The sequence below is a fragment of the Melospiza melodia genome, chromosome 2 (genome assembly GCF_035770615.1).
Source record: "Melospiza melodia melodia isolate bMelMel2 chromosome 2, bMelMel2.pri, whole genome shotgun sequence".
NCBI classification, from domain to species: domain Eukaryota; kingdom Metazoa; phylum Chordata; class Aves; order Passeriformes; family Passerellidae; genus Melospiza; species Melospiza melodia.
The window spans coordinates 125744282-125805229 of record NC_086195.1 but is presented as its reverse complement, the minus strand read 5'-3'; the positions used below and the strand labels follow the sequence as shown (position 1 = coordinate 125805229).

The window sequence follows — 60948 nt, the reverse complement described above, 5'->3', positions numbered from 1 at the left end:
AGGACAACGATGTAATTACATCACATAACCCTCGCTAACATGCTCTGTTCCTGCGGTCGTCATTGCTCGCAGAGGCTGCAGCGCCCCGAGGTGCTTTTTAGTTTTGGGCGCAAGGTTAAGAGCTGCAACCGCCCGAAGGAAAACTTTCGCTTGGATTACCACAAAATCCCTAATTTTAGCAACGATCGCTGCAAGCGAAACTTTGCTCGGCTAACGGCCGGACAGAGCGCGATGAGGAAGCGCTGGCAGCAGGATGTTGTGGCAACGAAACCGCACGGCCCTGCCCGGCCGGGTCCCGCTCCGCGCCGGCAGCGCGGCCGCGCCCGCGGGCACCGCGCGGCACCGCGGGGCGGGCGGGGAGTCGGAAGAAGGCGCGAAAATCCCGCGCATGCTCCATGCCCGGCTCCCTCCGCGCCTTGGAGCGGCGGGCGGGCGGGTTGGCTTGGCCGCTCCGCGTGTGCCCGTGCGAGGCGCGCCGCGCCCGTGACGTCAGCGCGCAGCGTCAGGGGGACGCACAAAAGTGTAAGTTTCAATTTTTTTTTTTTTTTTAATTTTATTAAAAAAAAAGAAAAAAAAAGAAGAGACGGAGGAAGAGTGGCGGGGTCGCGCGCGCAGGGTCCGTGTGAGGGTGGGGGGACAGCGCTGCGCTCGCTCTTCCCCCTCGTTTACCCGCATCGCCCCCATTCCCGCCGGCAGCCCCTCGGCGGCAGCGGCGCTGGGCAGGTGTGCGGGGCCACGGCGTGCGGGGGCGGCCGGCCGGGAGCCCCGCGGGCTGGCAGGCTGGCGGCCGGCGGGGGCAGAGGAGCGCTGGGAAGTGACAGCCCGCCGGGGGAGACCCTCTTGCCCCGCCGCCTTTTCTGCCTGCACCCCCTCCTCCGGAGCGCGGGGGGGGAAGGCGGTCCCTGCCGGTGCCCTCTCCTCCCTCCCCGCTTCCCTCCCCTGTTCCCGGGCTGCCGATGTCGGTGTCCCGCCGCCTCCCCCCGCCCCTGCCCCCTCCCGCCAGGCCCGCGCAGCCGCCGCACATGTGCAGTCGGGCGCCTCCGCAGCGGCAGCAGCAGAAGCGGCGGCAGCAGCGCGGCGGCGGCGGGCGGGGGGTGCTCCCGCTCCGCGCTCCGGGTCCCTGTCTCGGGGCGGCGGCGGGGGATGGAGCCGGCTCTCTCTGCCTTCGGCCGCTCAGGTGCGGGCAGCCCGCGCCCGAGGATGGGAGCACCGGGGCTTGCGTGGGACGGCGGCGGGGGCGCCGCCGGCGGCGGGTCGGGCGCGATGGGGATGGGGACGGCGCGGACCCGCACTCCGCCCGCCGCCCCTTCCCCCCGCGGCCGCTGGCGGTGCCGCCGGGCGCGTCCCCCCTTGCCCGCGCCCCCGCCGCCGCCGAGGCGATTAGCGCGGCCCCTCGCTGCCGGGGGGAGGCGGCGCGGGGCTCAGGGCTCTGCCTGGGCGGTGAGGCCCCGGTCGGGGGGCGCGGGCGGGCGCGGGGTGCCCGGGGCGCAGGGGCGGCCGCCGGTCTGTGGCGCCCGGTGCGGCCGCGGCCCGTCCGCCGGCGAGGAGGAGGAGGAGAAAAGCGGGGCTGGAAGGCCCCGGGGGGAGCTGCCCCTGGGGCCTACTTGTGCCTGCTGCTGGAAATGGGGGTGGGGAGGAGCAGGAGGCCGTGCTCGTGCCCGCGCTCGGTGCTGGAAGGGGCGCAGCTGGACAGGGACCGGCCTCGCGTGGGATCGGGCACGGGCGGGGGAAGGGCTCGCTCTGCCCGGGCACGGCTCTCCCCCGCCGTCGGGAAAGGAGTGCCCCCCACACGTGAGCGTGGGGCTCCAGGGACGAAAAGGTGATGATGGGAAACTTTTCCCTTTTTAAAAACGTGGGCTTTTTTCAAAAAGAAACCTAAATTGTACTTGGTAGTATTCAATAATTTCAATTGTAAAAACTTTCCCTCCTTTCATTTTTTATAGCTGGTGCTGTCTTTGCTTTCTGCTTTCCAGAAAATAGCATTGTCCCTGTGTCCTGCAGCCATCAAGATTTTAAGACGACTGGTTTTTAGTCTTTGGTAACATGGCAAAAGATGTAAGTATATTTGCAGCACATACAATGTGGGAGCATAAAATGTTTTTATTAACAAAAGCAAATGGGGTCATGCTTTATAATAGCTGGCATTAATGAATATGTGGAACTTTATCTACGCTGTGCATCAAGCCTAGGCTGTTTTCCTGTAGACAGCGTAAACCAGCTTCAGATCTGCTGCCATTTTTTCAGAGTGATTAATCTTGAGAATTCCCAATGCTAATAACAGTACTTGGGCCGTTGTCATTATGTGCTTTCATATTGAACACTGAAAGAACTTGGGTTTGGATTGAATTGGAAAAAACCCAGCACGTGTTGTTCAGATGGCAGGGCTGTCTTGACTACCATTGTCAACTGACGTGTCCTTTCTTGAGTTCAGGAAGGCATCAGGCATTTGAGGGAAGATGGTTCATTCTCCATATGCATTCATTGTTTATCTCTGTCTACCAAAAGATGCTCGTTAGTGTCTGTAAAAATCAGCTTTGGGAACTTTCACCATAGATTTCCATTGCTGCTGTCGTTAAGGTTGGCAGCTTCGATTCTGTGACCTGCCTCATGGAGCATGTTTGTTCTTCACCTCTTCCAGTACTCATTAAAAAAATTCCAGTTTATTCTGCCTTTAAGATGTCAGTCATTGTTCTTACCTAATGTAACGGGCTTTCATGTTTTCTTATTGAAAATAAGATAATATACTAGTCTGTATTCAAATTAGACCATATCTCCCCTTTCAAAAAAACCCAAAACCCCTAAAAAACAACAGCATGCAAGCTAAAGAAGAGTGACACAACTCACTGAGTTAGACAGCAGGTTGCAGCCTAAGGTGGAGTATTGCAGCCCTCAAATAGCAGGGATTTCCATGAAAGAGTGATTGGTTTAAAAAATAATCCTGTAGGGAATTCTAGCAGTTCAGCTGAAAAACATCTTAATGTGTGGAGAAGCAAGCAGACCTACGTAGTCACTGAAAGCTTGCCTGCAAGAGATAAGGGTGGCCAAGTACATGAGAGATAGCAGAGTTCAGGGAATGATAGGCCATATAAGCGGGAAGAAAACGAAAGTGGAGTGTGTTAGACTAGGAGATGAAATTGAAACAGTTCAAAGTAATTGAGATACCAAAGTGCATTTGTTTTAATATTAGCTTTTGGGAGAGAGATCACCTAAGTGAAGAGTTGCTAGCACCTGGAAATACAGATGAATGTCCTGCTAGATCTAAGTGAGAATGAGATGTTTAAGAACAAACCTTATTTTTGAAAGATCTAGCTTATTCTAGGAAAGAGAGTAATTAAGGAAGAAAGGAAGGAATAACCAACCTCATAGTAAACTTAAGAAATGAGAGAAGGTGCTACAGATCCAAAAAGAAATTGTTTTCGATATATTTATTAAAGAAGTAATCAACTGAATTTGGAAAAATGAAAATCTAGGTCAGGTTTTAGGCAAAATTTTAAGTGTACTTGAGCACTGGAGCAGGGTAGCTAGAAAGAGTATGAAATCTTAACTGAATATTGTCTAACCTGTTCTTAAAAACATCTACATATACTTCAAACCTGCCTCAGGGAAGAAATATGAACTGCTTACCTTTTTGCAGACTGTACCCACCATTACATGACACCTAAAATGTGTAGTGAGTGTTGGGAAGTTTTAAATTTCTAGGTCTGAATATGGGCCCTATGAATTGTGGTTTAATGCTATAACAGGGAGATGTTAATTGGTATAACACTTATTTTAATTTTCAGAAGGGAAGAGATATATTTCCATATTTTTGTTCAAAGTCCAAGTTCTTTTTCAAGCAGAATAATGGAATTCAGCATGATACAGACAGTATCACTAAATTATTGGGCACTGAGTCTCTGAAAACCCGTGTTGCTGTAAATTTAAACATTCTGATGTGAAAATATTGCTGTGATGAATGGCTTGTGGTTCTGCCATGTCACCCATCCAGTGCTCTAACTGTGAGATGAAGTGGTGAAGAAGATGGCATAGTTGATGATTGCTCCTGCCCCTTCCTTCCCTTTTTCTCAGCAGAGCTGAGGTGGCTAAACTGTGGGAAGGGCTGTGCTGCTACAGTCCTAAGTCTGGACTTCAGGTGGCATTTCCATGGCCAGGCATGTTCAGGGTGCTCCAGCCTGGATTGCAGCTGAGGTGTGCATCCCTTATAAAGTATTAAAGAATTGCAAAAGTAGTGATCAGATAAGCTAGCAAAATAATGTTTATGAACTATATGGTCCAGGTCTCTAAATTCTGGGAAGTATTACTTTAAAATGTATCTCTCTAATGCTTTGCAGAGCATACAATCAAGAGAAAATAAGAAGCAAAACATTGATTTTAATTTTTTTTTTCATTTATATTTTGGGGTTTTATGCAAAATACTTTGATTTCCTCAGCAGTAGTCAGGAAGCTATGAGGTGGGGGGAAAAGGATTCATTCATACATAGCACCTTAATTAAGAGCCTGCTGGTGGAGTTTAAGTGCATAATCATAATGTTGTAGCTGGATAACTTGAAAAGTGGTAATGTAAAAAGAAATACTGGCTTGTGAAGGTTAAAGTATCCATGGGTATATCAGTTTATGTTTTGGGTAGGGTATCTGAAGTGCAGTAAAGATAAAGGACAAAAAAAAGAAGTGTGATCTGGTAATAGCAATAAGCACAGCCATTTTTGAGTTTATGAGCACCAGTGCAGCTAAGAAGCAGTTCTAACAGAATTAGGCAGATGTGGTATTTCACATTCAATTCAGGACATCTTAGTTCCTAGAAAGGCTTTACTGTTTGTGCAATAAAAAAAAAAAAAAAAAAGAAAAAAAAAAGAAAAAAAAAAAGAAAAAATAGGTGTGGACAGGAGAACAGCAATTGCTGTATCTCAGGGACTTGGATATCTTGAGAGTGGGATCATTGCATTGCTTTTCAGAGTCTGGGTGACAAGTTGAGGTCAGTAGGTTTTGGTACAGTTTTACATCTACATTTGCACTGTGTGGGAAATTTCTTGGTCATTGCATATGGGCAGTCTCCAGAGACTCCATCTTAGGCAGAACTCCTCTTTCTGGTTAATCAGTGTTGCTCTGAGTTTGTCTCATCTCCTGTGAGCTCTTCCACTACTTACAAATGTGGCACCTTCCAGGCAGGAGCTGAAGGAGCCAAATGTGCAGCCAAGGTCCTCAGTCTGCTTGTTCTCCTTACTGGATTCATGGGGGTAATAGCTGGGGGGAAAGCAGTTCCCTGTGTGCAATGGTCACCTGTCCCCCCTTGGATGCCTAAAACTAGCCAGGATGCTGCACTGAATGAAGTAAAAGGAATTACTGTAGCAAGAAAGCAAATTTGACGCATTAATTTTTTTCCTGCTTCCACACTGCTTTCTGGCCACTTTTGTATTCAGCTATAATCAGTTATTTGCTGAGAATTATCTGTAAATTAAGATGTTAAATACTTTTTTTAGTAGTATTGGTTAATGTGCCTTCCACCATTAAAGGACCAGCTTCTGTAGAATGGCTGAAGATCCAACTTGTGGTGACCATGTTTCTCCCCTCAGTTACTTCTGACACTGCTGAACTGTTGGGGCCTCTCAAGGAGCCATAGGGAAAGACAAACTTGTGGATCTTTTCTCCAAGACTCAGTGTTACATAGGAGAAGAAAAGCAGGAATAGTGGAGTTTATTTTCTGCCAAATTTCTGTACTCTTAATACAACCACTTGCAGGAACTGGATCTGTCATTGAGGATAGTCTAATGCACGGTGTTATAGTGAAAATTGAGGAGAAACGGGCTAGACAAAAGGGATCAGTATGGTTCCTTCTGTTCCCCTATGAGTCATATAAATTAAATGTTCTTATCTAGTTGTGTCGTTTGTGATTGTTTCTGTCCACCATTAGTGGACAGACTGCTTCAAGCCATGTAAAAATAAATTGTGCACAGAGAACTTGAAGCTGAAAAAAAACATTGAAAAACTTTTGAAACCAACATACCACTGTTAGCCTTCAGAATTTCTCACAGACTAAAATACCTTTCTTGAGAATTGTTCTTGAGTTACTGTTTCATAGGTAACTGACAGTAGTGTTGGCTTTGGAACTGCTTGTTCTAAAATTAGATTTTTTAAATTTATTCTTAAAAATTATGTTCTACTGTCATCTTCTGCTTGAATTATTTTATGAGGGATTTTTCTCTTGATCCCTAGTTTGTATAAAAATTACTGTGTCTCTTTAGTTTTTATGGTACTTGCATGAATCTTACTGAGTAGTAGATATGGCAGATATATCCAGTTTTGCAAAGAAAGCCCTGTGAAGATGTGGAAATATGAGGACACACCATAAAAAGTGCAAAAAGTTCATTACCTGATCTGACATTACTGTTTAAGAGATGTACAGATGTGGGAATTAATGCTGGTGGTTTACTTCAGTTAACTATTCAGTATACATTCAGGTATGTAGCTTAAGCTAGTGAATTTATTTCACAGTATTACTAATATTTTGCTCAAAGACAATTTAGAAAAACCCACAGCAAGCTGGTTTCTTCACACAATTTTGCTAGTTAGGTTAATAGGGCTGCTGTTTTTGTGGAAAGTCACAATCTGTGCTTTTGTATTATTTTTTTTGCCAGAACACCACAGAAGTTGTACTTTTTAGTAACTTCCATGTGATGTTTCTACATCAATCTTGAGCAAGTCTAAAAAATTTGAGTTTGGGATGAAAACAAGAACCCAGTGGAAGTAGGAAAACCACTTTATTTTTGACCTTTTTTACATGATGCACTTTCAATCCCTAGAAAGTATTGAGAAGTCTTCAGAACATTTTTCAGACTTTTCTTAAAATACCAGCATGCATTTTTCCTTTTATGTTTATTTTTGGGTTATGTACTGGAAATTTCGTTGAGGCAGACTAGAGAAGTTAAGTCTTTGAGGAATCTCAAGTGGTCATGCACCTTCTTTGATATCATTTTAGTTCAGTAGCTTGATCTACTTCTGTTTGCCTTTAGTGAGTTCCAACATGTCCAGAAGTTTGCAAACTAGTGATCAAATAATATTACGAAATTAGGTCATCTAAAAAGGCATCTCTGTTTGGGATTTTGAACATTGCTAATTTTTTTTAATTTGCCTTTTCAAAGAAGGCAAAAGGAAAGTGATCTTTAAGCTCTCTTTTATACATTCCAGGCATGCAGTCAGAGCTGTTGTTTTCTTATGTTGCTTTGTATTATAAAATTAGGAAATAGCAGCTCAGAAGTTGCCTGTCACCTTGCCAATTTATTTATCTAAATGACGCATTTTCTTGTAGCCTGTAAGTGTTAAACTTTATTAATTGTATGTGCCAGTTAATGGTAGTGGCTTGATATAGGTATGTTGCAGTATTTTACTTAATAACTACACTATGATGGCAACAGGCTCAACAAAAATGCAGATTTTAGAAGTTAAGTTATGCTGGGAATCAGTTGTTTTAATGGTTGCATTTGACTGAGTGATTATCTATTAATGAAGATTTATTATGGCTAATTAGGAGTGGGAAGAGGAATGGATCAACCTTTGCTAAATGTTGTCTGTATTGAAACAGTTCTCAGGTAGGAGACAACTTGATTTTAAGGATGGACAGTGGTCCGTGTTCCCCAGAAATGCTTCTGGCTTGTGTTACATTACATTTGCTGAGGGTTCCAGTATTGCATTATTGGTTACACAGACTTGGTTGAAAGTTGCACCGTGAGCCACTCCAGCCTTGTGATACACTGATAAGGAGGCTGGTGAGGCAAATGGCTCTGGAAGGGTCCTGTGCAATGTTATTTGTTGATTTTGACTGTGGTTCAGGTGCTGATGAAGAAGCTGCTCTGAAGTCTTGGTTTGGCTGCTCTTTTGGTCAAACCTAGAGTGGTTGCAGGATGTACTTGTGGAAGTGGCTGCTGCTGGTACCTCCACATGTGGTCATTTAGTCCAGGAGGATACTAATGATGATTTTATTTTCTTATTAATTTATGTGGTAAAAGTGGAAAAGCAGTGCTTTGATGTCATACTCACTGCTAGGAGTCTCACATTCAATTCTGCTTCATTCTTACAGCTTCATGGTTAGTGCTGGGGATATCAGCTTTAAATTTTGCAAGGGTTGTTCACTTGAGCAATTGAATAACTGTGAGAAGCAACACCAACACCATGGAGTGACTTTTCACTCTTGAGGTGTTTTTGAACTGTTGGCTGCCTGGAAAGGACCACCATTTGACTGGTCTTCTAAGTGAGTTCTTAATTTAATTTTTGCTGCATTTTGGACGTGTTGCTCTTGTCAGGAAGAAAAGCCAAGAAGCTAATGGTTTTGACATATTCTGCAATAAAGGAGACCTTGGGTGTCATTTTGTGTACTGCTCAGTGTCCAGCTCACTTGCAGTATCAGCAGAGCCTGTATCGACAATGTTTGACTGAACTTCTCGCCTGTATTTAGCTTTTTGCCCTCACAATTGTGTGGTATCCAGACCTTTGTTTTAGTGCTTTGGCTGTGCCTTGATAGTTAAGGTAAAATTCAAAAATACTCTTTGGAAAGCTCATTTCTGTGGTGCAGCTCATTGCTGAGTGGTTGGCAGACACATTAATCTTGAAGATACTGCCATGATCTGAGGAAGTGATGTGATTATCTCTGTTCCAGAAAAAGGCTAGTAAAACACAGTAAAACAACACATCTGAGAATTTTGAACAATCAAACTCCTGTAGCCCAACTTCAAATGTTTTTATGCAATTTATACAGTAAAGAATAGTTCTCACTGGCTTCATTTTCAAATGAAATCCAAATGTTTTAAATTTAAGAACTTTTTACCCTTTTCTACAATATTCCTATACTTAATATCTTGATTGCCCTTTAATTTTTGCAAAAAAAAAAAAATGAAATGGATGTCTCATAATAATCTTTTGTAGTTGCATAATATTTCATTCCTAGAGCACGTTTGCTGTGGTCCCTGCATGAGATGAGAAACCAATGGGGAAAGTTGTTCATTATCATCTTCTTATAAATGACATTTGCATATGGATAGGGATGAAAGAAGAATAAAGGTTGTTTAAGCAGTCTTAAAATAAGGTTGTTTATTTCTGATTATAAGCTTTATTCCAGTTCCACTTTGTAACTTTGCTTATTTTCTGTTGCTTCCTGATATTGAAATAATGCAAACAAAAAAAGGAACCCTGCATTGTCAGTAAAGTAGCCCATGGTAAAATGGCATGTCATGGAGCCTTTGGACATGTTGCCTTTAAAGTGACTGGGGGATCATCATGGATGGAGTTAGTTGCAGTTTTGCACAAGATGGGTGTTTGTTTGCATTGGCTTTGCAAATGCCTGTAGACAGCAGAGGCTTCATCCTGGTCATGGGATTGTGGAACTGTTATGGTTGGAAAAGACCTCCAAGATCAAGAAGTCCAACCATCAACCCAACAGCACCAAATGCCCTGACAGGCTCTGGGTGGAAATGCTTTTCTTTCACAATTCCTCCATTTTCTGATTCTGCTGTCTTTACTTCTTTCCTAATTTATTTAGAACTTCTCTGTCCGAGTTCCAGCTTATTTCCCCTTTCAGCTGTAGTTTAGGTTGTGTTCATTTTCCCACTTCCCATGTTCTTCCCTGCCTCTCACAGGATTTGATCTCATTGTTCCATGAAAGCTCTCTTAGGTTCTCATCAGTTGTTTTGCCTGTACTTTTTCAGTGACTCACAGTTTCTCTACCTCAACTCCTAATTCTGCCATCTTCCATCTGATTTTCTAGCTCATTTTCTGTGTCTTTCCAGCCAGTCCCAAAATTGTCTCATTTTCAGACTGTCCCATTCTTACTCCCATTCTTTAACCATTTGTGTATCTTTGGCGCCTGGATCTCTTTGTCAATCCCAGTCCTGTGCCTCCATGCTCTATGGGTTTGATCTGCTGTTAACAGCTGAAAATTTCTGTCTTGAGAATCAGCCTTATAGCACATACCTCTATTTTCATGTATCTCTACCCTTTTTGCTCTTCTTTCAGCCCTTTTTCAGGTAGTGTTCTTAAAATGGGCTCATTACTTAGGAGCAAGGTAGAAGGGGTATTTCTGTGGCACAAAAGCACCCTTCTCTCCCCCCCATACTTATTTGAAGTAGTGTGGGGCAGTGTGCCTCTTGGGTTAAATCTGATACACACAGCACATGTACTCATTCAGTCTTGTTTTTGTCAGATAAACTTCTTGCTTTTATAGGTTCTTTGTCCTTTAGTCCAAATTCACCTTGCATATTTTCCTGTTTAGTTTAAAGGTTCAGTGAATAATTTGATGCCACTTTTTATTAACAAATTGAATTGCAAGGCTGGAAAACTGTGGAAGAAATTATATTTTTGTTGTAAGGATGTTGATTTTCTAGTGCATAACTTCAGAGACTGCAAACAGTAGCTTGTTAGTAAGATACTAAATTATTCTCTTGTAATCTTTAGGGATTTTTTAATGACTGAAAATCTCTACATCTTCAGAAAATTTTGTTTCAGTTTAACTTCAGTCCCAACAAAAAGATACTTCCCAGTTTACTGGTTTTCAGGCTGAGGGCACTTGTAGTGCTTTCCAGTTTTCACTTGTAAACAAAACAGAAATAGACTTCCCAGTCCTTAGGACTGCAGATGATCTCATAGCAGGCTGAAGCTAACTTTAGTTGATTTTTTTATATGTTTAGCCCTTCAGTTAATTTCTTTTTCCTGGGAGCTCTGAACAATGAGCTGAGAGCAAACCTTGGTGATGGTTGGGATCTCCAACCCACCACGGCTTCTGCAGTTCAAATTACCAGATCTACTGATTTGTCAGCGGGCTTCACCCTCCTTTCTGGTGCTCCGTGGGAAGATACTAAGTTATTACAGCTTCGATGCTGTGTTGGATGTCAAGAGCAATTTTTTAAAATCATTGTTGGTTTTGTTGCAGTGTGTGAAGGATGAAGGCTGTATCTGTTGCCTGTTTAGGGTTTCAGGGGTTTCTTTTTGTAGCTGTAGAGAAGTAGACATAGCCAACATGTGTCTTCAAAGAGAAAAACTTTGCTGAATTGTGAAGCTGAATACATTAAATAAGCTTCCAAAATCAGATGTAAAGAGCATTATTATTTCAAGCAGCCCCAGGATCACCATCGAAGGATGTAATGCATTTTGAGATTGAGGATCATGAGAAGATAAGAAGAAACTGTGGAATACAAAAAATACATAGGAAAATAGTAAAAATCCAAATATCTTGTTACAAGTAGCTTGATAAGGCCTAAAAACTAAGTGTATTTTCTCATCAGAAAATAGAATTTCCTTGATGTCTAAACTCTTCCTGACAGAAGTTACCTTTCCATTGGGGAAAATCCAATACTTTTTCCTGGGTGGGTGTTTTTCGGGGGGGAGGGTGTTGGTTTTGGTGGCGTTTTGGGTTTTTCTTTTTTTTTTTTGGTTCATTGTGAATCTGCAGCTATAATATATGCAATGTGAGCCATAGTCATGTTTTCCTCTATTTTCTTTATTTTGGGCACTCTGCTACAGGGGTCCCAGGGGAGTAATCCTGGTGCTTCCTCCAAAATAACCTGGCTTGAAAAACAGGGAGAATGTCCTCAAAATGCATGCAGAGAGATGTTTTGTCTAGTGTTTCCATTTCAGAACAGAGACCCCAGAATTCTGTATGGGAAGGAAGTTTTGCTTTTCAGTTTTCTTTGACCAAAACTTGTCCCTTCAACCAGGGATAAGTTTTGCTCACCTTAGAATTAAAAGTGTATTCAGAAGTGTGAAGAGCATACTGGGGCTGGAATAACAGAATTTTCACTAGAAATGAGTTTTCCCTATGAGTAATAGCAGCTGGGGGCTCTGTTTTGCTGTGGGATTCATGGTTTTCTTTCCCAATAGCTTTCTGGGGTCTTTCTGGGTGTATGCTTACAAAGGGGTTGAATATGTGCCATTTTAACTGCTAGAGGTGAACCTTTACTAAGACAGTGGAAGAAAGGTGGTGGAACTGTAACCTCTGTATTGCTCATTAGTATTGCAGTCCCTGAGGAGATCCTGCTTGTTATCCAGTGATTGCTTTTCTCTAAATTTTACCAAATTGTTTTCTTTTATTGATTAAGTGTGGTGTTTTTCTCTGAATGTTCTCTAGTTTTTCAGTGACTTTTGTACTTTCAGTCTCACAAAAGCATGGTACAGGACATGTATCATTAACCTGAACCTTTTTAATGCTAGATTAAATTACGTTTTTTGGAGTTACATATTGTTTTGGGTAATATTTTTTCACTGTATGTTTTAATTATGAAGAAGACTTGAAGATTATGAGATTATTTGATACTATGATGTTGGTTCATTTACTTCAAATGAATCAAAAAGATTCTACTGGAGACATTCTAATTTGAAATAAATAGAAAATGGAAGGAACCAACAAGTAGTTGATTACTGAATTGCCTAATATTTCAATTACTGAAATAGTGATTTGCATTAATACTTGAATTTGCTGTATATCACAGCTTAAATATTTGGTTTTGGAATATCACTGTAACTGACATGCACTTGGTGCAGGTTTGCCTTTGCATATTAAACCAATGAATGGATTTAATAATTGAAAATTATTAAATTCATATGCTTAAAAGAAAGACATTACAGATTAAAATAGCCATTTTCTTGGTGGTTTTCTGATCAAAACCACAATATATGAAATGCTTTTCCAGTCTCATTTATAATCATTATTTATTCTCATGGAAACAAGAATTTGCAGGTGTCCTGAGTACAAACCTCTTTCTGCTGTGGAATACAAACTTAAGTACTGCATTGCAAGAAATATGACAATGAGACTGCACTTTCTGTGTGGTTAAAACTTCTGGTTTGAAATTTAGATAGAATGGGAGCATAAGGTAACACTTAGCCAGAAAATTTCCTTCATGTTTTCCCATGGAGTTCCAGTGTTCTGGAATGTCATGCTGCCATGTTAGCCCTAATAACATCTCTGTACACAATTTTGGTCTCATATCTTTTACTTTGGAGGTGTCTGATGTAGTCTGTTGCCTTTCTGAATTATGTGGTTGAGTGTGATAAAGAGTGAGGCTTATAAAGAGTTCTGGTGCCTGGGAACAGGGAGGTAAAACTGTCCTCTGTTCAAGTGGGTCTTAGAAATCCCTGCTGTGGGCAAGGAGGACGGGCAGTGTTCTGAAGAAACTGAGAAGTTGTGGCAGCCTCTCTAAAACGATGTTACTGTGTTACTTTTTAGGAGGGGGGAATGGAGGACAGAACTGCCACAGGCTTTTCATTCCATCCATCCCTTCTGCTCTCTGCCCACTTACGGTTTCTCTGTGCGTCCAGGTCCTCATTGCTGCCATGCAATTACAGGCCACTGCTCTTTATGCCTTTATTCCAGCTCGTCTCCTGTGCTCCATCATCTTCTCTCCCCATTCACTGAGGAGAGAAAGTTTCCTGTTTCCTAAAGTTCTGTGTCTTTGGTGGGAAATCCTTGGTCTGAGATACCTGGATAACAGTGGCTCCACAGCATCACCTAGTGGCTTCCTTGTTTTCCCAAACTTCTGGCAGATCTCAAGTCGGGCTCTTCAGGTAGACTTGTTTGTAATGGAGAAGGTTTTGCTGCTTTGGCTGACAGCAAAGCCCTTGATCCTTGCTCAGGGATGTCAGGAAGCCTGTGTGTACCTGCTGTGCACAAAATGCAGCTCAGGACTTTTCAGCCTCTGGACTCCATATGCTACACTGTGGTTTAGTACAGGTATTGACTTTCTTGCTGTTGTTTCTAAATGGAAACAGTGTGTCCTGTGTTCATTAAGTTTTTTTTCAGAACTGTTCTGTCTGCAGGTACAAAGAAATTACTGCATCCTGTTCTCTATTCAATTAATAGTATTTTGAAAGTAATCCCTACTGTGAGACTTCTCAAAGGATGGTGATGGCTTTGTAAGCCTTATGTCACCCTATAGCTTTTTTAATTTTAGAGGTTTGTATTCTGGTCTTTAAAAAAATAATAATTGAAAGGCTCAATATAGTTCTTATTAATGATATTTTTCCTGATTAGAATGGCCCAGGCACTCTCCACTGCCTGTGCTGTTTTTGCTGTAATGTTTTTACCTTGTGTATTAGGTGAGTAGTATCTACAGAGAGAAAGGAGTAGTTGCAGTTGTCTGTTAAAACAGTGCATACACACTGTAAGAGCTTAGGACACAAATAGCAAATAGTTGGTGAACACTTATTTTCTGCTTGCTCTAAAGAATGTGGCATTTATAAAATCAAGACCCTAAAATTTGACAAGTACTATACTCCAAACATGGTGGAGGTTTGTGACAAAATGAGAGTGGTAGAGGCCACTGGTAAGATACCTTTCATCTTTACCAATAAAAGGCTATCTGTGTTTGAAAAATTAATAAAAGTTGTTTCTTTAACAGGCTGGACTAATTGAAGCCAATGGAGAGCTTAAGGTGTTTATAGACCAAAACCTAAGTCCTGGAAAAGGTAAGAACACAATTTCTTAGTAAGATTCTCCATTTCTTGATTTTTAGTTGTCATACATTTTACTGGCATTAAGCTGCTTTCTTAGCATAGCTTTTGTAAAGTTTTTCTTAAGTCATAGAATCACTAAGCAAACTGTAGTTTTGCTTGTGGTTTATAATTGTCTTAAAACTACAGGTGCATTTCAGTGGTGGTTTGTCCTACATGTGATCTCCTTAGTGTAGCTTGTGTTGGAGTATAAAGACCAGGATGTTCTGAAGCATCTTTGGGGCACTGTGTGCTAGCAAATGAAAAAAAAATGCAGGGGGGTAGAAGTTTAAAATGGGTTATGACAGTTTTTATGATAGTGCATCCACTCTCCTGCAAGCTTATCTCAGAATATATTGTGAACAGAACTGTTTTGGTCTTGCAGATAATGCCTGTGCATGTATGATAATGTAATGCCATTAAGCAATTGAATAAAACACAAGATACAAATTAGAACTTGAATTTGATATGTGAGCTAAAGAACTGAGAGTACCTAAGCTTAGGAGGTGCACTGTCCCAGTTAGCATGGCTGGGGGGAAAAGCAGAAGGGACACTGAGTTCCAGGCCCCTGCAGCTCTGGACAGCTGTGTCATGTAACCCCTCCTGTAAACTGATCATGCTGCCTTTGAAGACTGCATTTCATGTTTTCTTACAGGAGGGCTGCTGCCAAAGTGAGACTGTAGAATTCTTATCTAATTCCAGTAAAGTATTTTCTTGACCATTTATGCATTCTGCTGGTGACAATTGTTTATCAGGTTAATGATTTTCTTCAGCATGTTTGCCTATTCTTTGTAAATAACAACTGAGTATCTTAACAGTCTTTACTAGTTTGACAGCCATCTAGCCACTGTTTCCCAGATTGCTCATCAGATGTGTTCTTTGTCCCCTCTGTTTTCCTTATTGTATCATTTGGGCCTGTTTGATTGCTTTCATCAACTTTCTTGAATGCAAGTGACTAAAACAATATGTGTGACTCTCAAGTGAAGTATCAGTCATTTTTGTATGGAGAGATCAGTAATTTTTCTGTGCAACATCATGTTTGGTTCATAGGCACCTCACAATATATTTTGGTGAAATGGCCATTTTCCTTTGTTGTTGCTTCCAAATAATAACAATTTGCTTTATTCTTGTGTGTGACAGATGATGTCCTTTGATAGGCTGTATGAAGTAAGGTGAAATTTATATTAGCACAGTCATTTGCTTACTGTCTGTAAACATTACTGTTGACTAATCTACTGGCTTTAAGCATTGTTGGAATACTCCAGTACTCCCAGATTAACCTGTAGTCCAATTCAGGTGAACCCCTTTAGTATTACTGCTCTAGTATTTTGTATACCATTCCAGGAAACCATTTAGCTTCTGTCACCACCACTAGGTACAGCAGGTATTTTATTGGCATCTTCCTAGACTCTGTCTTGGACATTTCCTTTTCTAACATATACATTGCTTTACAGAAGGGGGATGTCCCACTAATCTGTCCTGTTCTGCATTTGGTGGAGGGGGCACTAAGAGTCGAGTAAGACAGGCATTAACTGGCAGAGGTGTATTTCTGTAAACACAGTCACACCCCCCTGAGCTAGACAAGTGTGCAAGTAGGTACCTGATCCTTAGCAGCTGTTCTGTATGGCCTAACCCTGTGGGCAGTAACAGTGATTTTTTGCAGGGCACATACTTTAGGAGGGTACATTTTACACCCACAGAGGTGTCTAGACCCTGTTGCAGTCAGTGGAGATCTAGTCATAACAGTGCAGTCTAGACAGCAAGAACTGGAAATATGACTCTTCCATTATTATATAGATCTTCAAGTACAACTGCTCAAATTGGAGGGCATTTTATTGCTTATAGATTTTTGTAAATAAATTCACGTTATTAAATAGTTTATTATAGCCCTGCACTTCATCCAGTTTGAGAGTCATGCTCTCTACTCTCAATGTATAACACAGCAAACTGAACTGTCCTCAGCCCATTTCTGCAGCTCATTGCTTTTAGGGGAGTTCTGTGAAGTTAATAGACAGTTACTAATTCTTAATATTGAGAAGAAACAGCTATTTCTCTTAGCTTCATCAGTTTGTGGGTCTTGTCTCTAGCTTGTCTGTGTTTCATGTGCAGGCTCTGTAGTTTTAATTCGAGCTTAAACTTGCAATTGTCACTAAAGTACTCAGATATGTATCAGGATTTATTCACTAAAGTAGTGCTTTTTTCCTTTGCCACCTTTTTATAATTTTTAGGGGGTTTTGTGCAGTCTTTAAATGTTGATGTTGACAACTACACACAAAAGTACATCTCTCTCTCTAAAAGTAGCTGTCTGCAGTGCATGCCATTATATCAGCAAAGTGCTGTCCTCTGCTATTTCTTAAAATCTGTGCAAAATTTCTCTTAATTTCATGATGGAGAGGATTCAGTCTAGAACAAGCATGAAGTAAGCTTTCCATAGGGTAGCAGAAGTGTATCTGGTGTACTTTTTAGGGGGAGTTGAAGGTGGTTAGGGAAAAACCTTTACGTTCTTATCTGGTGGTCAACATTAAAAGGCATTTTTGATATTTTTGTTTGTTTGTTTGGGTTTTTGTTTTGTTTTTTTCTTCATCTTCCCCTTTGGATTTGTATTTCTTTTAAGGAAAGAAATTTTGTATTTTTCTTTATATTTCTTTTCTGGAAGTTGCAAGTCAATCACAAGAAGAGATTGAGAGTACATTGCATGATTGATATTGGTTGTGGGGTTGAATCTCCCTGCTGTGTCAGATGAGGGGTTTGTTTAGCCCAATCTGCTGCCCTTGACAACAGTATTGGGGCAGGCTCTTGAGGGAAAATGCAGGAGCCTGGCTACTTTTTGAAGTTCATGCTTCTTATTGCTCCTACAGCTCTCAAAGTCATTGGATTAGTAATACCAGAGGGTGCATTCCATCATAGTTTTGGAAAAGTCCAACTTTGAAACTCAGTGGATTGAGAAGAAAATCCAACAAGCCATCTTTTACTTGCTTCAGTTCCTACTTGTTGCCAGCCAGATGTGAAAGGAGGAGGAGTTCAGCTGTCAGAGGAATAAAGGTTTTAGGGGGATGGTAGAGGACAAAAAATTACTTGTGTGCTGGGTCATAAGGACGTGCTTGCAAAAACAGGGTTAAAGAGAAAGAGCAGAATATTGTTGGTGAAACAGTTCTATAACATTGTGGTCAGCAGTCTATAAGGTACGTGACTAAGTGGTATGTGACTATTAAGGTATATGACTCAAGTAGGAGAGATAAGCAAAGATTGGCTCTTCTGGTCAAAACCAGTTATGATGCAAAAGTTCTCACAGCCTGAGCAGATTTGTTGCAATGCTTTCAAAATGGGCTGTGAATGAGCTTCTGTGAATTTTTAATCTGTACTGGCAGAAGTATGGTAACTGGATAAGTTCTTTTCAGACTTGAGTTTTGGTGGTAGGGTTATGTTGCTGGTGTTTCTTAGATGAGTAATAAAGAGGGAACATCACCATCTTGCTGAACAGTTATGCTGAACAACCTCTTGCTCAGAAAGTCCTAAAGATTTGGAATCAGATAGAGAGGGTATGTTACAGAATAATCTCTGTATGCAAGTCTTATCCATACACTCATTCCTGACTGTTCATTGATGTCTACTGACAGAAACAGGGTACCAGTGTAGAAAACCTTTTTGCTTTAGCAAACGGGGACCTGCTTCCAGTATCTCATGGAGAGACTGATCTCAGAAAGACTGCTCTCAGCCATGAACTCCAGATTAGGATTTGTGTTTTAAAGCAGAGACAGACTGTTATTTAAGAGGAGAAAACAGTATGTAAAAAGCCCCAAACAGAAACACAACAAGCCCCAAAACCCCAAACAACGACCCCACGAAGGTTTGTTAATAATGAGTAATGCATGCAGTTTTAAATAAATTAGTCATGCACATAAAATACCTTTGGGAAAATGCTCTAAAAATGTATTGCTTCAAAACCATCTCTAGTGTGAAGTAAGAGGTATCAGCCTGTTTGTGGTAGAAATGAGATGGCAGCTTGTGTTTCCTCCAGTGCTTGTGCAAACTCCAGAAAAAGTTGCCTGTAAATTTGCCTGTGTTTTCTAATACCCCTGTGCATTTCTATTACTGGAGTGTAACACTCCATATAGCCCTGAAAAAACACTATTGCTGTGAAAGGTTTGTTTTCCTTGGTAACCAGGAAGGTAGTTTCCAACTGGCTAATTAATTTTGAGAGTTAGCAAATACATATGGTTTGGAAGGATAGAAAGAATTTTTAATAGGGGCTGAACTAGTAAAACTTCCTTATGAGTTTGTGTTTTCTATTGGTTAATTGGCAATGAATTTTAGACACTGAGAAATTAAAGCTCTTAGTTTAAAAGTTACTCAGTAAGAAAAGTTGGATTTTCTCTTATGCCAGTAGGTGGCATTATTGGTATGTAACCAGAAAATGCTTGTAAGGTATGTCTCTAGCTCCTTTCACTGCTTACACTTTAAAAAAAGGGTTCACAGTTTATAGCCTAATTATATGTACATTTCAGATTTGAAAACGTCAAAGTCAAACATGTAACATTTTAAGGTGTGTTTAGACTCGTATTTCAACACTGCCTAACTATAAGATTGTTTTGTTCTTTTTATTTCTATGACAAGAAACTTGCAGAGTAATGTTCTTGTTACTTTTACTTGAAAATTCATACTCCTTGATTTTTAACAGTGACTGCAATTGTTCCTTTGGAATAGAACAAGAGATCAATTTCAGAACACCATGAATTATGCTTCAGCAAACAGATGCTTGAAATTGGTTATAAAATCTATATTACTGCAGCTGAGGTAAATCCAATTAATACTGTCTAAAGTCAAGCTAAGGAAATAAAACTATTTCTGGAAGTAGAAATGGAATTTTGGAAAGTCTAAAAGTAGACCCCAGTTTATTTCAACACAGACTTGAAAAAACTGGTTTGTAATAGCTGAATTATTACTAGTCATATGTAAAGATGGTAAGAATCATGTAGGAGTCTGAGTTGTGAGTGAATACTACACACTGGGAAACATGGATTTCAGTACAAAAGTTCAGAATTGCTGTATAACATGATGGTATGGCTTGTTCAGTAAGTAGAGGTGCTTTTACTTGGCTTGGCACACAACTGGAGACAATAATTTGTGTACTGTCGCACAGAGACCCTTAAAAAGAATTCTGTATTTTCTGAAAATTAGCATATAACTAACTAATAAGATAACATGAAATATTTATGGTGTTCCTGACAGAGATGTTAGCAACTGCAGTGTCACAGGAGTGACATGTGGGGAATCAGCTCTCAGGATATTGTCATGTCTATTGTATGACAGAACTTAGTTTGTTAGAGACTGCATTACAAGGGAACTGAGTTGCTTTTCTGTTGACTGCTCTCTTTTTCTCAAGTAAAGAAAACATAAAGGTAAATTACGTAAGAAAATGGTAGAGTATCTAGAATGAGTGGGATTTCTGCTCCTGAGGCAAGGAGTACTTCAGCCCATCCTCTCTATGCTGAACACCAAATTCAAAGTCACTACTGTTTCAAGAACTGGAGCAGTCAGCTTTTTAGGAGATCCACCTCACTGTCTGCAGAGGGCACTCATTTCTTTGATATTGTGTCTTTTTTCTGTGTCATCTTAAGATTTTTAAAATGTTCTTAATTAACTGCATCACCTGTCCTTTAAACTGTCAAATTCTGCAAAGGACTTCTTCTTTTTGGTAAAACTCTTTGGTTTGTTTTTATATGCCAGGGAAGGTTGAGTTAACCAGTAACCAAAGAGAGCACTTCCTTGTTTGTAGACAGATAATAACAGGTTTGTTAGAGTGCTGCTTCTTTCCATCTGCAATTTTTTTATGCCATTACTCCATGATTCCACCTGCATCATTATCTTGTATTTGGAGGTATTCTGGAACATCATACTGATGAAGTTCTACTTCCCTTTAAGTTTAATGCTTGCTTATAAGTTACTAAAAGTAGTTTTCCAAACATTTGTGACACTGAGAATATAAGTAGTAGTAGTAGTTATATCCTTCTGTATACATTGTTTTTTTTCTGCTCTAAATGGCATTTTTCTGTGGTTCTCAAACTCCTCAAGGGGAAAAAAAAGATGTGTCAGTACTAGCAGTATTAATAATTTGTTTTGAAAAGGAAGAAGAGTTGATGCCATTAAAATTGTTCACAAACTTGTGGTTTTAGTTTTTACATGCTGTTATGTACACTGTATGTTGTCTACAAAATACAGGATTATAGGGATTGCAGTGATTCCTGAGTAACAGTAATTAATGAATTAGTAGCAAGATTTGTTTGAGAAACTGAGCTGTCAGTCACTTGCAAATCTAAGTTGACAAAATTACTTCTGCTTGTATTTAACAAACAAAAACCTCCCACATATTATGAGCCTTTGAAAATGCAGATGAATATGACTAAAATGTTTGCATGTGAGGCAAATGAGAAAATAGAATGCACTTGGACAGAGACATTGAAAATATCCTCTTAAAAGTGTTGTTGTCTGTATAATTGAGCAGTTAGACTCATGATAGCTTTTATAAGTTGACTTTGCTTTGAACAGTGGTGCTTGTGTTACTATTCTTTCACTTACATTTATGTTTCCTTGCCTGTCAGTTTGTGCTGTACAGAAAGATGAACCTTGTAGTTTCTGATTAGAGCCAGGTTGGCTTAATAGCACAAATTAACTCTGGCACAGCACTACAGGAAATGTTAGTATAATTTAAAAATTCAAAGAAACATAATGTGCGTTCTTTCCTTCCCATGGATGTTTTAGTTGCAAGGTAGCTATTTCTGTTCAGAAAACAAAATTATTAGTAACAGGAGGCTGGCAGCCATCTCTTAAACCTTACCTTCAAAGCAGGATCAGCTTTGATGCACAGAGCCTTCAGTTCTTGAATTTTGCTGTGTATTACCAAGGAATCTCCTATGCAGCCTGTTGCTGTGCACTGCCTTTGGCAATTTCCCTGGCTGTCACAAGTAACAACTTGTGATTGTTCCCTCTTTTCCTTTTGTTGTGTCCTCTGTCATCTTTATACTTCCCTTTAACAGTTGAAGGCAGTGATTTCTGCATATAACACCCCTTGCTCCACTTAAACCTCTTCCAGAGGCTGAATGCACCAGGCTCCCTGAGCTTCTCCCTGTGCAGGACATATTCCAACACCCAAGGCACACTGGTGTTTTCCTGCTGCACTCTCTCCTGTTTGCCAGTGCCTCTCTTGCACCTTGGGCCCTAAAACTGAGCAGTCATCCAGGGACAGTGTAAGGAGTGCTGAAAGAAAAGGAATAGTCACTTACTGTTATATACTTCCAAATGCAGCCCAGGATGTGTTTAAGTCTTTGTTAGCATAGGGGAGCACCCAGAGCTTATGGCCTGCCCAGGCCCCTGATGCTTTCCTGAGCATCTGCTCCTAACCACTGACCCCAGCCTCTGCTCTTGTCTTGGCTGACACTGGCACAACATTTTTGTCTTTGTTGATTGTGTAAAATTTTTTAATGAACAACATGATAGCATAAAGAATTATCTTATTTTAAAACATACCAGAATAATTCTCTTGAGTGAATGTGAAGATTAGAGGATCTTATGGGAGTATTGTTCTTTATGAAGTTGTCCTACTGAAGTAATATTTGGAAGCTGTTGTAGAAAAATACTCATAATGTGAATGGGTAGCACTCATTATAGAAAATTGTCTATCTTGTCTGTCTGCAAGGAGCTAGCAATGGTGCTTCTATCCTTGTAACTCAGTATGTGTATAATTGATATAGTACCAGAAGGAAAGAGAGCAGCATAGCCTGCACTGATTTGGGAATGGCTCAGCTAATGGCAGATGAGTAAGTCATCTTCTGTGGCAGCCCAGAGCATCTAACAGAGAAGCAATATATGTGTGGACATATGTGAGAGTGGCCTTCAACAGGGCTTTTCTAGAGGGAGGGGAAAAGGCAGGGTCTGCAGTTACTTCTTTTCAAAGTCATGCTTTGAAAGAGTCAACAACCATGTGGATAAGGATTATCTAATCAGGATTATGTCCTTGAATTTCTTAAAAATAATAAAAAAAATTGATTATCAGGGTCCTTAATCAGCCTGTTAAGCTAAGGTGTGATAGAATGGGATGGTCCTCCCATGGGTTAATAATTGGTGAAAACTGAACTTGGTACAATGGGTATCTCAAGTGAGCTGTTAGCGCTGAAGAAAGGTCTTGAAGTCATCATAGGTTATATTAATGAAAATGTGGTATCAGTGTTTGGTGGGGAATTTTGAGAATTACTTGGAAAGGACCAGGGAATAAAATAGTAAATGAGCTATAAATAGCATACTGCATTCCTTGGTAGTGGAGGGATGCCTGGATCTGCAAAAGAAAGGGCAGGAGAACTAGAAAGCATGGGCAACAATGACCATGAGAAGTAAGGGAGGGTTAGTTAAAGCATGGTGCTTATAATGCCAGGGTTGGGGGTTTGATTCCTGTATAGGCCATTCACTCAATTATTAGAATTGATGATCCTTGTGAGTCCCTTCCAACTCAGACTATTCTGTGATTCTGAGATATCAAATAGTTGAGATGTCTTAACCTTGGAAAGCAGTCTTTTATACTGGAAATACAGTCTTCAGATTGCACTGAATTTTTTTAAAGCAGTGAGTAGAAGTTAAAAAAAAAAACCTCCAGGAAGCTGAGAAGAAGCTACACAAGCACTACTAGCAGGGTAGTTTATATTGATTTGTTGTATTCCACAGAGAGGAAGAACAAACAAATTCCAGTCATGATATGATGCGTGTACTTGGAGAGACAGGAAGGTATAACAGACATTACAAACTGGGTAGCTGCTGACTTTCTGAAAGAGCACTGGGAAGCTGGTTAGTAATGGAAGAAAGATGTGCTGCTGCATCCTGTTTGGGAATAGATTGATCACTGAGAGTAAATTCTTACGTGAAGCTATCACTTTGACATGGTGTAGTAATAGCAGCTGGGAAATACCAGCCTGCTGGAAAGCAAGGCCTTAAAGAAGATTTGAATTGTCCTCAGATTTCCTGAGACTTCCTGAATGTGTACAGAGGGTTGCTTAAGGACCAGTTACAACCCTCCTGATACAACTCTTGTAAAAATGCTCATTTTATATATATATATATATATATATAATATATATATTATATATATATAATATTGCTTCTGTATTGGACAGTCAAAGAAAAGAGAGGAATGAGAGTTGTACCAAGTCCTTCTGACCCCACTGGCATCTTCAAAAGTCATCTCAGAGAAACAGCTGCTAAACCTGACAACCCCTTGACAATTGATTTGGCAAAAAAAAAGTCTCCAGTATTTTAAGACTGGTTGGTTCATAATTTTCTTACTGTAGTCAATCTTTGTTGCTTTTTTCTTTGCTCTGTTTTGTCGTTGGTTGGGGAGTTTTTTATTTGTTTTGAATAGGTGGGTTTGGGGTTCTTTCCTCTCAACTATATTGTGGAACATCAGTCTGCTAGCAGATACCTGGGTTATTATTTTTGTAGTTGATTTATCTTTCACATGGCTTAAGACTTGCTTTACCTACCAGTGCTGATTGTGTATAGGTTATGAACAGGGAGAGAGAACAACCTTTCCTCCAGGGTCAGGCTGCTGAGTTGCATGTATTTTTCTGAAATAATGGATTCTTGGGGTTGTTTGTTCTTTAATTCACTGCCTTCAGCTGTAGGGGGGAGACTTAGATGAAAGTTGGGAATATTCTCTTGGAAAGGCCTGTTCCAGCTAAATTTTATCTCCTGTATATCAACATGTTTCAGAAGGCTATGCCATATGCTGTGGCATTAGTCATGTTTGTCAGGTGATACTGAAAATGATTTCAATAGCCACAAAGTGTAAGGGTAGAAAAAGAGAGGATTATGCTTATTGTTAAATGGTGGTTGTCTCTATTACTCTGCTTTAAGAGAAAAATTGGAAGACGAGAAACATACTCATATTAAAGCAGTGACCTGTAAGTTTTCATAGAAGAAAGTTTGAGAGAACATACTGCGAATTTTAATTTCTTTTTATGCTTCAAATGTGTAAATGCTACATTTATATTGAGACTACATGTTTCAGGGCTAGTTTCCATTAATATGCATTGGTAGTATAGATGAGACTATTTGCTAAAATACTACAATGTGCTGACCTGAAGCTCTCTGCTTGTATTTGTTTTAGGGGTTGTTTCTCTATTGGCTGTTCATCCTTCTACAGTAAATACAATTGGAAAACAGCTCCTGCCAAAAACATTTGGACAGTCTAATGTCAACATTGCACAACAAGTGGTAAGGACACTTTGTGGGGTTTTTTTGGTTTCTTTGTTTGTGGGATGTGGGGGTTTTTTGGTTGTTGGGGTTTTTTTGTTTGTTTTGGGGTTTTTGTTTATGTATTTTGATTATTTGGTTAGTTATTTGTTTTTATTGCTTATCCTATTGTTTACATATACAGCAAATCTGAAGTAGCCTGGTAGTCTGTATCACTCATGATGGGCAGATAATCTAAGTTTGTTTCTAATTTTAGTAGACTTAGGTTAAAAAAAATATGTATTGTGTAAAGAAGTTCAAAGGTGACTCACAAATGAACGTGAAGTTACCTCAGTGTTCAGGTGGCTTCACATTTTGTTAGTCTTGCCATTTAAAATCAATGTCTCTTTCAGATTCTGCTCTGAAATCTGGCATAGGGAAATGTAAATGAAGTCCATAAACGTGTTTTTGCGGAAATTTGAGCTAGATGGAATAAAATTGAAAGCATAACTAGATTTTAGTTCTTAATTTAAGTATTGTTTTGCTGAAATACTTATTTTAAACTTTGTGTGAGATATATGAAATTAGATGTTCTAAGGAATCTTATAATAATGCAATAGGTAATGCATAGGTTATAGTAATTCTTTCAGTAATCAAAATTAGAATTCAGTGATCTGAGTAGAATTAGTCTCAGTCGTCTGGAAAGCAACTGTAACATATCAACATTTGAACTAGAGTGTCTTATATTTGGGCTTCTTCTTCATATGAAAGCAGCGGAGTAGATTTTGAATGTAGAGTGGATGTTAATCAAACTTCTCTGTCCCACTCTAGAAATGAACCTGTGAATTTGTGCACACTTAATTTCTTCCTTTCTAGAATTGAATATTTCAGGACTGTTCTGAGTGCAGTAGAAGTTCAGGGTTTGCTGCTGCCAGTTTGTTTTTTCTCCAGCTGTAATTATTTTCCTCCTCAACCCTGCCCCTGTTCTGGTTTGGCTTTCATCTTATTACAGAGTGATACAAATTCTAGAGGTACAGTGGTGGGGCTGCTCATGGAATTAGTAAGGCTGGGAATTGGAGAGTGGGACTTTCTGCAAGCAAGGTGTTATATCATCTCTTGCAGTCTTCTGGCAATTCATCTAGGGAATAGAAACCAGTTTACAGCTTTCTTCAGTTCTCCATATAATCTATTTACTTGAATAGCACATGGGTGGTTTTCACTCTTTGGAGACATTTGGTGAGCCAGACCAGTTGGTATCAGAACTGATAGTACTTTTTTTCATGGGGATAAAGTGAGCAGGTTCACATGTGTCCTGTGCCAGCATTCCCCACCCTCATGCCATCTCCTACAATTCTAAGTTTTCTTTATGAAAAGCAGTAGAGGAGATTTGGCTTTACATAAGAGACAGAAACATTTCAAGTATGGTGCAATGCTCCTGAAAAGGCATACCTAAGATATTCTGGCTGTCAGAAGTGGATATGGGACACAGTCTCAAGCTGCATCAGGGAAATATAGGTTGGATATTAGGAAGAAGTTTTTCACAGAAAGAGTGATAAAATGTTGGAACGGCCTGCCTGGGGAGGTGGTGGAGTCACCATCCCTGGATGTGTTCAAAGAAAGACTGGATATGGCAGTTGGTGCCATGGTTTAGTTAAGCTGTTTAGGCCATGGGTTGGACTTGAGGATCTTGAAGGTCTCTTCCAACCTATTCATTCTGTCATTCTGTGATATAACAAATTTATACATTAACTGCTCAGAGATGTGGCATAATATAAAGAGAACATTTAGGAAAAAATACAGCTGTTTGTCTTTCGAGATAGCTGAAATCCTACAGTCACTAGACTACCTTAGGCACCATCTATGTAACTTTCACACATGAAATGTTTCATTTTCAGTTTTTGTATTTTACTCTTGTTGAGACTTAATTGTTGAAGATGGCTTGAGGAAGAAAAATTAAGTTTTGCTGCTCAGACAGAATGTATCTGCAGGAAAATATGGCAAGCTTGTGGATGGTTATGGATTTAGGTTTGGTTGATGTTTTTTTCATTTACCTGATGTCAGGGATGCAGCCAGCTGTCTCCACTGGGAGGTCAATGTAACCCAAAAAAGTAGGTATATCTTTCTACAAAAGAGGAATCTATAGGATATATTTTTCCCCCTAAATCCATATTTTCTAGAAAGTTACATTTTAAACAATTCAGAGATAAAATCACCTGCAAAAGTGGATGTTTTGTTTAGCTAGTTTCAGAGATAGGAGGGCACAGTTCTATGTGATGATGTATGTTATTATTACTTATGGTCAAATTACCACATCTTCAGGACAATTCACATGGAGGCTGGAAGACTGTGCTTAGCCAAGTGTGCGCTCTCAACATGTTTGCAGTGGAATGGGTTTGCCTAATTTGATGTCACTCACTGCAGTGATGCAAAAAATTCACCCTTATTCTTCCTTGTGTCTAACACAGTAGTTTTGACTTTAGTGATAGAGGCTGACACCAGGAGAGAGGGTTCTTGCAAAAGCTCTGCATTTTCTCTCTGGTTTTACTGATTTTCAGATTTTTTTGCATTCATATTTTAACTGTAATTTACTGCAGCATCCTTATACATAATTTGGTAGGGTAGGGGGTTTTTTCCCTCCCTTTTCCCCCCCATTTTCCTTGGAGGGAGAGAGTGTGTGTGTTTTGATCATGTCTAAGTTATGCTGAACAGTGTTAAGAAATCCACCAAGCAAGAAAACCTGATTGAAGGAGGTTAAAATATAAATGCCCATAACTCTTGGGGTGTGCACTAAGTATATTAGCTGTAGTCAGTTTTTTATGTGTGTATAAATTAGATGCATCTAAGAGAAGTATGTAAAGTACTAGTGTTTGGATAATGCATCATTTCAATTGTGTCACTTACAAATGTCTTGGAATTCTTACCATTTTCCACATGATTTTTCTTCACTGTAGGTTATCGGTACACCTCAGAGACCTTCAGCACAGAACACCATCCTGGTAGGAAGTCCACACACACCTAACACACATTTTGCATCACAGAACCAGACTGGAGATTCTTCACCTTGGTCTGCTGGGTGAGCAAAATGAAAGCTAGAAAGGATTAATAAAGTGTTGGAACTTTTGTTTTTAAGTGTTGTGATAGTGTATGTACTCCTCAGGCTAGCAGTGTGCAAAAGTCTTTTCCTTTTCATCAAGAGCACTTCACCACTGAAGTCTGCTGTACTAAAATAAGGAGTACTCAGACCATGAGTGCCTCTTCATTTCTTGTAAAAGAATGCAGAATATTTTCTGTAAGCTCTGGTAGATATTCTGACATTACTAACTTTTAGAGAATTTAGCTCCTAAAAGGACACAGAAATTTGTCTGACTTGATTCTATGATTTCTCTTTGCTGCTGTATTTTCAGAAAAATATGGTGTATTTCTGATTGAGCAAGGATATCCCAGAGTGCCACCTGAAATAAGAATGTAGTCCTTTTTGAGAAAAAGTATTAAATACAATGCATGCATTCTTTTGACGTGTTTTTTTCACGCAAGCTTGTTTTTAAGGGCATCTTGTTAAATGTAGTTGCTTTAAGACTAAATTTATTATTGGCCTGTTACACATAAATAGATTTCTGCTTTGGAATTATACAGTGAAATGAGATGTAAGAACTGAGACTTCCCCTTGCTGAAACTAATTTTGTTGATACTTGTATTTTCCCTCTGGTTACAAGGATATTTTTATTTAAAAACTTCACAAAGCAGAAAACTTTGTTATACTGCTTGTATCTTGTAACTTTGAAGTTCTAATAGCAATTTCATATACTGTATAACTTCAAATCTGTGTTCTAGTAATAGTATAATGTTTAGTGAGTTCAACCAATACCAGACTTTGTCTGTTCAATCAGTATCAGTATCACATTGCATAGAAAATGCTCAATCTATGTGCTACTTAAAAATAAAAATTTTTTAAAAGGACAAAAAATTCTCTCCTCTGATTCAGTTTTCATGTTCTAGTATTTATCCCCTTATCTCTTCTTGTCTTGAAGTTTGGAAGGTTTATTTATTGACTTCTTCAAGTAATATCCCTGTTGTTAATTTATTTTCTGCTACTGGAAAGAATTCTGGTCAGGTTGGATAGAGCTTTGGGCAGCCTCACTGAGCTGAAGATACCCTGGCTCAGTGCAAAGGGGTTGGACTAGATGGCCTTTAAAGATTGCTTCCAACCCAAACTGTTCTATGATTTTGTGATTCTACTGAAGCTAGAAAAGTTGCCAAAATAATAAATTTATATTGTGTTTCAGCATCAAGATACTATAATTGTGTGTAAATATTGTAAAATGTAGGGGGAAAAGTGTAGGAGAGAAGGTTGGTAAGGGATAAGAAATGGAAGAAAAGGGAAGGCTTGGGTTTTTGACAGCAGTGTGCCTGTATTTGAAAAAGAGACATCAAATATTCCAAAGTTGAAATCTTCTTAAAATATATATTATACGTATATTTAGGAAGCGGAACAAAAAAGGCGAGAAGAATGGCAAGGGTTTACGTCATTTCTCTATGAAGGTTTGTGAGAAGGTACAGAGAAAAGGAACCACCTCATACAATGAGGTGGCAGACGAGTTGGTTGCAGAATTCACTACCACTGATAATCACATTTCACCAAATGAATCAGTAAGTATATGGGAAGTCAATTACATGTGAACTGAATGGGGGAAGAGAAATTTCTCTTGAGATTTTTTCTGTTTTTCCTACTGCTAAATGAAACAGTTCAGATATTAACTGAGTTTACCCATTTGCTGTAATATGTTTATTTTCAAATATTTTTGACACAGGTATATTTTTGATTAATGCACTGTGTCTACAGCAGGCTTATGACCAGAAGAATATTAGACGACGTGTCTATGATGCCTTAAATGTCCTTATGGCCATGAACATTATCTCTAAGGAGAAAAAGGAAATCAAATGGATTGGTCTACCTACTAACTCGGCTCAGGAATGTCAGAATTTGGAGGTATGTGCATGTGGAACTTCACAGTGGCTTTGTGTTTGAGTAAATGTTTACAGCTTTAATATGTTCTGATACAATGTGTGCCTATAATCTTCTGAGGTAGCAACATGGTCCTCTTTGGACTCTTTTTACTTTATTTTTAATATACTGAACACACACTCTTCAACTTCCAGATTGTTCAAATGTGTCTGTGTTTAATTCTTCTATGTCAAAAATACAGCTTTTAAAAGTATATGTGAAGTGGTTCTGAGTGGAAGGTAGTAAAAAATTAATGTGCATTTCCAACATTGCAACAGTGGTACTCGGGAGTTGGGAAGATTTGTTTTCTCCAGATGTCAAACAGACAGTAGATCTGTGATGATAGATGTTGCATGTAGGTCAGTACATATAGACATCTCCATGCTGCAGGTCTTACATTTGGTGACAATTCTCTTAAGTGAGTATGTCAGACTTTCTTACTGCATGTCTTGGGGAGGAAGTGAACTGCTTTATACTGAAAGAGATTCGTGAATTCTGACAGGATTTTTTTACTGGCCTGAGATTTGCAGGATAATAAAGTTACTGAGGTTTCCTGGAGTAAATTCACTTCATCTGAATGGAATGGAACGTTGTATTTATTCTTAATAAGTCCAAACTCCTTCAACAGGACAAAAAATGTCAGTGAGAAGGTGCCAAAGTTAGGGGGAAAGTGGAACAAAAGTGTTTGGGTGCCTTATCTACAAAGGAATGGTTCTAATTTTTGTTTGATACAGATAATTGGTTTTTCATTTATTTTTTTTAATTACTTTTGTGGCAGTGAGTTTCAGGTGCATGAGAAGCTTCTTATGACATATCTTTTGTTTGGTTTTGAACATCTTGATATGTTGATATCTGCTGAATACTTTTTTTAATTGGAAGTGATGATGAACTAGTCGTTCCTTATTTGCTTTCTCCATCCTGTTCATTGTTTTATAGGGATCTCTCTCATGTTCTTCCCCATTATTTCATTCTCCTTTCAGTACAGTCCTAATTTATTCATTATTCTCTCGTGTAAAATCTGTTCTGTATCACTGATGATCCTGATTGCTCTTTCATATACTTGTCTTGAAATAGAACCATCAGACCTACAGAATTCAAGATGCAAACGTTCTGCTTCATAGAGTAATGTAGTGATAATTCCTGTTTGGTACTCTCTTTCTTGCCTAATAATTCAAGTTTTTGGCTGTCACAGTATAGTGAGCTGATGGATTTTGCAAATACTGCAATTTTAGATCTCTACTGAATGTCATTTTATTTCTAAAGTGTGCATGCATTAGCTTGTTTTCTCACACATACCACACTATATTTACCAGAAATAATTTAAGTGATGTAATCACAAAATGCTGTAAGACACTTGGAGTTTGCTTTATGACAAACTCTTTTTACTATGCCAGGTAACCCAGCATTGCCAGCAGATTCTGTCACCTTGTCACCTTAATCTGATTGTTGTTAGAGTAACAGTCTGTCAGTTTAATCCCCATGGGAATCTCTGGGGAGCTTCATCCACTAAGAAAGCTGTGCATTTCCTAGCTTTAAGTCTCTTAGCTCTTTTGTTATTATTTAGTACATATTAAATACTGTGAGGTCTTAACCTTGGGCTCCATAGTGGCTTCCTGTCTTTAACCGTCTTTGATGGATCTTCTCCAATACCTCCAATGTCAATAAACTCTACATAAATAGATCCTTTTTGTCTATCTTTGCCTCTTTGAGAGAATTCCAGTAACCCTTTGAGGCATAACTCAAACATTCTGTTTGCAAAGATGCTTTTATCTTCTTCACAGGTTGTTGTATTTTATTCCCCGGGGCTCTAATTCTGCTTTTTGTTTGTGCCCATAGGTAGTACTGATGTGTCTTGATAGTTAAGTCTCTAAATTATGTGTACAACCTTAATGATTGATTGCTATATTTCCTACCTCCAGTGCTCTGGTATTGAAATGATTTTAAAGGGAGAAAATGTTGCATAAAATGCTACTTAAAACCAACAAACTGACCAGTCCTTTTTGTCTGTCTTAAGGTGGAGAAACAGAGAAGAATTGAAAGAATAAAGCAAAAGCAGTCTCAGCTACAAGAACTCATTCTACAGGTACAGTCAAGGTACTCTTGTCTATAGGGCAAGGTAACTTATATCTGTATTCCTCTTGTTTTATCCCAGTCTGGGGGATGGGAACTTCTAGGAAGGCCAGAGGTGAATTTCAGGATAAGGTGTATGCAGCTTTATTTAACATTGTAGTTTAGCTGGGACCATGCTTGGCCATTGCTGTTGGGGATGCCATCAACCTTCCATCAGTTATGATGAGTTTATTTGGAGTTTCAAGTATGTTTAAATAGGATTTATGTTGATAGAAGTATTTCATACCATACCCTCTGAATTTTCCAGTTTGGTTCAGGAACTGAACTAGATACAGGCATCTAGAATTTTCTTCTGTGTTAGCATCCATCGATAAAATTATGTGACTGTACAAGTTGTCTGTCATGGTGCTCTGCATTGTGCCTTGCTGGAGACTTGCTGCCACTGGTGTGGAAGTGGTTGGACCACTGTGAAACAGTGGCTGAACTCCTTCCCAGATTTCCCTTACTACACCTGGGGAAGCAATAGTGTATTTCCCAAGTCACTGTGCTGCTGGTCCACAGAAATGTATTCCTGGGTAGCTGTGTTGCCTACACAGTGGGAATGAGAATCTCAAAAGTACAGACAGCTGCCTGATTTTTATCAGTCTCTGTGTTGGCTTTGGATTTTGGTCTTAATTATTGTTTATTTCATTTGATTTTGTGACCAGAAAAATATTTTTCTTTGTTCAGTAGCTTACTGTATGATTTATTACTTGAGTTTCTATGGTTTTTAATTATTCAAATTGCTAGTTTTTAAAATAGGAACATTCCATTGTAAAAAGCAATTTTGGTAAGATGTTAAAGTCACTAATCTTAAATGGGTAATTCAGAAACCTAATGCCAGATATTCAAATCCCAAAAATTAATTTTTTTTGTATATAAATAATTTCAGTATTAACATTTTTTGGAGTGCAGCAGCTAATGGGCGTAAATGGAGAGGAGATAGGATGCTATGGAAAAATTTATTTTTCCAGTTATTGTTCTCTCTCCATTCTGCCAGGAATCTGTCCAAGGAGCTGTGCTGGTGTAGTTAGTAGAATATGCTTTTTTTTCCTCAGTAAAGTTTTACTGGGTTGCCTTTTTTAATACTGTGATCTGTGACTCTTGTTGCATCTTAACATGCAGAAATATGGTAAACACTGTCCTTTTCTGCATTTACTTTTGCAATCATTGCTGGAATCCTTAGGAGTTTTGTTAACATGATCCTAAAAGCTTCATTCATGCTTTGATACCACTGTTGCTTTTTCTAGCAAATTGCCTTTAAGAACCTGGTGCAGCGGAACCGTCAAGCAGAGCAGCAGGCAAACCGACCTCCCCCCTCCAATTCTGTCATCCATCTGCCTTTTATCATTGTCAACACCAGCAAGAAGACAGTGATCGACTGCAGTATTTCAAATGACAAGTAAGCCAACAAAGTTTGCCATTTGGCCTTTGGTGGAGCTCTGAGTTTGTATAAATGTTCATGTAGATTTGTTAAAGGTTAAATACAAACTTACTTTACTTGTGCCTTTTGTATACTGAGAACATGCACTTTACACAGCTGTTTTATATATTCTTTTAATCAATAGACTAATTGATTCACATTTGATAACTTATTTAAGACTTGCTATCTAGAGATACTAGGCATCTCTCTTGACATTTTATATCTTACTTAACCAAGCAGTGTTCTCCTTTGTCTTTAACACCATGGAATGCAGCCAGTGGAACTGAAAATGGATTTCACTTTCAGAGCTGCTGTTCTCCACTTTTGCTTCAAAAAGCTGTATTTTTCATCAGCTAAATAAAAACTGAATGTAAACAGTCACAAGCAAATACATAAATCTTGAAAATTGATTGCTTAATGTGATGTGTCACTAGCACACTTAACACTGTGTGTAAAGCTTTTGAAATGCTGCAATTCCTGAAAATGGAAAGGTAGTTAAAGTTGTTGAAGTTAATTGAGACATTTTTTCCTCTCCAGGTTTGAATATCTATTTAATTTTGACAATACGTTTGAAATTCATGATGATATAGAAGTACTAAAACGAATGGGAATGGCTTGTGGGCTAGAATCTGGAAGCTGTTCAGCAGAGGACCTAAAAATTGCAAGGAGTTTGGTTCCTAAAGCTCTGCAACCATATGTGACAGGTTAGTTACACCAAAAAGAGTTGATTTTTTTCCTCCTTAATATAGGACCCTAAGAAAACACATGAAAATACCTTAGATCGGATAATTTCCACTGATTTGTGGTAAAGATTTCTGTCAAGTTCTGAAATTTGTCTGCTTTTTAGTGTATCTTAGGGAGCAAATAATATAGTGATTCATAAGGAGTGGAGTGTTGCTCTTTGCAAAACATTTTGCATTAAGCCACACAAGTAGATCTTTGCAGTATGTAATTCTTTTAAGAGAACAGTATTTATGCTTGATTCACTTGCAAAGGCAGTAAAGTGCAAGCATAGTGAAATCATCTGTCTTGCTTACTTCAAAACAAATGGTTTTTTGAAATGTATTTTGAAATTTTATTGTTGCTTGCACTAGCCTTTTTTAGAATTATGCGGATTTGGATATAGTACATAAATATGTTTTGTTGTTTGGGCTGCAAGACTCCTTTTCTGGACTTTAAGGATGAAGCATTTCCACTGAATTAGATGGGTGTGTTTAGAAGGATTCCTGAGAAGCATGTTGTTTGTTTTACAGAAATGGCTCAGGGATCAATCAGCAGTGTATATGTCACATCTTCATCAGGTTCTGCATCAAACGGCACAAGATTTCCAGCCAGGTGAGATGAAATTTTCAATTAGTTTTTAAAATCTGTGGTCATCAAAGAGATTGGATATTAAATGCTTCATGAAGCAAGTTCTGTTTTGATTAAATAAGTTGTAGGTATGTGTTTTAAATTTATTCTCAGACATCACTTCTGTGGTGGTTCTTAGCAGTGTCATTAAGGAAATCCTTTCCGGTATACTGGAAAGGTGTTAGAATGGTGTTATTCTTGAATGTGTTGTTTGTTTGGGGTTTTTTTCTAGTTTAGAGTTTGTGACAAGAAAACAGATACTTCTCTAAAGATGGAGTATTGGAAAGATTAACCCTTGATCATTAGTGTCTAACTTAAAATAATATTTTGACCTTTGGGTTTTAAACAGCAATCACAGAAGCTGGTAGCATGATAAACCATAACTAGTATTCAACTTTGTTACTCACTAGTTTCTTATTAGTGTATTAATCAAAAATATGTCCTTCTGTGAGCTCCACAAGGTTGTAAAATGAGTCAAATATTCAGCAGTTGGATTCTGTGATCTCTGAGGTCTTTTCTAACCTAATTGATTCTGTGATCATTGAAACGCTTGACATTTGTAACAAATGCTTAAATTAAGTTCTGCATGTTTTGTGCAAGGGAACTGAAGCTTGAGTGAGAATTCTGCCAAAATATCTTTAGAGATGCTGAACAGTACCTAAAATCTCTGTTTTGAGTAAGTTTCCTTCTGTGGTAATGAGCATAGGGTAGTGAAAAAGAGCACCATGTGTTTTTAAGACTTTGAAATTTGAATAGGCCACTGTTAGCCAGAGACCAGTAGAGAACCAGAGGCTGACTGGGGTTCATTATCTTGGTGAGAGTACAAGAACTTCCAACATTTCAATTTCTTAGGAGTTTGTAAAAGGGCCATGACAAATTATATTTAATTATAGGATATATGTGAATATTCATGGCAATAGCAATGAACATTAATGGCAAGACAAGTTGTGCTGCCAAGGCAAATAAAGGCTGTACATTTATTTAACAAGGTCTCTAAAGAAAGTCTGCAGAAGTCTGAAGATGCTGCTACCAATACTTTCATCCCAGTTTGTTTGCCTTACTCAGTAGGATACTCACGTTATGAAATCCAGTTGTTTTTATCTAAAAGAGAGGGGAATGGATTTTGGGTTTGTACTTTCAAAGTTTACAAAAACACAAGAATAATCTCTTTGTTTTGTTTTCTTTGCTTTTGAAACTGCTTTTGCAGATAATTATGGCAGACCTGTTGTGGGTCATCTGCCTACAGCTCACAGATATCTTAGTATCTTGCTGCTGAATAAATGTGCAGAACAGCAGAAGTGCTTGCAGGAGTCTTACTGGATATGTTTTTCCTGTGAGTTTATTGGGTGTACCCTGGCAGTTTCATTCTGTGTGATTATAGACCATTGAATTGGCTCCATACAGCAGCAAGTGTGCATGATTGAATGTGTGCATTAGCTGGATCAGCATTAAAAAAATTACTAGCAAATATGTTTTTGAAAGCAATTTTTAAATGATGAATGTCTTTCAAGGGAGATAGATAATTTTGTACTTTTGATACTTAGAAGGGAGATATTTTTGCGAATTTAAAACCCCATTTTGTCATGAATTTGTGGTCAAGTATAATAGTTTACCAAACTATTTAGAAAGTTGGCAATTAAATAGATTGGCAGAGTAGCAATTAATAATGGAGGCAGGAATTTTCTGGCTCTATTAAAACAAAATACTGCACAATGAGAAGAAAAGTTTCAAATTAAAAATACAGCACATGACAGTTTGCTAAGTATTATCAAGGAGTTAAGGAAAAGCTATTAATTTTCCAGGTCTTTTATTCAAGATTAGTGACTCTGAAACACATGATTCACTTGCAAGCGTTCAGTGCTACACAAAAATACTAAAGAGCTTGGCTTTGTAGCCTTAACACTAAATGTACTTTAGAAGAAACCTGAAAAACATATTTAAAGTGCCTGTGAGAAAGTTTAATTTTTATATTAAAAAACTAAAGGAAGAAACCTAATAAAAACCACTTCAAAATTACTTGAGACTGTTTCACCTTTTGGAGACAGCTTGGACATACGCTAAAGACAGTTTATAAAGTGGCCGTGGCAGATTCATTAAAGGAATGGACTAGATAGGGGAGAGATCGTGAAGCAATGCCAACTGGATTTTTTTCTTTTTCAGTGACTTTTCCAATGGTGGAGATGGAATGTTGGCTACAAGTTCCAATGGATCTCAGTATAGTGGCTCCAGAGTTGAAACACCAGTTTCTTATGTTGGGGATGACGATGATGATGACGATGATTTTAATGAAAATGATGATGACGACTGATGCCCTTTGCTTGTAGACTATTTTTTTGTTAAAATTCAGCAGGCTTCAGGAATAAATTGTTCTAGGGAGAAGTGTCTCAAATTACTTTGCCCCATCCCCCAAGGAGAATATTGGTAAGCAGTTCTGAGTTTAGAAATTGCACCTCTGATAAGCAAACAAGGATTGTTTTATGTAGGATATTTTTAAATGTGGTGTGGATGTGTGTTTTTGATACCAGTGTGTTAATGCAGAGCCTTTATTTACTCTTGTTTTAGGGGTTTTTGGTTTGTTGGTTGTTTTTTGTTTGGGATTTCTTTTTTACTTGAAGGAAAAAGAATTTTGCCCCAAATGTTCTTTCAAAGTTTGCTAAAGAAAATGTAGACACATCATTGAGAAATAAAATACTATCCTTCTGTGGAAAATGAATACACTGAATGGCAATTTATTTGGAGTGTATTTTGATTATGCCACTTTTTGAGGGATAGTGAGCTAATGTAGTAGTGTTTTTTGTTAATCATGCAGTGTCCAAAGAACCAAACAAGAAAGATACGTCCTACTTTTTTACATGTTAAATTCCAGGAATGTTGTTGTGAACTTATTTTCCCTTAAATTATATCTAACATTATGATTCCATCAAGTTTATATACTTTTCACTGTATGTTGGGACATATGAATTACAAAGTTTTTGGCAAATGTTTACTGCCAGTTGGTGCAGCTATATAAAATGTCTTGAAGGTTTGGAATGATTTATTGCTTATGGTAAAATTTGCCTGATTTCTTACAGGCAGTCTTTGGAAACTTTTTATTATATAGTTGTTTACATACTTATAAGTCTATCATATAAAGACATGTACTGAAACAAATGTTTGTATTTGTTTCATAAGCATCTTCCTGTAATCTATTATAAAGTTGAAATTAAATATAGAGAATGTTTTAAGTTTTTTAACTCAAAATTTGTCAATCATTTTTAATAGTTCATTTTTATAAAAGGAATTTCAGGGCAGGTGGTAGTCTTTTTAAATTTATTCACAAACAATTAACTGCACAAATACTGTCAGCTGCCTATTCTAAGACAGTAGTCTTTTTATTGAAACACAAATAAACTTTTCTGTAATATTTTATGAAATATAAAGAGACTATAATTGTTTGACTTGTTTAACCTTGGCACTGTTAGTTTTTATTAATAAAACGCGCATGGGCATTTTTAACAAGCTCTGTGGTTTTTCTAATTCTAGGATTATTTTAGAACATTTCACTTCTCGTCACAAGACCTAGAATTAGCTGTCTTGGGATGCTGCATCTGTGCTACAGAGGGCCCAGAGTTTTTGCTTTGATTTAGTAATTTGCCCTTAGAGCTCTCGATAACTTGTGATGCAAAAGGCAATAACTTACCTGGTATATTCTCTTCTTTCATACCTCCTTATTTCATCACTGTTGCTCCTCAGCATGACAGGTCGATCTTAGTACTCCTATCTAGCTTCTGTTTAAAATCCCATGCCTAATGTCCTAACTTTCCATCCCATATTCCTCAGTCCTAACTTTCTGTCACGTGTTCTTATGTCCTCCAAAAAGCTTTTAATCTGCTTTTCATTTGCTTCCTTTTTAAACCCTTCTGTCAGATCACATCCTCTGCTCTCACCTGTAAGAGGCTACTGAGCTGGCTCAGTCACTGCAGGCTACTGTCACAGGCAGGATTTGATACTTCCACAATGTCCAGAGAGTTCCTACAAAGAATTAATAACTGTGCTGACTGTGGTAGGGGCTCCTGGATGCACTTAAACCCTGTGGTAAATGTGAAGTGTGTTTTTTTCTTTAAGGGATTATGCATAGACAAATCTGTGTGGGGATATATGTTTTTAATATAGAACAGCTGATACACACTGAAGGTTTTCAAATTGTATCAGACCTTGTAACATGAATGAATGAAACTAATTACTTTGCGGGACTGGGGAAAATCTGGGGGAGAGGAGGCTAATTGGATGTTTTGCTTCTCAGTGAAGAGGTAATTCTCTGCAGTGCTAATGCTAAACACAGGGTTCTTGTTGTGGATGATACAGTTGATTCAAATTGTCTTCGATGTTGAAAGGCAATTCAGTTTGCAGAGGAACTTCAATTATTCCAGTTTGCCCTTGCATTCTCTAGTGTATGATCCAAGATATACCTGCAAGGAGTGAGTAGAGAGATGTTAGGGAAAAAAGGCTGAAAGAATCTGACAGTTTTCTTTTGGTTCTTATTGATGGAATAGTCCTCAGATAAGATAAGGTCACGCTGGGAGTGAAAATGTGACAAAACATACATTTTTAAGATGTTACTTTTCTCTTTTATTTCTTTTGCTTGGTGATGAATCTGAAATGGAATTCGATAATTTAAAAGTTGGAGTGCTTTTGGGGAAATTATTTTTTATTTCTGTTTGAACTTGATGATCTTAAAGATTTTCTTCTAAACAATTCTACAATTCTGTATAACCTTTGTTTTGGGAGAGCTTTCTAGTAAAGGCAGCAATCAATAACGAGAGAAAGTCTATAGACTTTTTAAATAATTGCTTGACTTGGAGCAGTCACTTGGTTACAGTGTTCTGGTGAAAGAGGAGAAAAAAGAAAGGCAAAAGAGACCAATGGTGAGGGGCCAGGTTGAGATGAGGAAGGAAATGTGAAGAAATATGTGCAGGGAAGGGTAAAGAAAGAACAGATTGTAGCAGGGTCTTTGCAGAGGAACATAATAAGAGAAGAAGGTATAAGTTGGAAAGAATGAGAAAATGAGAAGACTAGTCAAAGACTACAAAAAGGAGTGGTAGTAGAAACTTATTTTAGAAAAAGAAAGGTAGAGAGTATAAGTATTTAATAATGTCAGGCGTAGCATGAAAGGAACTGGAAAGTGAAAGGTAACTTTAAACTGTATGGTTCTAATCTCTGAAAAAAGTACATGTACAGATGGAAAATGAAGATTAAGAGCAGGAACAGAACATAACAGGAAATTGTGATAGGAAATTGTTGAGGAAATCACTGGGAGAAAATACTGTAAGGAGATAAAAACTGGAGTTTGGTTTAAGAAAGATTAAATGATGGTAAAGGGAATGAGAATTGTTTTATAAGGGCTCAGTTTGGGGTAAAATGTGGCAGGAAAGGAATGTACTTTTAATTCCTTTACTTAGCCAGCACTTTTTTTGTGATATGAAGAAGAGGAAAAGAGGAATAGTGGCCAAGTGTGTATTTATGCCTCTGAAATGATGCTGCAGTTAAGTCCTGGGAGGAGTGTGCATCTTTTGCCCTTTCTGAAGTGTTCCTGAGCTGTGAAAGACTGTCTGTTTTGGCATATGTAACAAGTTAAGGATTTCTCGAACTGTTTCACAAATAATCTGCTTTGCTTTTCCCATAGGATTTTGTCTTAACCAAAGAGAAGCAGTTATGACTTCAGAAACTGATGGGTTTTGTTTTTTTACTTGAACCTTCCTTCAACGAAAGGTGGCAGCTGTTGCAGAGAAAAAAAAAAGTAAATGTAGCTGATAGAGTACTGACCCTTGACAGATGTCCATTTATTTATTTGAATTAAAGGATGAATATTTAATGACAGGATGTACTGTCACAAATCTCCTTATTCCTTAATTAGTGAATACATAGGTTGTCAAATCTTCATATGAATGAGAAATCTGAAGATTGGATGCTGCTTTAATGTAGAAAGGGCAAAAGTTAAAAAAGACCCCAAAAAACCAACCAACGTGATGTAACGCCAGTGGAATGATCACCAGTACAAAGGACAGCATATCTGGTTTTTCCCCAATAGATAATTGTTTACTGTTGGGATTTCCTTTCTCTTGTCTGCTTGTGAGAAGTGTAGTAGGCCATTTGTCTTTATGACTACATGACTTTATGACTACATGACTATATGACTACTTCTCAACCTTGTCTGCTTCCAGACATGAGGCTACTGTCACACACACTTTATTGTTGAAGCCTTAATTGTCATTCATTTACCAGGAAAAGCAAAGATGAGCCAGCAGATTGAGAGCAGCCTTTTGCTGTTGTTATTTTCTGAATTTAGGATTTAAGATTTTTCCACGGTTTTTCCTGACCTTTGGTGTGCCCTTGAGCTTCCATGGATTCTGGTGGGTTACCCAAATGTTCATTGGGCTGGGGCAGCTTCTGTATGAGGAGAGGCTGCGGGAGAGCAGCTTGCTCAGCCTGGAGAAGAGGCAGCCTCAGAGACCTAATGGCAGCCTTGCAGTGCTGCAGGAAGGTTTTTGCAAAGGTGGAGCCAGTGCACAGGGGTGTGTCAGGACAGACAACACACACAGGCTGAAATGGGAGAATTTCCAGCTGAGTGTGAGGAACACCTTGGGATGGTCAGGCTGTGGAACAGGCTGCCCAGAGAGGTTGTGCTGACTCGATCCTTAGGGTTTTCAAGACCAGACAGGAGAAAAGCCCTAAGCAATGGCGAGTCTGACCTCATGGCTGAGCATGCTTTGAGCAGAGACTGGACAGGAGACAACCTGAGATGCCTTCCAGTCCAGCTTGAATTACCTAATGGATGCCATAACAGAGAGGGAAAGAAAAGAAAGAACATGTTAGAAAATGTCAGTGTTGGGAACAGACTAGCAAATGGGTCATCTGGCTTGCCAGACTCATCAGAAAATGAATGGAAGCTCAGCTCATCTTCAGAAGCTGTCAAAAGGTACCAAACTGATGGAAAAGGTGCTTAAATGTGCAGGTAGAAGTGAAGACTGCTTCAAGATGAAGTTTCTAAGACTGATGCTTAAAGCAGAACGAGGAAGGGCAACAAGCAGCGTTGCAGGGTGTTACTGACTTCAGACATTGGTTACACTGGAAATTCCTGTCTGGCGTGGTGATAGTTCTCACCTGGCACCATCTGCCTCTCACTCAGCTGGGACCTGCTGTCCTCACATTCAGTGAATGTCAGCACTTTGTGAAACAACAATTGGAGAAAATCATGATGATTATTGAGGCACAGCTTAGCTGTGGTAAAGGCAGAATGTTCTGATGTGGAAGAGAGCAAAGAAGAGAGGCTGGTGTTAATTGAAAGTCACCCCTGTAATACCATTACAAATGCTTTTCTTTGTTCTGCCATGACCTTTTGTTAAATTTTTTGATGTTTTCAACATGTTGAAAGCCAAACTTAAAATTTCGATTTAATTGCTGTGTACACATCGTGGTACATTGCTATAAATTGTGCAGTTTCATCAGCCCTACCTGGTCAGAGCATCTGCATTGTAGCATGTTAGAAAGACAGAAAGGTTTCAGACTTCAGGCAAGTTCCTCTTCTTTATTCATGTAAACTTGAGAGAATTTATTAAAAATAAAGCAGAACAGTAAGCACATACTCTTAAAACTTTTAAGAGTATGTGCAGCTCCAGTAATTAAAGTTGCGCAACTTCTGGTGCTGATTTTTAATGAACCTTGAAATATTTCTTACAAACTAAAATAATGCTAGTGCCAGTTTTTGAAGTGTGGAAAAGTAAAAAGTGTCAAAAATGTGAGGAAATCCTATCCAAATGTGTGTGGTCTAGACAGCTTGAGATCAGCCCTGAATCTTGCATGAGGAAAACTGCTGAAAGAAACAGCTAGAAGAAAATTAGAAGCCTGGAAGATTAATTGTTAATGACAAAGTACAGAATGGATCCTATCAAATGAATATGGGAGGAGATTGCAAATGTTTAGCTGATTAGGGAAACAAAGGCTATGCTTCAGCATGTTTAAACCTTTTCATTTCATTGCATTCTGATTTAAAATTTGTTTTACAATATCTCCAGATTGTATGTTAAGAGGTTATGAACTATTTAGTGCTGAATCATTTTTGTGTCATCATTACTGACTGATCAGCTGCAGCAAGTAAGACTGTACTCCTGTTTAACAATTTCTTCAATAACTCAGAAGAAAATTTTAAAATATTCTGAAGTATTTTTGGTTAGAAAAGAAGTAAACAATGAAGAGGAGAGATTAATGTGAATTGTTTGGCAAGCAGGTCATGTCCAGAAATGTTGTGGTTAAACTCCACATCTTGTGAAGAAAGAATTCAAGGTACACTTACAGGAGGAAAGACCATGCTGGAAATGTAGGATCCTAAAAATGACCCAGGGCGTCAATGTAGATTATAACTCCACATGTGTCCTACCCTGTTTTATAAGGAACTAGCTAATCTGAATTTGGATGTGTAGGTAAAACTAGTAATAAAAAAACTAGTAGATTGGAAAATGCTGTTACATCTAGATGCATTCAGTGAGACCAGCAGTGAGCAGCTGCATACTTGTTAGCATCATCATTTCAAAAGGATGTTGGAAAAACCAGGAAATAATCAGGAAAAAAGCCCTTCCCCCAATTATTTTATTCCTAAGGTCAAGATCTATTACTATGAGATTTAAGGAAGACTTATTTTGGCTTGTTTAATAAAAAGGGGGGAAATGCAGAAATTAGTGGATTTGTGTCAGGTCACACAAAAGATACCATTTTAACAGGCTCATCAATATCTGGGGGGATATTTAAGAACTGGAACTTAAAATCTGAGTAATTAAAATGAGTTACCTACTTCATGACAGTAATAAATTGCTGGAACATATTTTTATTGGAATGATCACATTCCCACACTGGTAATAGTAGGACTGTTATAATAGTAATAAATATACACATTAATGAATGGTGTTATGCCAAGTGTTTCTCCAGAATTCAGTTCTTTCTCAGAGGTGTAGCAGGATCCTAAAAATGAAATTTTCAGCCCAATTTATGCTCTTAAAATAATGAGAACTTTGGTGCATCCATTGTTACCACTCTAGTAAAAAAACATTGGAAGAAAAGTGAAAAGTCTTCCCTTTGAGAAGAGTCTTTCTAATCAAATTGAAAAAAAAGGGCACCTTTTCCTTCATGCACATATGTATTTTAATTTAAACATAATAATCTTGTTGGAGCTTGAGCTTTTGTGCCTGAAAGAAATGAAGCTTGTGAAGGGAGTTGAGGTGCACAGCAGAAAATACTTTCTGCAAGCATTATTGATGTAGCTGTTACTTTACATCCAATTTCTGAAAGTAGCACATGGTTAGACAGCTTTATTTGTTGCAGAATCAATTTCTGCTTGACTTTTATTACAGGTAAGAGATTAAAAACAGCTCTGTGAAATGGTGGGAGGAATTCCCAAGTGCAGTAGCAATGACATCATACGAGACCATTAAGCAAAGACTCAATTATTAATATCTAACTCTGAAAGGTAGAGGAGGCTTTGAACCTGCTGTAGTCTCATAGCCATAGCACAAAGTCCTTTAAGCATCAAGGTGCTTGTATTCAGTGTTTTTCTCCACTCATTATTTTAATAACAGACATTAGGATTTTACACTTCAATAATTTACTACTGCCATGAATATTTATAAAAAGGAGGTGTGGAAAGTGCATCTGAAAGCAGCTGCTGTGTTTCTTTTCACACTGATCTTTGAGCGTTTTATTTAACGCCTTTGGCAGATAAGTCTGGAAACTAAAACTTATTTGATATAAAAATTCATGGTGTTAATGTATTGGTTTCATGGCCTATTTTGCCTCCCCCATGCCTTTTCTCCACTGTGTGGTCTCTGATATTGCCTTCCTGGCCCCTGCACTGCTCCAGAGACATGGACTAACCACCCATCCCCATCCTAGCTGATCTGCATCTAACTAAACTCAGAAACTTGCATTTGCTTGTAATTCATTCTTAAATGTGCTGCCTCAGTTTCCCATGTAGCCTGATGAGGTTTTTTCCCCATTTATATTGTTTGGTCTAATCAAATACTGCTACTATTGCAGCTGAATTTATGTATAATCTGTGTATATGATTATATCTACATATACCTAGATATACATATGTATGTATTTATATATGTTTTGAAATGCATGTGTATCTCTCAGGGAATTGGACTCTTGCAGTGAAAGTGCTCAAAAGACTGATAAAAGTGTCTGGTTTCAAATTTGAAAACAAAGCTTTTAAATCAATTCCTTAACACACTTTGTGCTAATGTTAGCTCCTGCACAGCAATAATTATTGCTGTGTGTATACAACTGTTAGTCTGTAACACTTGTCAGTCTCTAACACTAAATTAACTGTGATTGCACTGGAACTTGCAGCTGCTGCTGTTCAGCTGGCGCTGGTGGCCGAGGTCCTCTCTGTCTCTGGGTGAAGGTGATGAGGCTGGAGGGCTCTTAGGGAGAGGAAATTAATTTCTTCTCTTAATTTCTTCCCTCTCATTGCTGGTGTTTCCTGCTTCTTGGCCTCCTTCCCCTGGATTCAGCTGGTTTTTAGCTTGTTTAGATTTTGCCAGTCATGCTTCTTGTGCTTTGGGCAGGATGCCCTGCCTGTTTTCCTTCCCATGTGCTTATTTTGGTCTGTATCTCATAACTTCTGTCATTTGTGTGCCTCCAAAGTGCAGCTGTGCTCACTAGATGACATGCTTGTACACAGTGTGGGGCTGTGCCTGCAGTAATTAGTATTACAAAATATTTGCATGATGGGCATTCTGCTATTTAAGTGTGCCTGCATATGGGGTTTGGGCAGGCTAATATTAACTACACTTTTCTACTTCAGCTACACTAGCCACAAACCTTGCTCTTTGTTGTTTCATTTCCAGTTTCAATAAAGAAAGGGAATAATCTCAGATGGCTGGAAGTTCAAGAAACATTTAACTTCAGGATGGCAATCTTTGTACTTAGAGAACCAGATTTGGTGGATTTTTTTTTTGATGTCAGAATGCATCATCATTTGGTCAACACAAGGACACTTCCCTTTCTCTGTTTATCCCATCACAGGACTGTGTGTGAAGCTGGTCTAGGCTGTTGTTCTGAAGCTGTGGTTTTACAGGCACATAATCCATAGGGAATTGTTCAGCATATTCCTGTGCTGTGGCTGTAGGGCTGACTGGACTGTGAGCTTGTGCCACTTCATTCACCAGCTCAGTGCAAGCTGTAGGTACTAAAAACAGTCAAGCAGAGTCTGCCCTTGTTACAGCATCAAGGGAAGAGTTCTTGGTTTTCTTGGAAATATTTAAATGTTCTTTTTGTAGACAACATTTAACCCATCTTGAACATGACTTACTATTTTGTTATCAAAAGTATTTTATTGTTTTCCATGTCATTTTGGAAAGATGCACAGAGGGAGACCTGTGTTCCAGAAAAGATATAAAATTGATTTTCATTGTCTCTCAGAAGAAAGGCAAAGCTGCACTGTAAAAATTGAAGCAGGAAAGGCCTGGGGGGAAAAAGTTTTTATATGAGGAAGCATTTTCTTACTGGTTTTGAAATGAAGAATTTTTCTAGGAAAGGCTCAAATATAATTTGTGGCTTTGGAGATGAAATATTCCTTTCCAACTGGACTCTGTCTGCAAGCTGGCTGGCTGAATGGTACTGTGGGCTGTGGTACAGGAGGTGATCTGTTACATCTTGCTTTCTGAAATGTTCCAGGCAGTGAAGGTGTAAAATGATTTCTGCTCTTGAAGGTTTTTGATGTTTGTTTTTGGTTTGTTTGTTGTTGTTTTTTTATGTGCAGTGTTTATTTTCTGGCTGGAGTATCCTGGACTTCAGGTAACATAAACCTACTATACAGACACAACAATGGTGTCTCTTTGTATTATATGTGATACAGTCAGACTTATCAAAGCTTGGATTCATTTAAAGATTTAGTGTTGTTTCAGCATCTTCCAGATTACTCCAAGTAACCCAAAATTTATCATTACAATACAGGGCTATTCTACTGGATAAAACAAATAAAACCATCACAAAAACAACAAACACTAAACAACAACAAAACACCTAACAAAAAAAAAAAAAAAACCCACAAATTACAGCCTCTAGTTAAATGCAGAGTTTCCTGGCTGTAACTGGATGTTACAGCCTTACCAGTCATTTTTATTAGGTTATATACACAGAGGTGAGTGGTACAGTGAAATCTGTGAGCTAGAGGACAGACTTCAAGTTCACTTCTTTTGCAGTCTTTGATTTGTCAACTAAAAAAATCTGGCTCAGCTGACTAGTGAAAAAAGCCAATGCATTGGGATACGGTAAATTTAATACTTTTTTATACATCCTATACAAGAGAGATTGAAAATTTAATTACTTCCTGGTATTTCCAAGTATTGATTTCCTTTTCAAGCTATCTAATTTCTCGATAACCAAGATTTAGTATCATACATCAATTATTTATTATGGTTTGAAAAGTGATTGAAAATGGTTGTTTAAGTCTATACTTATGTCCTTTGAAGGCACAGCTGCACCCTTTGGGGGAAACTTATTTTTTACAATTATTTGCATGAAGGCAGCAGCATCCTGTAGCCATGAAATATTAAGCTATGTACATTGAGATAATCTTCATCTTTACACACTGAGAGGAGGATCTTGATTTTTAGCTCTACAGGCCATCCTGCAGTATAAAATGTCTCCTTGCACTGTAATTTATATGGGAACCATAGTGAGAAAATAAATATCAAAGAGTGTGATAATAGTTAAGTTTACTGTTCATACAGTTTCCAGAAGTGTCTCTGTTGCTGGTCAGTCTTCTATTTTCAGTTTAAATTCCACTTTGCCTTCATACGGATCATGAACATTGAAGGTAATTCCAGCTCCAATGACTTTGCACACTATTTTAAATTCTACATTCCTCGTAATGTTGAGAAATTTCACAGCTACCAAGGGATTGCTGTAGCTGGGCTAGAAGGAGAAATTAAAAAAAAAAATGTAAAAAGAAAATACTTAAATTTTCAAACACTACCAGTTTGAAAATAGCCTCTCCAGTCCTCATAGGATTGCAAAGATGCTCCATATGTTTCACCTGACGTAAAGACAAAGAAAAGTTAAATACAGAAGTATCGGAACCCAGGAAATTCCTCTGGCTGCCCTGGAGGACTCGAGCCCCTGCCCAGGGACTCAGAGACCAAGACCCCTGTGCCGTTGATTTAGCCCTTGGAAAAAACAATTACCAACCTTATATGAAGAATTACAAGCCACAAAAGTTTTAGTAGAATGACAGTGAATTTATCACGGAGTGAAAAAATAGGTTTTGGGGGTTTTTAGAATGGGAGTTCAGGGGGCAAGATGGAGGGATCTGGGTGTGTCCAGCCTTTCTCCTTCTTCTTCTTGGCCTCCATCTTCTGGGTGACGTTGGCATTTTTAGATTGGTTTAGAGTAGAAGCTCACTGTCTAACATAGGTGATAGGTATTGGAAAGTAATTGTAAATATTGTACACGTAGTTTTTAGTATATAAAGATAACACGGCCCGGGTGGCAGGCAGAGTGCTGAGCAGACCTCGGCAGGCCAGGAGAAAGAATTCTATAGATAAGATACAATAAACAACCTCAAGACCGAGCAATGAAGAGTTCTGACTCCTTTGAGCGCTGGGCTGGGAAAAGAGACTTTCTAATTTACCTCGGGGTGACTCTGACCAGCAGAGACCCCGAGACAGGAGCAAGGAGCACCCACCTGGGCCTTTTTGCCGTAGTAGGGGAAGTAGTGCAGGCTGAAGGTGCCATTGCCAGGGTAGTAATCCGCGTCCAGCGGGCGAGACTCCCCCTCACCCTGGGAAAAACGAGACAGGAGGAAGCTCTGTGCTGAGGGAATCATCGGCGAGCCCCAGGCAAGTGTCTCAGGGCTGCGAAGTGTGTGTTAACTTAAAACTGCGAAGTTCAGCAGGCTGTTAACACCACTCTTATTTTTCAAATAAAAGTGGGAATCTCCCGCTGGTACAATTGCCAAGAAAAGCTGGCGAGTGTCCTCTGATAGCAGCAGGGAATTCAGTGAGCTGGAGCTGCTGAGGGCCTGAGGGAGCTGCGCTGAGGTGTGACCGTCACTACGGGGAGCTGGGAGCAAACAGCAAATGGTCCCTGCAGCCCGGAAATGCAAATTTTCAGGTGATTTAAAATAAAGCAAACGTGGAGGTTTTCTCCTTAGCATGTCAGTTAGTGAAAGAACTGGCACAGAACTGAGAATATTCCAAGTATTTGGGATCTGATTTTCAGAGCTATAAGGGTTTTTTTCTGGTCAGTGCTGGAAATGTGTGAGACCCAGCCCTCATAGCCTTACCACATATGTGCAGTTCACCCTTGGTGCAGTGCCATTGCCAGGGTAAAACTTGATAATCTGAAAAAAAAAATACTTTTGGTCATCTTGGAAATAGCTTTGAGATAAAACTGGGCAATCAATTATTTGAGAGCTGAGCTTCAATTGAGGTTTAATATGTTCTTGTGTAAGACTATCTCCAACAAATAATCTAATTTATGTAGGTGAGAAACTGTTGTGCTGGATATTTAGGCAGCAGGACTCGGCATTACCTGGGAGGAGCACTGCTGATAAAATCTGGCCTGGCCAGAGCAAGCAGCACTGCCCCTCCTCTGAGTCCAGCTCATTACCCACCCATACCACCTGCCCCTGCAGCCAGGGCTCTCTTAAAGCAGTAATTGTGTGTCACTTAAGGAAAAGCTGAACATCCATGCTTTTGAGCTCATCTGTCTTACAAAACCTTGGTTTTGGCAGAAAAACCCTCGAGTTGGTTTGATGCTACAAAACTAGTGGGGTTGCATCCTGTAGAGGCAAAAGTAAAGGAGGTTAAGATCCACATCTTTTCCCTGCTGGGGATGGCACCCAGTCTTGCTAAAGAAGGCATTTCTGGAACGTGCTTGTTTCACCAGCCAGAATCAGGGGCACAGCTCCCCTCTCAGGGCTTGACAGATTTTTGGAAATGCCTAAGGTGCAAGCCAAACAAAAAATACAGTGGTTTTGTCTATCAGAAATTGGAGGGGAACTTAAGTTCTTCAGTTTCTACTGAAACTGAATCAGAAGGCTCAGAATTTCACCTAAAAAATATAAAGTGCTTATGCCTTTGTCTACATCCTGAAAAAAAAAAATAAAGCATTGAAAATTCCATTTATTATGTTCCAAAAAATGTGTTTGTGGTTTTCCCTGAGAAAAATATCCACCAGGTTTGAATTTTGGTTTTATAGGTTCTTCTGAAGATTTTCTTTGCCGCCTGGAGAAATAAGATGTCACCTCTCTGAAACCGCATCAGTTACTGCCACATCCTGGTGCCTCAGCTGAAGGCACAGGGCTGAGGTATTGCAGGAGGAAACTCTTCTGGTGCTCGTTTGTGGGATGAGAGCCCTGCAGAGGCACCAACTAAACTAAACTTAACCTAATCTAAGCTGTAGAAAGACCATTTTCAGAGACCATGGTCCTATTTTACTTTTGTAGGAATGGTGAAAAAGTCTGAGGATTTCCCTGGTTACTCTAGTGGTCTGGCAGGGAACAGCATGTGATTTTTGGTTCCCAGTAGAAAGCAGGTTTAGAACCCATGGCAGCAGAGACACAGCAGCTCCCCAGTGGAGACTCAAGCTACTTTTAATTTTTTCTGCTCAGCACCTTGACCTTGTACTTACCCTGTTCATTTTTATAATAAAACAGGGTTTTCCTTCTGGATATCCAAAAGTTGGATCTGTGATGCCGGAGCAGTTTTGAAGCAGGTCTGAGGTGAATTTGCAGGATAGTTTTGTGTTATTTGGGCCATCAAAGGTGTCCTGGATGAAGTAGGTATTATTGGTGCAGTTGATGTTCAGATGCTGAGCAGCTGGTGTATATGCTAGATGTGTGAAGGAAGAAAGAAAAAAATCCCCTCTGAAGCTTTTCATATGCAAATTATGCATCACAACATCAGGCTGGAGATTCTATCATGGGAGACTGGAACAAGGAAAGCTTAAACTGTTTAGGGGTTTGGTTCAGTTTTGTTGTGGTTTGGGGTTTTTTTTGGAATATCCAAGCAAAGCAAAATAAAAGAGATCGAATTGAGTTAAGACTAGCAGCTTGTGTTGATAGTGCCATGTAAAATAAATTTAAAATATAATTTTTCTCAATATGTGTGTGAGAAAAATGAAGAATTACAATATTAAGGCTCAATAGGAATATGCTAAGACATGAGCAGGCAAATGGAGCACATAACCTACTTTGACTATTTCCTGAAGACACCATGCATTATGAGATTTATTATGGCACTTTGATGTTTGTAGTCATAGACAAATTAATTAGATTAATGTAGATGAGATTAATTTTGAAGACCTTTTGTCCTCCCTCTTCCTTCAGACTTCCTATTGGTCTATTTTATTAAGGCTGTTTAGGATTAAGCGAAGTAAAAGCCCTAAAGCAGAGCCTGGATTTTAATAGATGTGTACATACATTTGATTTATAGATTCATGAGGTGATTTGCTCATCCCTTTCAGAAGATGCACTTCCCACTCAAAATCTGTGATTTGAGAAGGACAAATGTAAAATGGAGGTACTGACTCAAGGTTCTCTGACATAGTATTGGAGATAAGGCAGCACCTTTCTGCAGTATTATGCAAGAAACTTCATTTTTACCTGTCAGAAAAGTGTGAAGAGTTGTCACTAAACCTTCCCAGGTTTTGTTGTCCGATACGTTGTAATAAATTCGCAGTCCTCTGTCCCCATAAACATCGGGTCGTAAGGTTACACCTTCAGGAGGAGGAAAGGGGAACACAAAGCAGAGGAGAGGTGCCAGGCACAGATTTGTTTATTTTAATTGACAGTACCAATTATGCTGCATCAAGACTCATTCTAAGCGTATAAGATCCTTCAGCCTTTTTGGGGAGGGTTTAACCATGTTCAGAAATCACCTCAGCTCTGAGTTTTTCAACCAAAACCCTAAAGCCTGTGCTGCTGCTGAATTATTTTCTTTTCACATATATCCATGCTGTTACAAGAACAGCTTGTAAAATCTTTCCAGAAATTGCACTGGATTTCCCCAGGAGTTGTTAGCAAAAACAGTCACGTTGGGTTAAAGAAACAGATCATACAGCAGCATGAGAAGCAGCTTTTGAAAAAGCCACACATAACATTTCACAGGAATTATTTTCCCAGCAAACACCAAACTTGCTAAATATGGGAGTGGAAACTTCAAAACACAAAAGCATCTGACAATCATTTTTAGGGCTGTTTTTTTCCCCTCCCATTGTGGAAACAGGCCATTGGGGTGGGAAGTTTTAGCAGTGTGTGGCCTCTGATCATCTCCCCTATCTCTTTTCATGTCCCACAAATCTGAATTCCTAATCCCACATTTTCATATTATTTTTACTTTCTTGACTACTGGCGCAGCACATCCTGCTGGCAAGGTATTCCTGCTCTCCCAGGGACTTTCCATGGTGCTGGCAAGCATGGAGATACACACCCCAGGCTGCTCACCCCATCGCCTCTACATCTTGCTGGGCACCCCAAAGCCCTCTGTGGTGCTTGGGGGTTTGGAGTAGAACCTAGGACTTCCCCAGGGACTGAGCCCTGCCCATGGGGAGAGAAGGTGACCTGCTACAGGCAGGCACTGATCGTCCCAATAGCAAGATAGCAAGATGAAATAAATTTATATCTCTATCTATCTATCTATCTATCTATCTATCTATCTATCTATCTATCTATCTATCTATATCTATCTATCTATCTATCTATCTATCTATCTATCTATCTATCTATCTATCTATCTATCTATCTATCTATCTTCATTTTCCATATAATATATTAATAAATAGATTTATATATAAATATATCAATGTATCAATACGTAAATAAATGTGCAGATTTTCTTTTAAAGCCTGAAAGAGTTTTCAGGCCGAGGTTAAACTTTGCAGGGGTTGTGTGGGCAGAATTGACCTGATGTATTCCACGTTGGTCTGCCCTCAGCCCGGGGCTCTGGCAGTGCCTCTCAGCCCAGCCCAGCCCTACAGAGCTGCCGTGGGACCCTGGCAGTACCTGGGGATTTCAGCTGGTCCTGGTAATCCGGCTCGTAGGGATTGATGGTCCTCATTAAGCAATAAATGGAGAGTGCGAACAGCCCCGACATCACCACGTAGAAAGCCAGGTAGTAGAGGCTGATCCACACTGTGGAAAAGAATAAGGGCAGAATTTCAAATTTTGAGCAAGGTTGTGCAATCCTCTCTCTGCAGCCAGGATGATCCTGCTGTCTCCTTTTCACCCTTGTCCCCAGGGAAGTTCTCCCTGTAAAGGGACAGGTGCTTTGGAGTATTTTCTCTACACTCAAAAAATATTCTTCTAGAAAAAATTGTATAGTTCTACAAGGATTTTTGAAGGAGCTGGTGCTGAGCTCAGATTATTTAAAGCTTAAAGGTTATGTGGCATCTTGAAGTAGTTTCACATATTAAGATAATTTATCTACTTATTACATGAGGACTAAGCCACACAGATGATGAGGTGTTTCTTGAGAAACCCAAGTTGCTCCTTGTGTTGTTTGGATGACAGATGGCAATACTTCAGGCATGTTGATTTTAGACCCATATCGTTTCACTGCCTTATACAGCTGAAATCACCAACAGCAAGATGTGCCATCTTGCTACTTTATTCTGCTGTGAGATAATACAAGATTGGCGTTGTGTTTCTGTCTGGATGTGCATGAAGTGTCTTACACATGGCTGGTGCTGTACAAGCAGCCAGTGGTTGTTTTGGAGGGGTGCTATTAGAAACCTCTACTTGTAATCATAGGTGTCTTGTAGCACCTTCTTCTCTACCAGCTGGAAAGGCTGAGATTCCAGTTGCATCATCTGTCAAATTCTGGTTTTAGGAGTAGCCAATAAACTACATGCACAGGCAGGAAAAAATCACCTGGAAACTTGCAGCTACTCCTACAGTCTGTGGGAAGAGTGTGGATCTTCCTTACAATGGCCCTGGCTGCCCTTCCCAGAACATAGATCATAATACAGATCAGCAATGTCGACACAAGTCTGGCTGTGGGAAAGGAGGCTCAGCTGAAAGATTTGCTAGTATGAAATAAATGCTGGTATGAAATACCTGCTAGTATGAAATACATGCTAGCATGCAGTGATAAGAAACAAGATCTACTGAGCAGACAATAATTCAGAAAGGAATTTCAGAAAAACAAAACTTGTTTCCAAAGAATTGGAAAAACTCACCGATTATGCAAATTTCTCCATGTACCTCAACCCCCTTTTCATTAACAAGGTCAAAACCACCCTGTGACCATCACCCCTAGCTACTAATAATTTTCCTGTTAATGTGTTAATTTTTTTTGAAATATTTTGTTCAAAACCACTTTAAAATTATACATTTGCAGGAACTACATGGATCAATGTTTTGATCTACTTGATCCAGCTCACAGAGCTGCCCAAAAAGCGGCTTAGAAGCACTTATGAGAACTGCTGGCTTCAACACATTTACATTGTGTCCCACTCATTAGGATGACATCCCCCTGCCACAGTTTTTAAGCATACCAGAAGGAAGAGAAGAATCTTGCACATGAAAACCTACCCCAGTTAATTAAGGACCTTCCCATGAAGAGCTTTGTTTCTGGATTCCAGACAAAACGACGGAAATCTGCCATACGTTCGCTGCAGGTCTTCTTCTCATTTAAAGTTGCCATTTTCTCAGAAAAGTTCCCAAAAATGGGTCGTTTGTGGAAACTAAGAAATTGAAGCAGTGCCCAGACAGTCAACCAAGAAAAAGACTTTGGGTTTTATACCTTCTTTTCCACTGAAGGTGACCGAGATTGCTTCCTGTGCCAATGAAAGCCCCTGCTCACCACTATCAGCCTTTATAAAGGGTGCTGATAGTGCTGGCAAGGGAAAGTTTGTTCCTATCAAATGCCCTTCTCCTTTCTCTTGAGTGCCTTAGCAGGTCAGCAGAGTTACGCATTTTGCCAGTTGCCCGCAAGGTTTGTGATAGACTCTGTGTGATAGCTGTTATCAGAGCAGATAAAGCAATGGAGAACTTGTTTCTCTCTGTGTTTTCTTTTTTTTCTTTTTTTCTGAGTAACTTGCAAGTAGTAGATACAGTTCTCCTAATACAATGTGTAGCCATTTGTTGGGACATTGGATATTGCAGGGTGGCTGGTTAGAAAATAAGTAATTACTTGTTAAATATGCAACTCCTTTTGGGATCTCTCTGCAAGCAGACAAGGAGGTGGTTGGGATTTACTAAGGGTGCACCACATCCACCAGTCTGAGACAAGTGGACTGGTTGGCAAACATGGAGGCTTTCCAATTCCACATCACCCAGTTTGACCTCAGCAGAGCTGGTGACACAGCAGCCAGGTGGGGAGCTGTGCTTTGGCTTGGGAAGGGCTGGGGGATAGATGGCAGCTGCATGACAGCTGGAACCACAGTGCAGCACTCAGCACGTGACATCCAGCTGCGACCAGTATGGAGTGGCATCCCTGAGGGGCCAGTGCTGACACTGGGACACAGCCCAGCTCAGTCAAGCCAGAGTCACAGAATCACAGAATGGTTTGGGTGGGAAGGGACCATAAAGATTACCTAGTTCCACCTGCCCTGCCATGGACAGGGACACTTCCCACTCGACCAGCTTGCTCAGAGATCTGCCCAACCTGGCCTTGAACACTTCCAGGGATGGGGCACCCACATCTTCTCTGGACAATCAGTTTCATTGTCTCACCACCTTCACAGCAAAGAATTTCTTCCTAGCATCTGATCTGCACCTGCTCTCCTTCAGCTGAAGGCTGAAGTCCCCTGTTTCATATCACAATAGGAGTCCCCTGTTTCATATCACAAAAAGTTCTGGTGAGCTGTCCCCTCTTCCAAGACACAGACCAGGGAATGCATGCAAAAATATTAATTATGTCTTCAGTGAGATCCAAGTGGCAGCATGAGGGGCTCAGAGGGGACACTGGGTTGTGTGCTGCATTCTGTGTGTGTGGAGAGCCTGCTCCCAAGTCATGTCTCCTTCATGGACTTGTCCCCTGTCCCTCCTCTGTTTTGCAGCAACAAAGACCATGAAGAGAAAAGGGCCATCAAGAGCAGAACCTTCATAAGTGCAAGAGTTCTGAGTGTAGAAGTTTCCCATTGGGAACCTGGGGATTTTCCACCACCTTACAAGCAAGCTGACTTGGAACTTGGTGAATTGCCAGATGCTTGGCATGGCTGAGCCATGGGCAGCATCCATGTGCAGCTGTGACAGATCTGGGATTCTCCTGGAAAGTTTGTGCATGAGTGAAAATGAACACTGCCTGCCTGAAGTGGTTCATCAAGGTAGGATGGCACAATTGCTGTTCCATGGGCTCTGTTGAAGGGCTCCTGGACACTGCAGTAATTTGTCAGGGCACTTGTTACTGACCAGTGGGCAACTCTTCATGGCCCCACAGGAGGGCTGGTCTAAGCTCATTCTTGCTTTATAGTCCAGTAGGATTCATCCAGAGCCCCCTTTCCTCACCTGCCCCTGCAGGGCTGTCCATCAGTGTCCATCCTGCCACAATGCCCTGGCCTTGTGGCCATGGCAGCCAGCCCTGGTCCCATTGCAGTGCCAGTCCCTTGACCCAGAGCCTTTTGTTGTGTTTAATGTACCCCAAACTGCTCGAAGAGGGACTAATGTTTGCTTTCCTTGGCTGGTTTTTAATGCCTGCACCAGTGACCTTGGGCTGGCCACCAAAGGGAAGGACAGAGAGGGAAGGTCACACAGGAGAGAGGGAAGGTTGCTCAGGAGCCGGGAGTGGCACAAGGCTGCAGGTGAGACTTGGCCTGGCTTCCCCTCCTGCACAGCCCAGGCATGGCTAGGGCACTGCACATTTTCTCTCTTGCTGACCAAGGCACCAGCAAGACAAAGTCTAGGCTCAGGGAGACCAAGAGGCTCCAAAAGAAACCCCTGTAGAATGTGTTTGTAAGGGTCACACTGCTGTGACCAGAGGTAGCTGAATGATGTGTACAAGCAGGGACGTGAAGCCCCTTCCTCTTTCTGTGGTTTACACAATTAGCAACATGAGTAATAAGCTTAAAGGCCACTTTTGCAGCACTGTGCCTGAAAGGTTAGACCCAGGCAGAGATGTTATCCCTTGGAGATGTTGTCCTGAGCAGACCTGTGTGCCAGCACTCCCTGGCACTCCAGGCCTGGCTTTAGCCCAGGCTCCTTACATGCCACAGCAGCTTGAACTGCTCTAAGTTCACCCAGCACTGACTGGGAACTCGGTGTCAATGTTAATAACACATTAACTCTGTTTGCTCATGATAAGGCACTTCTAGGTTCCTCCCTCTGGTGGGGGCTGTGCAGGAGGTGCTGGTGGTGGGGAGCACCAGGAGAGACAGGTCACTGCCTGAAGCCTCACTGCCAGCACTGTGATGGGTCAGCCTCCTGAAGGAGCTGTTCATGCCTTGGTGACTCCCCAGTGTGCAGCACAGGCTGCCTCAGCTGGGAGGAGAATCCAGCCTGGTACAGCAAGCTGTGGGGAGGATCCATGGGCTCCCTCCCTCCTGTACCCGGGGGTTGTACACTAGGCTGCCATTGGAAGTTCTTCTTCCTTCCATGGTAGAAATGAGGTTTATGCCTTTGCCTTTGGCCCAGGTCTGTCTTCAGTATTAAAAAAGTCAGAAGGTGACTGGACCTGTCAGGCTTTCTCTGCCTTTGTCATGGGGAGGGCAAAAATTTCTCCTGCAAGTTTTCTGAAATAAAAAGAGTAGCATGTAAGAGAGACACAGTCCCTCAGGCAGTGTGGCACAGTGAAGGAACATTCTTTGCATCCAGCTTTCTATTTAGTTTCAGAGTCTGAGGGGTGATTTTTTTGTGTGTGTTGTTTTTTCCTTTGCTGCATTGTGTCTCACTAATAATCCCCCTCATTTGCCTCTCTCCTGTATTTTGCAGTTTGACAGAAGAAAACACACTGGCATTTTTTCAAGCTAGGGAGCACAGTATTTATTTTCTGTCTGAAATAAAGACATCTGATATGCAGCCTGAGCAATTCAGGGAAGCAAAACTGGGAAAACATCTTGGAGCTGAACTGAACTGATGCTCCCACTGTTTTCAGCCTCAGAGAAAGCAATAAGAGCAAGGAGGGGTATTGGCAATAGTGCTATGCTGGGTTTATGATAGCACAGCATGATCGGGCAGTGGGAAAGGCAAAGCAGCCTCTCTTCAGGGCTTGGCTGGTCTCTGCTTTTCTGTCCTGCTCTTGTTTGTCAAGGGCTGCAGATCCCACCACGAGCCTAGCCATATCCCTCTGCTCACCCTCTGCCTCCTGGGAATCCAAAGGAAATTACTGCTGTGAAAAATTGCTAAACTGACTGCAAAAATAAACCTAGCAAAGCCCAGTGGTGTTTCTTTCAGACTGCTGTTTTGGGACAACATACTACTGCTTATGGTGTATTTCAGATGATGGCAAATTAAACACATTGGGAACATTAAGCATCCCATGAAACATCTCCAGCAGTTCTGACCTCATCACCTCCACTGAGGGGGTATCTCTGTCTGCACAGGCTATCACAGGCCATAGAGTTTCAGGTGGTGTTGCAAGAAAACAAGCCACGTGCCCAGCTGAATGCCCATCTGCAAAAGTGCACCCTAGCTCTTATTACACTCAAAATCTTGTTTGTGGACAAAAGGGATACTCATCAATTAAAGCCAAGAATTTATTGATAAACATATATGAAATTTTTAGAGTCTAATCATTATTACTCCAAATCCAGCTGTTACAGGAAAGAGTATCACCTAAAAACCATATACACATTTTCAGCCTCTGCACTTTTTTCTTGATCTTGCATTCTCCCATCCCCTGCTTCTTAGGGCCCAGGGGTGTTGTGGGTGGCAGGGACAGGTAGAGGCAGGGACATCCAGAGACATCCCTCAAGTGGCTCAGCCTTCAAACCTGGACTTCTCCAGCCTGACCTCACCATGGCTGTTGTGTCACTGTCACCTTGTGAGACATGGCTCCCCTCCCCTCTTTTGCTCCTTCCTTTATGCCTCCCTACTTCAAAGACTGTTGAGATACTGCTTAGCCAAGTTATTAATAATTTAATAACTCTTCAGTCTTGCTTCCTAAGCCAGTTAACTTAAACTCTGTTACTGACATTTTCTTTTGAACTCCTCTCAGCTTGTCTGTGGCTTGAGGGTAAAAAGGTGTCCAAAATTGAATGGTGCTCAAGATGTGTCCTCACCAACCTCAAATCCTCTAAAATCCATGGCAATGTGCCCTCTGGCTTAAGTTTACTTTGGGATCTGGCCTGAATAGAAGAATGCTGCTTTGTCAGCTTGGTAGCATCATGTCTCAACATGAGCCACTCAAAATTATGTATGGATGTTTTGTTTTTGGTTGTTTTTCTTTTTTTTTGACACAGCCTTCTTAAGTTGTATTTAGAGGATGTAACCTGATGTCAGCCAAAGTGGACACTCCCTGACCATGGTGGAGCCTTGCCAGATCCTGGTGAGAAGATAATTGGATTTTTGGTCACACATTCAGAGCCTGGTCCCCAGCAGGCACAGAAAGCTCCTGCCCTGCCCAACACCACAGGGAGCCCAGCTCAGGTAAGGAGCCTGGAGCTGTCAGGGTTGCCTGCACACAGCAGGTTTGCAGAGCCTTTGGCTGTGTTGGTTTGCACCTTAACTCTGCATCAGACTGTGCAGGGAAAGGTCAGCCCCAGCCAGGTGGGAAATCAATACCAGTGGAAAGCATTTTATCAAGCTGTGGGTGTTAAAATGCCACTGGGAAAATCTGCTTTTACAGATGCTCCTCTTCATTGAAAATTTTCTTCAAATACGCATGGCTGATTCCTCCATTGATGTCAGTCTGATTAATACCATATTTGTTAAAAGATAAATCCCCACAGGCCTTATTTCCACTACAGATAACAATCAAGTTATCAAGTATATAAATATTTAACAGATTTTTTTTAATATATATATATATTATTTTGTTTTTTCCAGGCTGATATCAGGAAGCAAGGACTAGAAAATGTAGAATTATCTTCCAGTACAATCACAGTGGCTGTTCAGCTGTTAATGAGCTCACTTTAGCATGCACACATCCTTTTACAGTCCTTGCCCCTCTGGAGCTGCTCAGTTGTCCTCCTGGCTGTGTTACAACAAACCAATGCTCCTTTTATTGCTGTGGCTCCTGTCACTGCATAAAAAGATACTTGGCTGAACAAAGTATTCTGAGCTATCAAAAAGCATATGGACTGGTGCTATGCTATAAAGGACCCCAAACTCTTTTTTTGCCCCAGATACTCAGCTCTCACTGCCTCTCCCCACAGCAGGGGTGTCAGTGGGGCTGTGTGGTGCTGTCCTGCCCCCCTACAGGCAGCAGCAGCAGTGGGGTGCTGGCATGGGCAGCCCCCACAGCATCCCTTGGGGGCTGCCTGTAAGGATGGATCAGGGGGATCAGATCAGCCCCAGGGTCATCCATGGTGACCTGCATATCACTGCACAGCTCTAGAGACCATGGCCAATCTCACCCTGCACTTCTCCAGAACAGGGACATTTTTAATGCTAAGGGCCGTTTTTAAATGGTGTCTAAATTATTCAGGAAACAGCAAAAATAATGCATTCAGTCTTCATCCAGGCACAGAAATATTTCTCTGATTTCAGTAAATGTTGGTAAGTGGGAAAAGATGATGGAGACTTTTCCTGATAGAGTGACTGTAAGTGCTAAGATCCTCAAGGGAAAAGGAAGTGAGAGAAATTTGAGGGCAAGGGCTGAGAACAAGCAGATTTTAATATCAGTTTATCTCTGTGTTGTACCTGCTTGTACAGGCATTAAAGCACCAGCCTAAGCTACCCTGTCTTCTGAGAGAATCTTATCTATAGCAACCTGGCATTAAAAAGGTATACAGTTAAAGATAAAATAGTACTACTTTTGGCTACTTAGCTGCAGGACTTTAAAAAATGGGTCTTCAGAGAGACAAGGTGAACAGTTTTAATGGAGATATTATTAATTCAAATGTTGTCTGAATTAACATTTCAAAGGAAGGCCAGAAATTAGAAAAAATATATAGAAATTATAGCAATTATAGAAAAATTACTATAAAACTGAGTGTTTTACTAAAACAGGTTAGAAGCATTTACAGCACTTTTATGTTTACCTGTCATCTTGCTGGGATTGGAGCATTTCAGAATATGGTTATGCATTAGAATTTCAGTATCAGTACATCTTTATATTGATCTGAATGCCTGGGATCAGCATCCATAGTGGATGATGACACTTATGAACCCAAGGCACCCTTATGAAACACCACTATTTAGAATTTACTACTGCTATAAGCAGAAATTGTGGAGATACTTGTGAATGCCAGGCCTGGGTCTCAAAATATATTCCAGTTGTTATAAAGAACTTGTTTTGTTCCTAAG

At 39.9% G+C, this 60948-nt stretch overlaps 2 protein-coding genes across 6 annotated transcripts; one reads left to right on the top strand and one right to left on the bottom strand.

Annotated features, from left to right (window-relative positions):
- The first annotated feature begins 483 nt into the window (after nucleotides 1-483).
- On the top strand, nucleotides 484-37278 carry TFDP1 (transcription factor Dp-1). Of its 5 annotated transcripts, none has more exons than XM_063149895.1 (12): nucleotides 484-522; nucleotides 1974-2055; nucleotides 14376-14442; nucleotides 24617-24723; nucleotides 27633-27754; nucleotides 29163-29328; nucleotides 29522-29668; nucleotides 31698-31766; nucleotides 33043-33194; nucleotides 33753-33919; nucleotides 34469-34550; nucleotides 36726-37278. In XM_063149895.1, exons 2-12 carry the CDS (start codon nucleotides 2044-2046, stop codon nucleotides 36871-36873), a joined length of 1239 nt encoding a protein of 412 aa, XP_063005965.1. In that variant the 5' UTR covers nucleotides 484-522; nucleotides 1974-2043; the 3' UTR covers nucleotides 36874-37278. The 5 variants fall into 5 exon arrangements, with proteins under 5 accessions (XP_063005965.1, XP_063005968.1, XP_063005964.1 ...); XM_063149898.1 differs by lacking the exon at nucleotides 484-522 and adding an exon at nucleotides 1071-1177 and having other exon boundaries at nucleotides 29525-29668; XM_063149894.1 differs by lacking the exon at nucleotides 484-522 and adding an exon at nucleotides 1071-1177.
- A 10079-nt stretch (nucleotides 37279-47357) lies between these two features.
- ATP4B (ATPase H+/K+ transporting subunit beta) lies at nucleotides 47358-54247 on the bottom strand. Its single transcript, XM_063150530.1, has 7 exons — nucleotides 54136-54247; nucleotides 52606-52734; nucleotides 51208-51321; nucleotides 50235-50434; nucleotides 48886-48942; nucleotides 48286-48375; nucleotides 47358-47516 (listed from the first exon to the last, which is right to left on the bottom strand). Exons 1-7 carry the CDS (start codon nucleotides 54245-54247, stop codon nucleotides 47358-47360), a joined length of 861 nt encoding a protein of 286 aa, XP_063006600.1.
- Nucleotides 54248-60948: the final 6701 nt, after the last annotated feature.

Bases quoted from the DNA above. Each gene is read 5' to 3' on its own strand.
- TFDP1 (XM_063149895.1), top strand. The intron at 29,329-29,521 runs GTAAGTATATGG...CTGTGTCTACAG, and splicing joins ACATTTCACCAAATGAATCA to CAGGCTTATGACCAGAAGAA. The intron at 33,920-34,468 runs GTTAGTTACACC...TTTGTTTTACAG, and splicing joins TCTGCAACCATATGTGACAG to AAATGGCTCAGGGATCAATC.
- ATP4B (XM_063150530.1), bottom strand. From the start codon at position 54,247: ATGGCAACTTTAAATGAGAAGAAGACCTGCAGCGAACGTATGGCAGAT. The intron at 52,735-54,135 runs GTAGGTTTTCAT...TCTTTTCCACAG, and splicing joins AAGGTCCTTAATTAACTGGG to TGTGGATCAGCCTCTACTAC. The intron at 47,517-48,285 runs GTGGGTGCTCCT...TTCTCCTTCTAG, and splicing joins ACTACGGCAAAAAGGCCCAG to CCCAGCTACAGCAATCCCTT.